At 38.9% G+C, this 72089-nt stretch overlaps 2 protein-coding genes across 2 annotated transcripts; both read left to right on the forward strand.

Moving 5' to 3' along the window:
- The first annotated feature begins 5203 nt into the window (after positions 1-5203).
- On the forward strand, positions 5204-10512 carry LOC117378905 (cAMP-dependent protein kinase inhibitor alpha-like). Its single transcript, XM_033975594.2, has 2 exons — positions 5204-5345; positions 8732-10512. The coding sequence occupies exons 1-2, from the start codon at positions 5204-5206 to the stop codon at positions 8812-8814; spliced, it is 225 nt and encodes a 74-aa protein (XP_033831485.1). The 3' UTR covers positions 8815-10512.
- Positions 10513-37653: 27141 nt separating this feature from the next.
- On the forward strand, positions 37654-41119 carry LOC117378926 (stathmin-like). Its single transcript, XM_033975617.2, has 5 exons — positions 37654-37743; positions 39353-39389; positions 39486-39652; positions 40107-40298; positions 40374-41119. The coding sequence occupies exons 2-5, from the start codon at positions 39380-39382 to the stop codon at positions 40446-40448; spliced, it is 444 nt and encodes a 147-aa protein (XP_033831508.1). The 5' UTR covers positions 37654-37743; positions 39353-39379; the 3' UTR covers positions 40449-41119.
- The last annotated feature ends 30970 nt before the right edge of the window (positions 41120-72089 follow it).

Genomic DNA, 72089 nt, shown 5'->3' on the forward strand with positions numbered 1-72089 from the left:
TATATTTGACTATTTACCATTGGCAGGGATCAGATTGGTCAAAAATAGGGACATCTGGGACATTTCTTGTACAAAACTGGGACTGTCCCGGGTAAATAGGTATGATAAATACTATTATTTGTATAATTTTTGAGCCAAGATGCAAAACAAAACATGTTGTGATTCATGACATTGCCATGACCTTCTTACATAATATTAATTTGAGTGATTCTATGTGATCCGTGCACTCTGACCCTTTGTTACGCAATAATGTATTTGTCATATGCTGCGGCTAATCTTGTGCCATATTGTTCCATGTTCGTAGTTAGCATAACACTGTGGAGAGATGTTGGCTTTATTTCACTGTATCTATCAGCTATTTTTTACAATTATTTTATAAGTTTTGTAGCTGTAAAACCCTCACCACACACTTTATACACTTTTCTCACACAGGCATTAACATTTTCTCACATTTCTCTCTCGTTTAAACACTCTCAAAGTTCAAACCTTCGTAGGCGTCTTTGTCGGTGCAGAACGTTTCATCGACATTGTGGGTTTTGTCGGGGAGAAAACAAATTGCAAACATACAGCACTTCAGAGTCACACTGCGATCCAACATTTATGTAAATTTGTCTGACCACATTCTGTACTGTACAGGAGACACGACACAGAGGAGACTGATGGACAATGGTCTACAGTCCAACAGCCAATCAGGACGCAGAACACAATGCACGATCATACACAGTAAATAAAGCCTGTAAAATGACACCAAAAAAATCCACGAAACAGCGAGACCACAAAAGGTGAACGGAGTTACAACGAGGGACAACTGTATGTGCATAGTAGATTCAATGTGTTTAATCTCTTTAATTAGAGATTAAAAACATGAAAATATGTAAGTCAGTTATAAAATGTGCAATTAATAAAACAAATGGCGTAGATAAAAGACCATACGACTTTGACTGATGTGCACCTTTGCTGTAGCAAGTTACACTACAAAGCTAAAGTAATATACCTTTTGAATGGTCCTCAAAATGGCGCCTAACAGCAAACTCAATAAAATATTTAGTGTTATCAACTCGGGCTGTCAACGACTAAAAAAATTGTTCGATGACTAAAGACATGTCCTTCCAATTCTTCAATTCTTCAATTTGTCGACTAAAAAGGGGGCGTGGCAAAAGCTCTCCAAACTATTACATATTTGTATATATCTGACCCAAACAGCACTAACTTTCCTTCCTTCTTTCTGCTGTTCCTACTACATTTTATAACTAGATTGAAAAGTAAAAAGTACTTTTCATATCATTTGAGGGGTTATTTTTACCATGTTCGTGGAAACATCCTGATTTAAGTTTTCGAGTTCAAACTTTGGCTTGGAGCAAACATAAATAAACAATAAGAAATAAAAAAATAAGAAATTGACTCATATTATTTCTGTTGACCAAAATATGTATCATTTTTGAATAAATATCATTACATTTACCACTTTTACAAATTCACAGCACAAGTACTTTTACCTTTTACTCTTTTTTAAACAAATACTTAAATACATTAAGTAGTTTTTTACTTAGTTTTTGCAGCATTATTACCAACCCAACACTCAACATGCCGTTATAAAAGACGGCTTAGGCTTACACAATACCATATGGTCAAATGAATTAAGCAGAGTCACATATCAGTGCTGTGTGTGTGTGTGTGCCCGATGAGATCACTGGCTTAGCTACAATAGCGCTCAAGGCTAACAGATGGCTAACGGGTGGCCCTTTCTCCCCGGATCCAGATCTTCTTTATATCACCCGAGTCTTACTTTCACTCCCTCACTATGCCTTTGTGGAGAGTGTCTGATGGGAAAGAGAAAGCATTCAAACCATTCTAAAGCGGCTACAGCTCGCAATACAAAGGCGGGGTAATAGATAAGAAGTCTGGTTTTAACCTGTTTCGTGGTTAAATTCTGTATAATAACTGGGCCTATAATGTTATCTGTATGAATTCAAAACTGGCAAAGTTCAACAACCAAGATTTAGTTTTATTTACATTCTTCATTACAAAAATATGGTGGCAATTATTTCTGCTTTGTTTTGTAAAATTTTGCCTCACCTGTTGAATAATACGTCACCTGGATTTAACTGAGCAAATAAGTACGAGCCTATAGGTATGAGTCAGGTCAAGGTTCAGCAACAGTCTGTGCTCAAAGAATGAGGTCAGCTGACACCTGAATATACTGAATGACCAGGTTATTCCATCAGTGGATTTTTTCTTCCCTGATGTCACGGACATATTCCAGGATGACAATGCCAGGATTCATCGGGCTCAAATTGTGACTGGTTCAGGAGCATGAGACATCATTTTCACACATGGATTGTCCACCACAGAGTCCAGACCTTAACCCCATTGAGAATCTTTGGGATGAGCTGGAGAAGCTTTGTGCAGCGTCAGACTCGACCATCATCAATGCAACATCTTGGTGAAAAATGAATACAACACTGGATGGAAATAAATCTTGCAGAAGCTTAACGAAACAATGCCATAGCGAATGTGTGACGTAATCAAAGCTAAAGGCGGAACAACCAAATACTAGAGTGTGTGACCTTTTTTTTTTTTTGGTGGCGACTTTTTTTTTTGACCAGGCAGTGTATATACTTCCTTGCTTCCATTTCAGATATTTACACTTAAAGCCTTCCTGTGGGTAACTGGTCACATTTTTATATACCGCTTTTGCATCTTCGAGCCATTCAAAGTGTTTTAAATCAAGGAACTGCATGCCCACTTTCATACATCAGTGTACGCAGACACTGGGGGCGAGGTAGGTTAAGTGTCTGTGGGAGCTGGAATCGCATCACCAACATGTGAGTCAGTGGATTTGACCACTCAACCAATGATGTTTATGTCGAGAGCGGGACTCGAATTGGCAACTTTCGGATCAGTGGACAAACAATTAACTTTTTAAAATAGTACTTTATTTTTTATATACCATATTACTAAATGTTATTGTTAGGCTTTGAACCATATTGTCGTTCTCTTTCAAAATCACACCTGCAGTTGTGTCTTTTTTCATTAATGTTTGTCCCGTCCTTTAAACTATATGATTCTCAAGAGATAGTATTGCTCTGTTCATCCTTTAAGTAAAAAAAAACCAAAAAGGATCCTCTGAATTTATAAATGAGGGATAACTTCTGTTTTTCACGTTTTTAAGACAGTAAAAATCTGTCCTATTCAGTGCTTTTAATACCTAACAAATCATATATATCATTGTGTATTTTTTCCGTGTAACAATTTTGTTTTCTGTTTTTCATGTAACATAAGTGATACCAATACCAAAAGTATTTCAAAACAGGACCACAAAAACAAAAACGCACAAAATCTGAACTTCAAGTAGGAATAACATTATAAGACACAGTATCTTACAACGGAGTCACATGTTTACCTACCAGCGGTGCTTTTTTTTCCCTGCATAGTCGCCGTGGCAACAGAGGCTGGCTGTAAGCGTACGTGTGACAGGGGATGTAATTCTGCCTGTCTCCGGCGGAGCCTCGGCAGCCTTCCCCAGATGCTGGTTGCTAGGAGACCAGACAGACAAATCTTCCTCTGCTTCAATGACAGACCCTTTTTCTTTCTCTTGACAAATACTGGAGCAGAGGAGAGGCACGGGCAATTTGAAGGTCTAGATGTGAGACCAGGGGGCGCTGTTCTGGGCAAAATGTGTAGTAGTAATGACATAGGTGTGGTAGGATTATCATGATACTACAATACTACAATACTAAGGAATAGTTGTGATACTCAAAACTAATTACAATGCCATGATAATGTGATTTTCAACATTAAATCCTAGTACTTTCTTTTATATGTAATCCCTCAGTCAGGGCGTGTACTAGTCTCTGTGTCTTATACTTCTAGTTCTGATACAGCTCAAAATCATCCTAAAGCTATTCAGGAAAGGTTCATTCCTGCCCTGTGACTTTTGTAGTATCTATACTAGCTTAAATAAGTATCTAGACACTAATTGATACTAGTTTTAATATCAATTAGTGTCAGATTTTTTATACTTTTGACAACTCTACTGTGAGCTAAAACGGAGGAAACTGCAGGAGAATATTTCAAGATCTTGCCCAGGGGTACAGCGACAGACCGTACACAGTGCCAGTAGCAAGAATCAGCCTCTGGGTTTTTCTTGGGTTGGCAAACACACTGTTGATGTTGTGTCCCGAGGCAAGACACTTCACCCTTCACCTTGTCTATGGAAGAGTGCTGTGTGAACATATATGGCCAGTGAAACAATAAGGCATTGAAGGTGCACTATGTAACTTTTCTGGTAGGGGGGGGTCTGCTTTTTTCTTGTCTCCATGGAGATGTCGTAACCAGCGTGGCGTAAGGACCAAAGGTGCAGACTCACGAAGGTTAACAATATCTTTATTCACACACGTGATCACAAAGGTAATAGTTCAAAACTTAGTTCAAAGTCTTAGTTAATCGTGAGTCGAAATCCATAGGAGCTGGGGAGCGTAGGTGCGGGACCGTGGACGTGGAGAGACAGGGGTGCACGATGAAACAGGAAGACACAAGACCATACCAGAGCAGAGGTGCAGGGGCAGGGGAGATCCGGAGCTGGTTCTCGGCGGATTCCTGGAGTAGGGCAGAAAAGTTCCAATAAACACGAGAGTACAAGGATCAAAAAAGTGTAAAGCCAAGAGCATATTCACGTAGAGCACGCGGACGTTCCGGCGCCAAGTGACTCGTCCAGACCCCTCTTATCCACGGCAGGTGGTGTTGATTGCGTTGATGGAAGACAGGTGCGCGTGGGAGGAGTCAGGATTCCGCCCAGCTCCGGAGACAGGCAGGTGAGGGAGGAGGGAGACGAGGGTGCAGGGAGAGCAAGACAGGGATCATGACAGGAGATGTAAGTGCGCTGCCTGGAATTATCCGCAATATGGAATTTAGCTAATTCATCTTGCTTTTTTTTTTAATTGCAGGTGTTTTGAGGTGTTTTAACATGCATTCTTATTGTGATTTGACTCGCCTCTCCATAGACCAGACCTGTAACTTGTAATCTGTAACATATAACTTGGCTGTATTCATGTATGTAGAAGTTAAATGCATTACTGTGAAACTCGAGGTGTTATTATAAAGTGTTAGCAAATACACACAAAATACGTACCGGTAGTACGTTATAGTATTATAGTTACAGTCTATATATTTCTTCTTTTACTCTTTACTTAGGTGACTGGAGATGACGGAGGTGGAGCCCGTTTTAGACTTCGCCTCTTCGGGACGATCGGGGAGGAGGAACGCCCTGCCCGACATCCTGGGCTCCCCCGCTGGAGTCAACCCGGGCGACCTGCCACTCAAGCTGGGCGAGCTGTCCCTCCAAGGTACTTTGCCACCGCAGTCTTTATGTAGTCCCATGTTTTTACACGGCACTGCAGGGAGCTCTGAGCTATTAAAATCTCAAAGTACTGCAAGCTGAGAATGTGAAGCAACAACTGTTTGGATTTAAGGAGGCATAAAACGTATTATGGGTAGAGAAATGGAGTTTGGGTGCGTCTGTGGGGAGAAGTGAATGAAATCAGTAGCAATGACAACAGCTTGTGAATAAAAATAAATCGCATCTATCTCTTAAAATGTAACAGCGACAAAACAGTGTTAACTAATAAACTACCACATTATGCTCAATAAAGAAGGCTAATTGCAGCATTAGTGTCAGATGAACACTTGGAGGGTGACATAGCAATATTTTTTTTTTTTCCAAATGTAGAAACTAAATTGTCAAATAACTTCACCAGCATCGCCCACACTCAAAAAATGTTGACCTCAATATTTTTTAGAATCAATACGAGTTCAACAGACCAGTTTGAATCATTTCATTGCTCAATTGGAATTCACTGCACAGCTAAATAACTTCATTGCTAGGAGCTATTGTTTTTAGTCATACTTAAACTGCTCCAGGGCTCATTGTGCAGCACGTCGGGCTGTAGCACTCTCTGCTGGTGTTAAATGAATGTGTTTTTTAAAATAAATTATCCTGAAATCTGAATTTTGGTTGTGGGTGGGGTCAGAAAGGGCATATGACAGAAAATACTGCCAGTTCATTACAGAGAACGGTAAAATTAAACCATTTTATGCAGTAACAACAATGCACTGCATGTGTAGCCACAATGTGAGCATTAGTTTTGTGCACCGGATTTTCTGGACTATTCGATGCTCTGGAGTATGGAGTATAAAAATGCATAATAATGAAAAAAAAACAAAAAAAACAACATGAATCGCACTCTACTGTAAGTCGCATTTTCTGGGGAAATTTATTTTAAAATATCCGAGACTAAGAGCATTTTATCTTTAAAGGCAAGTTATAATAATAATAAAATAGAGAACAACAGGCTGAATAGCAGTACAGCACATGCTAATGTAACACAACAACGAACTGAATACATGTCTGGTATGTTAATGTAAGCTTTTAACAGTTAATCAGATACACTATGCTAATATAACATATGTGGCTTGTCCACAAACATGAGAGACACAAGTTCTTTTCACTGATGTTTACTGTGGTCTTACTTCTTCATCACAGTTCACACCGTAGAACAAACACATCAAATATAACATAAGCTCTGGCTCACATATACACACAAAACTGCACATGAACACATGGAAAATATACACACCACTTTGGCCTGATAGTAAACAAATGGGTGAACCCAAAACTTTATATTTTACTTTTCAATTGTTTCTTAAATACTGCTCTGTTGGGTAAGACATCGCATTGAAAGAGTATTTGCACATTTGAAATTGAATGTTTGTGTGTGAATAATTTGGTATGGAAGTGTGTGTGTGAGCTGAATGTTTTTAGAAATGTCGTATTTGAATGTGAGATGTGCTGTATTTGATGTATGTATCATAGATGTACAGGTTTCTCATCCATCTACACCAAACTTATTTACTAAACATCAGCCTGTCCAGGGACTACAGGTGGAAATTAGCATCTATGCTATAACCTGGCACCAAACATCTCTCCTTTTTTTTTTAAGGTCAATGTAATGTTGTGCACTGTCCCTGTTTCAAATAAAAGCATACCATACCATACCATACCATACCATTAGTGTAAAAGGCTGAACCGGAAAACAGGACGTTTTCATGACCTTAAGCTAGACTTATGATAAACTAAACATTTACAATATTGTTCCACATGAAAAATTATCTGACTAAGTCGCACCCCTGGCCAAACTATAAAAAAAGTGAGACTTATAGTCTGGAAAATATGGTAGGCTCTATGCAGATTTTCCTGTGTTGCCTTGAATGTTCCAAATTAAAGGTATCTATCTCCATGGAGACAAGCAGGTGTTTGTTTGTTTTTTTTGTTTTTTTTATAGCTATAAGCCAATAAGAACACATGTTATTGAAAAACACAAAATACTGGGGGAAAAGCAATAACATATCCATGGAGATGAGCTGAAAAGTTGCATGGTTCAGCCTTTATAGTAGAAAATGCTGTTCTTCTGTTTGCAAAACTGTTTGTTACACCTACAGAAATTCAAAAAGATACATGAAAAAATCACTATTCCCATTGCGTCACATTCAGAAACTACCAGACAACCCTGGTTCTATGATTCCCTTTTATTTTATCAAGTAACTCGATAGAAAAGAGTAAACAGACGCATTAGAGACACAAATGAACTTAGTCACTACTGTCCAGATCCCTTATGTCATTTAAGGTCCCGTGACACTGTGCTACTGTGCAATATCAATCACTGTCCACAACCACACAACACACACAAAGCGCACACACAGCACACACACACACAGAGGAGACAGGGAGAGGCTCGCGTGAACACCACCGTGACCACAACAGTCCATTCAAAACACAAATCTATCTTGCAACTTTGATTTTTTAATTTTCATGTGCATTCAGTCCTGATTAAACTACAAAGACAGATCTGTAAAAATTATTATGATTTTTTTTATGATTTTTTTTTATTTTTATTCTAATAATTTAGATGTATTTTGGACAAAAGTGTTTGAATAGTTTAATTATATTTTTGTCAGTGATTCAATGTTCCCAATAATATCTGCCATTGTTTTTTTTTTTTTTTTTTTTTTTTTTTTATTGAGAATTTTTGAGATTTTTTTTTCTTTTATTTATAGTCCAAAAAAGTGCTTAGATTCTCAACCCTTCTATTGATTTTTGAGTGTGCTGCAAAATTAAATGCAATTTGTATTAAATCTGTTAACGTAGTTGTTAAAGCCACCATCCCTAAGTTTATTAAATTTTTATTTTATTTTTTATTTTTTATTTTACCAGCAGACTACATATATGAAACCTGTAACTGCCTCCCCTTACCTGGCCTTTGTTCAGACTCAGACTGTGCTCTTTGGTCTTCTTCTGTCAGGCCAAAGCTGGCACTCTGTCAGGCAGCAGCAGCATAGATAGCATCTAGTGGTGATGTGTGAGAATACAACATGATCGGGTCGGCCAGTCTAATTACGGATGGTAGCTTTAAGACCTCTGCAAATATGTTCTGATGTATTAGTTTTGTCAGTATTTCATGTTTCGGTCTGTTAATAAAATGTGCACCTCAATCTAAATCTGGACTTCTTTAAGTGTAAAATTGAATGTAAAATGTCAAACGTGATTTTGCTGCTAAAGAACAGGCCAGATTCTCGATAACAATTTAGCAGTTAGTATCAACATTTCATCTGTAATTCTGTGTAACCTGTTTTACAATTTACCGTAACCCCGCCCTCCCTTCTCTTATCTGCACAGATGGACCGGGAGGAGCCCAATCCCCAGCGTCAGAGGAGGCCAGCGCCCCAGCGGAAAGCGCCCAGGCCAAAGACGGATCTTAGTCCCCCGCGCTCCTCCTCGCCTGGACCCTCCCTTTCTCCTCGGGTACCCCCCACCTGAGCGGTCGCCAATTCTATACCTACAGAACATGGCTGGCATTCTGTGAGACGTTTGAACCACGCACTCCCATTGCCCTTGACGCTGGAGAGTCGGACAATAAAGTTCCGAGCCGGCAAGATCCAAAATGGCTACCCTCGCCAGTCGACACTTGCCCGGGACTCGATGCAAAGTAGATTGTACAATGAACTATTTTTCTATTATTTAAACACGTCGAGCTGCGACATGTTCGGATTTCCCTTGGGTCTTGTTCCACTATGTGATGTAACTATGCTTTTACAGGAGAGTGCAGTGCTGCCCCTTGTGGTGTGTTCAACCAGCTACCACTAGCAAAAATGACACTATGTTGGAAGTACATGTGTATTGTTGATCCTATTTTGTACTATCTGACTGTTGCCGTCTTAAAACCAGGGATTTTATGAATTTAGTAATGGCTGAAGATTAGTGCATATCTTGAGACATTCCTTTAGTGAATATTCCACTGCCAGTTGCGTCAAACTATTATTTTATAGGTCCAATATACACTAAACATAAAAAAAAAAAAAAATTATAATGTTGTATCATCCAAAAACATACACATTTTTGTTGCATTTTGTCCCATCCCTTTTTGAATAGTTATTCATATATTTTACACTTTCTTTCTCCAAAGCTCAAATAGTCCCCACCACCTTGTGATGTCATCAAGTTGTAAACCAGGAAGTGCTTCTCTTTGTTTTGAAAATCCATATATGTTCACCAGACTTGTTATGTGTTCCGAGCATTTTAATTAAGTGCTTTTCACAATGCTCAAAAGCCAGTGTAGAGTTTTGCTGTCATGGTAAAACTATCAACAGCTGCCATGCTAACGTGCACTTCCTGATTATCAGACAATAAAACGCTTTATAATTAAACAGGCAGCACGCATGTTTTGACCTGAACAGCTGCTTATACAGTACATCTTTACTGGGGCAAGAGAAGTTTTTTCTCAAATACATGGACAAAATCGGGTACAGGGCCTTTAATCTTTCACTACACAAGCAGGTGGAGTTGTTGCGCCCTCTACTGGTGTAAAATCATGTCAAAATGAGGAACCTGTGGCCTATAGTTGCTTTCCATACACATTTTATTTGAATTATACAACATGAAATATCGAGGCTAAGATGTCCCCAGATATTTGAATAATTCATAATGTAAGACCTTTAAGATTTGCTTATTCCAAATTTGAAAAAATGTGCCTAGTGGCAGTTTACAGTTGTACATGTAATTGTGTGAAGTACTGTTATTGACCTAATGGGCTTTAGAGATATCGCCTCAGTGGTTAAAAATGCTTGTGGACATTTTTGTAATCACATTTGTAAAACATACTTGTTGACCATTTCAAGTCGGAAGAAGTAGCTTAAGTCAGTGTTTTCTGCTAACGCGGACACGAAGGAGTTAGCTGTTTTTTTTGGGAGGAATGATAAAAATGATGCACATAACAGCCAAAATTTGTCTAATGTAAATATGCTCTGTTGTGCTCAAACCTTTGTGTTCTACAGTGGCTAATATGTCTGTATTGAGTGTTATTCACAATGCAACTTATGGCTGTCCAAACTGCAGGTCGCACTGTTACGGAGGTGATGGAGGACGGTGTATTTTTTAGCGAATTCTAATGTCAGTGGTGCGTATATCTTACTGGATGAATCCCTCTTGTTGATTCTATCTGGTGGTGGTAAATTGCCATAATAAACTGGAGCTTTATACAAATAGAAGTTGAATGTGTTTGTTTGTGTGCAGTGGTAGAAAAAGTACTCTTTTAAAGTATTTTTTTTACTAATAAAAGTACAGATACCAGAGCAAAAAATACTCAAGTAAAAGTATCATAGGAAAAAATCTACCTGCTGTACTTTTTACACAGATTTAGAGAACTAATACAGCTTCAAATGTATTGATTTTGTTGATTGATTTGTTTATTTCTATTTGTTTTTCTTTTTTGTTTTTTGTGTATATTTTTTTCTTTGCTCAAACTATGAACATGATAAAAAAAAAAAAGAAAAGAAAAAGAAACTTGGACTTTTCAGCAGGTCTCAAACTGTTGAAAAAATGTATTGGAGTAGAAGCAAAAAGTATCCACTTTAAAATACACTTAAATAAAGTACAGATACCTAAAATGTGGGCTTAAATACAGTACTTTACTTTTACTTTGTTACGTTCCATCAATGTATACATGCAAATGTTACATTACATTATACCTGTCAGACTGGTGGCGGCTGGTAATATACGAAAAAAGCCTGTAAATATTGATACATTTTATTTCTACAGTATCTTTCAGACAAAAATGAAATTCAAAGAAAGACCCTTACAAAAAATAATAATAATAATAATGCAGATAAATAAATTGAATGGCTTTTGTGGAAGAAGAAATTCTCCCATCATCCACCATCATACCTTTCAACTCATGACATTTGAAAAATGTATTTGAAAATGAATGACCTGCTTCAGGTGCAGAAATCCGATTTTAGCTCCCTGTTGGATTATGCTCCATAAATTATTCAATTATGAAAAACTGCTTTAAAATAGAAACAACTGGGAAGCAATTTTAAGCCTGGGAGCACCTGCGGGGCCTATAGATGATGAGGCTGCTAATACCGCTGGTATTTTCTCACTGTGTCTGGGTGCAATTTCAAGAATAGGGCACTCAATACTAGTACTACAGGCTATAATAAGAGCGATAGAAAAACACATTTCAGATTCAGCAACAGATAGATAGAATGAATACCATTTACAGTGTAGGAGATGCAACTCTCTGTAAATGCAAGTCAAATCAGCTGTAATAACTGAGGATTGTACGTGGTTATGTTGAATTATAGACACTGAAAAAAACACATCAGATACCATCATTCCCTCCTGGCATGCAGCTATCACCATAATATCTTTACAAGCGCGACAAATTGCTCTCTAACTGCCCTGAACACAAATGCAACATAAACCAAAACGATAACACAATTTTTTTTTATGCCCAACGCTCCCTGGACACAAATCATAACAATAACAGGCTGCTCTTACATAATCGTGCAGTTCCTCTGACCTCCAGCAGATGGCGGCGCAGACTCAATCATCATTCTGTGCACGAGCCTTAAAGGGAGGGTTCCTTTGTTAAATCTGACACAAAGAAAAATAGCTTAGATGATTTCTCCGCTTTTAATATGATTGCGTTGTTTTTAATTGGATTAGCATAGCCGGATTAGCATTTTATGAATCTGTTTTTTTGGTAAATGGGATTCCTGGTGAACGCAGGCATCCAGGAATCAATTTCGTGCCAGTTTTAGCTACGGGGAAACGATGTTAAGCTTTTGTGTCAATTATGTAACTACAGCATGAATTATTAATGTTTTTGTAGTTGAATATATTTGCTGTGAGTAACTGGTGAATATGTAAAACACAGAAGTGCAATATGGAGCTGATTCGATTAATGTTTTGGTGAAAAATATTCCTGTCTCCTCCTTTACCCTGGACGCCGCTACGTCACTTGTTGCTAGGGTAACAAGGCATGAAAGGCTGGTTCATGGAGGCTACCATGGGCTTTAGATGACGTCATAATATAGGATTTGTTTATTTATTTATTTTTTTTGTTTGGTTGTTTTTATGAGACAGAGGCAGATACATTATTATTATTATTTTTTTTTTTTGGATGTTTGAGTATTATAGTGGTCTCTTCCGGGTCCTATTCGAACACTCCTTAGAGTTAACTGTAAGATCCTGTACAAGGCTCCGCCCACAAACCGCAAGACAATTCTCCATAAATGTACAACTGATGTAATGTGTATTTGTTTTATTAGTGGGATGCAGCTCATTGTTTTGTGACCACGCTCTGAAAGGGAAGAGGCTTAACACAGAGAGCAAAGGGAGGGGGACTCAGAGCACCAAAACAATAAAAAGATAAATATGTTATGTGTTAGCAGTTATTACCTCACAGAAGTAAAATATCCCCTCTTTAATTATTTTACTGCTTCTCAACTCCATGAGCTGATGTATAATGAACCTGTATGTAGTGATGTTGTGATTACCAGCTGTAAAAGTTGACTTGCATAATTTAAAGAAAAGGAAATCCATCCTCTGCATTTGGCCCATGCTTCAGTGTTGCCGGGGCATCCTATTGGGAGCAGCGGGCACCACCATGCCCAAGGTTACACAATTTTCAGAAAAATTCTCAAGTTCAAAAACTTAATGTAAAGCCCCACTAACTTTTTGCCAAAAACAGACTAAAATAAAAGTATTTTTTGTCATTACAGATGTTTTTATAGTACTTAAAAACACAGGCCTGAACGTGTCCTCCTGCTTGTTTCCATGGAAATGTTGTTCTTTGGCTATAATATTCCACAGTATGGCATAAAACAAATCTATTGGCATGGAAAATGTTTTTTTTTTTTACTTTCTATTTCAATAGGATCATGGAGTTGACTTTCCACCTCCAGAAAGTTACATTCTGTCACTTTAAGGACACATGTTTTCAGCGTAATAAAACAAAATGAAGAAACAACAACAACAAGAACGACAACTAGTCTATTTTCAGACATACTGTGGCTTTAAATATGCATGGTTAAATCCATTATTATAGGATACTGAATATTATTCTCTTTTACTGTCTCCAGCCCAGCTGAGGATGCTGAGGATGCTGAGGATGCTGAGGACTCTGAGGAAGCTAGCTCTCTCGCTCTCCTTACATAATTGAACAGTCCGGGGTAGCGGCTGAGCTAATGCTGGCTTCCTTGAGGAAATTGTCGTGTAATCGGCTGACATAGATGCACTGTGGTTGGCTTCACCAGGCTAACACTATTATCGGTCGAAGCTAAGTGAATAAACGCTAGCCTTTAGCCACTCCAGCACACTCTTCCTTTCAATATCTGCCTGCCTGACTCCCAACTCTGATGGATGAGTCTTTATGCTAACATGCTAGCACACATCCAGCTTTTGATTTCTATTTCAGATTATGTTATTCATGTGATTCAAATTTCTATGTAAAATGCACCTGGATAACGATAGGCTATAATATGTGATGGTTTGCGGTCCAAACCCTCCCCCTACTTCACTGTGGATGTGTCCTTGGGCAAGACACTTTACCTACCTCTAACTCAGGTATTGTGAGTATATAACCACACACAATAAGTCAATTACAGTCGTATAATGGTGTAATGTGTGAAGAATGGAAGCCCATGTCCTCCCCAACATTATATTAGGGATGTGTCCTTGGGCAAGGCACACAAGTGTTTTCAGTGCAACCGTGCACAATAGGTCAATGGATAGAAGCCCGTGGAAGGAAGAAAATGCTCCACATCTCCACATAGGCATATACAGGGTGCCTTTATTTATTTATTTTTTTATGTAAGATAAAATAATAAGATAATCCTTTATTGTCTCCCATGTAAATATATTGTAAAACACTTTTCCACAACAGTTTGTTTGTGTACATTGAGCTTAATACACCTGGGCTTTGTTTTTATACAAAACATAATATGATATGAATAAGATCTTGCACCATATACTTTGTAACTATAACTTTTCTGTTTATTTGTATTAAAGACATAAAGACATGAAGACATTTTAGTTAAACTTTATAGGCCCTTTTCATGGAGCCACATAGCTAGTTCCGGTTCCCTCAAAAAGTGCGGAGCCGCACCTCTCGCTCCATTCATAGTGTATTGGACATGGGTAAAGTCGTGATAAAATAAATCAATATTTAAATACCAGGCAGCGGACAGCACGTTATGGATGAATCACAGACAACAGAAGACCTTTACAACAACGTAAATACTTCACTGGAGGAAACTTCTGTGTTTTGAAAAGTAGATATTTGTGTCTTGAAGATAATGCTAACTCAAATTAAAATTAATTACCGGTAATGATGTTGAAATAGCACTACAATGAATGATTGTGCAGACACAAACAAGTGACTTGTTACTAGAAGTTGTTTTGTGTCTATTTTGACATTTAGATTAGGTTAGCATTAGCTTTGAGACATAAATACTGACTTTTCTAAACATACAAGTTTCCTCTGGGTAAGTTCTTACGTCCTCATAAAGGTCTTAACATGCCGTATGTGATCACCCATCTGTAACTGTAACTGTCTGATATTTAAATATTGCTAAATGCTGCTAAATCCTCATGTGGGAATGTGTGTGTAATTTTATCTGAACTATCAAAAAAGTTATCATAATATTGCACTTAAGTGAAAAAAAAAAAAAAAAATTTAGTTAATTTTAATTTTTGACTACATATTTTTATTCTCCAATGAAACGTCCTCATTGTGCTAGAAATAATGGTTCTCTTACCTCATGTTTTGTTTTACGGCAGCATTCCAACAATCTTGTAACCTCCCCATACTGTCCCACAACACACTGACTGTACATTGACACATCTAGTTTCCAGTTTCCCTTTATTAATATTTCCAGTTCGTCAGCAGCTCAAACAAACCTAAAACGTCATGTTTGAGTGTGGGTGTGCAGACTGGCACTGGGGCCATGGAGATGCAGGTCACACAGTCTGTGCCAGGCAGACGCCACGGCACAGCCTTCACGTGCAAGCCAACGTGTTTTTATCCACCGACAGATAGATCCTCCAGAGGGAAGGACAGAGAGGAAGAGGAGGAGGAGGAGAGAGGAGGAGGCATTAGAGAAACATGCATGAAGACAAATCACAATAGCATGTGTAATTAGTGTCGGGATGATGCTAGGCTAATTTTATCATGTTGCGTCTGTTCTCAAAGCAAGATAGCAAAGATCTAGCACCACGCTACCGTCTAATGGAATGAGCTTCTTCTTAAATGGCAATTTAGCCTGGCAAACAAGTATCTCCTAGTTTCTGTTCCGGTGCAGGAGGGTCTTTTACTTTTAATCTGCCAGGTTTGTTTTGGGACTTGTGGTGACAGGACCAAGTTACTGATATGTAGTTGTGAAATACAGGAATTAAAATTGAGAAAAATTAACAGGCATTCAGCGACTTTGTGGTTGGTAGTTGCATATCCATGGATAAAACATCAACCTAGCCAACTGTGACTTTTGGTACCACTTTAAAATATCTACCCCTTTGTTCAGGTGTAGTATTTGTCAGTATTTTTCATGCTTTATTAAGGCCAATGCATATGTAATTATTATAAAGTGTTAATAGACTTTTCTATGTGCAGGTTTTTACATCAAATGCCATTCCTTTTACTATACCCGCCAATGTGATAACAGTGCACCATGTGTCTTAGTCTTGGTTCTTGACAAGGTTTGAACTGACTGCCCTCCCGTAAATGGGGTAGCACTTAACTTACTGACCTACTGTCACACCACTGAGTAATAAATGAACACCGGTGTCTGGAAATGCGCTATGTAAGACTCAATATCATTATAATATACCATACCGTAAATAAAACTCCGTAGGAAAAGAGTATGTAGGATAAGAAGAACCAATACTAGACCTGGACTGTTTTACGGATGACTTTCTCCAATTGGCTTATATACTGTCTATGGTAAAACGCTTTAAATTGCGTATTTACTCTCCCTATCCTTCTCAAATCAGGGACTGAACAAAGGCTTCGCAGGCTGTCCAGAAATAGCAGAACGCTCCAAAGCCAAAGCACAGAAGACAGATTGTAGAGTGTTTAATTACAGCCATCGTGTTGGAATCCACTAGTGAGACTTTTTAGACTTTATTGTCCCAGAGGGGAAGTTCTTTTTCACAAACACAGAGCTTGTTTGAGATATACACAGACACACAACAACAACAACACAATAACGCAGATAGTGAAACATGGTCATGGTACCTAATGGGCCATGCTAGTCTGTATAAAAGACACAATGACATACAGAGACCATAATTGCAAGTAATTATAGAGACAAAAACATAAAAAACAGTATTAGGTTCAATTCCTCTTTCAGTTTTTGAGTTTACATGTTCTTCTATGTCTGGATGAAGAGTAAAGACCCTAAAACAGTGCCTGCATTGCAATGATTTCTGTATCTATTAAAAGCTAGTTTGGATTTGAACATGTCCACCTCATATCTGCAAACTCAGGACATGTTCCTTTAACTTAAGAAGACCATTGACACATTGAGACAGATGATAGTGTCTTGTTTCTTTGGAGAGTGTGACCAACCGTTAACTTGAAGCGTTTTATCATCGTGCTACATTGAGCTCAGTGAGTTGACCTTTTCAGCCTGTCCTCTGTATTCACACGCTTCTAATCACAAGACAGCCATTAATCTGACAGAGCACACCACACTGATCCTCTGTAGTTTCAATGTATGGGCGTGCTGACACTCACTAAGCTCACTATTCAGTTAGTTACACTTAGCGTTTCATGCTACGCCTTGGCTCGTCACTGGCTTCTTTCTTCCATAGGGATAGAGCCTGTGTGACTTCAAATACCAACACTTTTAGATGCTAGTGTTCATAAATTTGATGAAGATGATATGTGCCACTTTTTGAACCATGTGGAAAGGAAAAAAACAAAACAAATTGCAGACTTTTGCTTTAGTTTTGGCATTATTCAGACACTATACAAATGTCGACAATGTCCAAATACTCGTTCAAGTCTCAGAAATATGTTGAAACTGAGTATATTTGACACCAGTTATGAGGCATCTGATCATTATTGCTTGTTCTTTGCTCCAGGGACCATGGACTCTTTTCTCCATGTTGTTTGGGAATCTCCAGGGGTTCAACAACTGTGGAGTAAAGTAAACAATTGTTTGGTTGTATTGGTTGTTCTTTACCCATGGAGCTTATTGTACAACTTTTGAATGATGACACCCAAATTTTCTTTTGGGAAAGGAAAAATCTGGCTAGCCGGCCTTACTGCAGCCAAAAAATATATCTCAGAGATGGAAACCACCTAACGATATATATCCTTCAATCATTGACTTCATTGTTTTTGGACATTGCATATCTTGAGGTATCTTGAGCTAGGAGGGCCATTAAAGGTTGAATAGGGTCGTTGAGGCTGTAACTGGAAACAATAGCTGTTTACAGTTTCAGTGTGGATAGATATAAGGGAGTGTCCACCAGAAATAATCTGACCAGAACTGAAGAAGCGGCTTAGATAAGCAGTGAAACGTCTACTACGACTCCTACAACGATTTGTCCAGTTGACAGATTTAAACTTCGTCTTTTGCTATGGATCAGACTGGACGACTGAGGGTTTACACAGACATCTTCAGCTAGAGGCAACAAAGCTTCTCAGTGGACTATTGTGGGCACAGCTGGCAGACGATATTAAAAAGTTTTCTGCTCAGATAAGGTTTAATTCGCTGCATCACTGTAATACTTCTGGTTGGTGGCTGGGTGGGTAGGTTGTTGGGTTGGAGGTGTAAGTCTTTTTCCAAAAATAAACAAAGATGAACACGTTAACATGTGTATTTGGCTATGTATATTGTCAAACTGATGCTCTTCTTAATAAAAATCAGTGATAAAAAAATAAGTGAGTGGTGACAACATCCACAATCTTACCACCAAAGCTAACAACAATTGTCCTATTTTGCCTGCCCCTATCTCAAATATATGCAAAAATAAATGGAAATATACAACACTGTGATGTCATCAGAAACCTATCAGCATGAAAAAAACTGAATCACTATTGTTACTAAACTGGCAGCAAACTGTAAAATAAAATGTATCTGATGCTTACTGTCCTAAAAATGCAGAAAACTGACTGGAAATCACTTGTCTAATGAATTCCAAGCATCCTAATTATTCACAGGGATGACTTTATAAGCTGTTTTCTATCAGAGGCCAGAGTGTAGTTTAACCATAACTGTAATGCTAACAACAGCTAGCATACTAACAGCGTGCCAGCATTACTTCCTGGTTCAAATTCTTTATAAAATGCTTTATAATTAGATGCAAACAACACGCAGCCATCTAATTTTGACCCGAAGAGCTGTTTTTACAATATATCTGTACAATATAGCTGTACTTTTACTTTATTACTTGGAAAAAAAGGTACAGCCCCTTAAGCATTCTCTGTATTTGCATCTTTCAATACCATTAGATCAATCTCCAGATCTTGAGGTAGATTTGGTCAGGACTACCTTACCATACAATTCTGCACGTATTGAGTTTGAATATTTGCCTACACCGCCAAAGTCAATGTACAGACAACTCAACCCTAGTGTTAGAATGTCCGTTTCTGGTGTAAGCGTCAAAGAGAAGAGACTGAAACAAAGTCAGAAGGTTTAATGAGTTCCACACGAGTAAAGTGAAAAATGAAGCAACTGACTCTGCGGAAAGGATAGAAGAAAGTCCTGAGATGTGCGTGTTGACAGCTGGATTTAACCGAAATAACCTGAACATAGCTGAGTCCTTGTAATCTCCTACGCTGGTCTCCATAGCGTCTTGGTGATCCTCCATGCATTCCATATCCACTGGTGTGCACGTGTTATTTACCTTAGCATTAGCAAATCGAGATACCGGTTTGGAGTAGTGCTGCACTGCTAGAAAATACCTCACACTAGCATGCATCGGTTTACATCTCGTGCTACGTCCAGGCTCATCATTAGCTCCACACACGTGCTGGCTGAGTGTTATGACATGAGGGAGGCAGAGGCGGGGTGGAGGTTGGCAGCGTTAGCCTGGCATCACACATGGACATAAGCGATGTGTCACACGGCTCAGTCAGCTCTGCGGTAAAACAGATATGCTAACGTTAGAATCCTATGACCCTGTTTAGATGACAAGGATGTAAAAAAAAAAAAAATGCCACCTTGTCTCCATTGCTTTGCCTGGAATGTTATCTATCTCCATGGAAACAAGGAGATGAAACCGCCAGGCTAAATCTGTGGAGAGGCAAGCCTACTTACAGGAATATACAGTAATGCGTGTTTTTCAAGGTATTTTTAAATAACCGAACCTGACTAAATGCTAGATATATTTGCGCTAAATAAAAACTATAAACTGGTGGATAAACTGCAACCTGCGTGTGTCCATGAAGATGTTTTGCTTTGCCTAAAATATTCCAGAGCATGGCATTACAATGACATATGCCCATGGTGAAAAGCAGGTGACGCAACCTCACCTCTAACTCTTGTCAAATTGCAGGTCAGATCTATGAAAAGGTGACCGCCCCACTCACAATTTGAATGTACGTCAAACTAAGTCTAAAGGAGTCTATTTTAAAGCAAACTCTGTTAACCAAATATGATACATAGATGAGTTTAATGCCATACTGTGGTACATTCAACTCCAAGCAACCATCAAAACAAGCATCCTTCCATCATAAAAGTTACACATGTGCGACAGTGGCTCAGTTGGTAGAGTGTTTATCCGTTGATCCGAAGGTTGGGAAATGCCGTTCTCGTAAAACCATCACCGGCTGAAAGGTCAGATCCGTTGACCCACAGGTTGGCGGTGCGATTCCAAGTCCTAGAGATTAATGGTGTCGTTGTGATCTTGGGCAAGACACTTAACCCGTCTTACCTCCAGTGTGTGTCTGAATAGGTGAATTGTTACTGAAGGTGCAGAAGAGCTATATAAATATGTGACCATTTACCATCTCCACAACGCACCTTTAAAATGATTTCGTGAATGTTTTTGTATTATTTAAGTTAATTCTTGGAACACACCACTGCCTTCATTAACCACATTAAAGAGATAACGTGACGGACCCCACACCTCTCCTGTGTCTGTCTGCTTTGCTAATTGCTGCTCACAGGACTAATGGTCTATGCTTGGCCCCATTCTTTCTCATCAGTATTCTCGTAACACACTTTACACCGGATGACTTCACTATTCGTCTGCACCTCCGCCTTTTACGGCTCTAGTCCGCATATATAACCTGTTCTCTTGCGGGCGCTGACATCTCTATGGATTTAAAGGTCCTATAAGGTGCATTATTCAGGCTTTATAACTGATACAACTTAAAGCAATTCATTCTTGTCCCGGTTTCAAAGTGTTACTGTTAGTAGCTGACACACAAAGGAGACAAGCAGTTCAAATAAGGCTAAAAATAGTAGCTGTTAGCTTGGAGGCTGGTTAGCGGTGTAGTGGAGGCAAAAGGTGAACTGGAGTGCAGGAAAGTTTGGTCTACGAAGATAAATATACTTTAAAAACACAGAGGGTACATCCTGGACAAAAGCGTTTCTATGAGACAAAAATCAGGAAGCACACTGTTACCATGCTAGTTGTTGTTAGTAGTGGTGTGATGCTCAAAATCTATTCTGGAATATGAAAACACTTAACCTCATTGGTGTGAATATTTAGGGTGCTAGAAAGGCGTCAGGAAAGCCAGTAGTACCTTTGGACCACTGCAAACCATTTCAAATGAACTAGTTCTGTTTTTCACATTTTTAAGACTGGAAAAATTAGGTACAGCATCTATTTTAAAAAAAGAAAGAAAAACAATGTGGTATTTATGATCATTTGCACAGTAATTTTCAATAGCCAACAGCCTCTGTGGTGCATCAGGAAATAATATTGCCACAAACTGGAAAGTAACTGGTTCTTATTATGCCAAAGCACATACTGCATATATCCACTTTAAAGGGCCTATATTAAACAATGTTCTGATCTATGTTACAATGTTGTGTCTGTGATGTTGTATGGTAATACAGAACGTGGTTTTAAACTCCATACACCTTCACTAGAGGCTTTTGGATAATTCCAGCCCCGGAGTTGCCAATCTCTACTGGTGAAAGGTAGCAGCTAACTTGAAAACTACCTCTTCATGACATCACAAGGTGAAACAGAGTATTTTGCGCTTTGGAGTTGTGGACAGACTAATAATAAAGGGTTACTCAAACATGTGAATGAAACAAAACACAACTCCAGGTCTGTTACTGAGGAGGTAACATTGTAACATGACTTAGTTTTGTGTAATACAGGACATTTAAACTCAATTTAAGAATTACAATTTTGCTTGGTTTTTAAAATATCTAATTTGTTTCTTCTTTACACATGAGGGATAAGGAATCTATCAACTGTAAATTGATAAATCAGCCCCTCCCAAGCAACATCTTGCCTAGGGCCTCCACAAGCCTGAGAAGGCCCTGGGAGCTCCATACTATTGTCTTTAAGAGCCTGACATTGGCTTTGATGGTCTCTGTCCATTGGATTCACTCTGGGTCAGTTTTACGACTGGCCACATTTCCCAGAATGCGTGTCACTGGCCACATGAGCTCATATACATGAGCTGGTCTGATGACTGTGTGTCTGGAGATGTAGGGAGGGGCCCGGGCCATACCCCCACCCCCCACCTCTTCTGATAACACAATGACGTCATCCTCACTCTGGGCACATACCACTTCCATTTAAAGATCAGCACACTGGGGGCGACAGCAGCTCAGTTGGTGTTTGTCCACTGATCTGAAGGTTAACCCACCCAGGCCACAGGTCGGCAGTGTGATTCCAGCTCCTTCAGATGAATACTGTTTTTGTGTCCTTGGGCAACACACTTAACTCCCCTCAGCCCCAGTGTGTGCGTACACTGGTGTGTGATTGTGTGTATGAATAGGTGAGTGGTTCCTTGATGTAAAGCCTTGAAGGTGGAAAAGTGTTATATAAAAAGGTGACCATTTACCATATTGTGTTATAAATATTATGTAACTTTTGAGAATTTTTACTCTTATTACTTAAATAGACAGAATGTTGTTTGATTGTTAATGTCAAACAAGAAAGAGTTTTATTTTACTTTTTTTCTCCATATAATTTTAGCAGTCAGTTATATAAAATAATAAAGAATGTGCTTTATCTTATTTTAGGAGAAGTAATTACAATAGGGCCATAAATGTGACGGTAACAGAGCTGTTTGTTGCAAATTAGACACACAGGACCCCACAAACAATAGGGCAGGGGTGGGGGGCAAACGCTTTTGAGACATTCCTGTTTTTGTCTATTTGTTTATTAATTCATTTGACTAATGCATGTAAAAACAGCAGATTTCTTTTAGTTCTGAAGGTGAAAAAATATTATAATGGTTTAGGAATAATTTGGCAAAGAAGAGCCCCAATAAGTATTTTGCATAAAGCCCTGGAACACTTAAAAGAGCCTTGTGGGTAATGAAAACTAAAAGCACCTCTCAAGAACCTTGTCTCGTTTAATAGAGACAGAGCTTACCATCGTCTGCTAACAACTGTCCTGTTTGAGTGGATGATGACATGATAGCAGGCTAACGCTAATCGCCCAGATTAGGCTTATGATTACCACGCTAAGCTAACATGCTGACATAGCCGTATCAATCTCTACCTCGGGGCTAAGCTGACTGGACACGGTTTCTGTTACTGTAACGATCCTATTAACTGTGGCACTAACTCATTAAGCCAATTAATATGAGACAAATCAATAAAATCGTTCTGGGTAGAGTTAATTTGATTACCAAGGACAGGATAGGTCGGCTATATATGGAACAGAAATGCAGACTATTGAACAGTGAGGTTATCCTGTCGCAAGCCATTTGTGACATTTTGATATTAAATTGTCAGCAAAATGATAACAATTTAACACTTGCGGCACAAATTGTTTCGTTTAGGATGATATCACAACATTTTATTGAACTAATATGTCTCCATGGCTCTTTATTTTATCCATTATCCTTTGTTCTCTATGGATTTTTGGCACACCTGGCCGATAATGTTTCTATCGTGTTGTAAAAGCTTCCATACTTGGATTTTCATTTTAGATACTTTGCTGTAACGGGGTCAGTTGCCAAAAGGGTGACTTTGACCTAGTTTCATACCCGCCAAATGCCCAAAATTTCCATGGTACAAATGCAGTTGAAAAGTTAGAAAGTTTTTGCTAGAAAATTTCAAGATTGGATGTAGATTTTCCTCATGGAATCAAACTGAAAATACATTGATTCTTTTGCGTCTATAGCACAAACTAATGCTGTTTTCTATTATTTTTATCCCACTTCAGAATTGCCCAAATAACGGTGCCTGTTTAATTTGAATCATTTGCCAACAGCAGCCATCTGTGGATCATTTTTGGTCTCTCTCTTCCCCAATCCCCCAGTGACCAGTACCTCCCTTTGGTCCCGGGCATCCCTTTGTCTTCTTCCTCACTCCATCTCTAGTCTGACATCATCATGTTCCACAGGGAGGCTTAGAGATTATAATAACCACTGATTCAGCACAAGTCACTTAGCGTCTGCCCCCAATGTACAAGCCCCGCCCACCCCCTCCTCACCCCTCCCCTCTCGCACTCGCACAGGGCGCTCCGGGCTGCTCAAAACAAGCGCTCTCGTGTGGTTTTTACTTTGCTTTTGCTCAGGGCAGAGCTACAGAGATCATGGAAAATGTGGAAAGGCAAAAATGAAATATTTATGAAAAAACTTCAAAGTATAAGCCCTGGACGCTTCACCTGCTTTTGGAAAACATCCCATTTGAAAGAAGAAGAGCTGTTTATGTGGTTTTCTGTTTTGAGGGTGAACATGTCCTTATTCATAATACAAACCAAGTTAAAGGTCCATAATGTAGCTTTTTGGGTGGAAGGCACGCTCGTCTTGATGGAGAAGATATTTCTTGCCTGGAATGTTTTTTAGTATGACCTTAAACTTGTCTGTCTCCATAGAAACGAGCACTGCTTACAGTAAGAACGCATGATGTTTACATTGTTTAAAAAAATACCTTAATACCTGTAAGTTAAAACATGCAATATAAGGTTAATACCGTTCTCTAAAACATCTCCATGGAGACAAGCAGGTGATGGACAACCCATTGGAAAAGTTACACAGGTTATAAACACACTACAAGACTGAACCAGTGATCTTCTGGTTTTAAAGAAGACCTATTGTGCTTGTGTTTGCTCTGTCGCTATAATCAAGACACCTGTGGATCATTATGTTATAACTGACAGATTTTAAATAGGAAAATTATTCTAAAACAACTTAATAAAAGAAACCATTCCACTGACTTGTGTGTTAGAAAACTGCGGTGCCCAATGGGAGCTGACATCACTGTAAACGTCAGCGGCACAACAAAAAGTCTGCACCTCCAATGAATAGCTGCACATCACTCTAGCAAGCAGCTGATTATTATTATTTGTTTTTTCCATTTGTACCAAAATAACTACGCAACACAGCAGAGTCGTCCGCATATCATCGACTAAGAAAATAAAATTGGAGAACATGATTGATTTTTAAATTGGTTTGGACTGTACGAAACATCATGTATTGGACTTGGGGACATTTTATTGTATTTTCCTGCTAATGTCAATGATGAACTGATAGTCATGTTGTTGTAATTGTAATGAAATGTGAGTTTTAATGTGTGTTCACCTGCCCAGGGACTGCACATGGAAAGTAGCAGTAGCTAAATTTGGTACAAATCGTCTTTTCTTTTGTAGGATTAATAAATTTGTACATGGTCCCTGACAAATAAACAAAGTAAAGAAAGAACGAAAAGGGAGTATTCCACTGAAAATGCGAATTAATTGGCAATATGGTGTTTTTAAAATCAGTGATAAAGACTCAAAATACAACTGAGAAGAGAAAAGAACAATAATATAGTTAAAAACTCTACTCTAAACTTTAAGACGACCACTTCACCACTTGAACCAATTTTACAATAAAGCGTGTCATAAACACAAGTATAAATACAGCAAAAATACAAATTCAACTTTACTATAGGCTTAAAATGAAACTCCAAGTTATGTCATTTTTATTTACATTTTTTGTGAAGTGAAACCATGAGAACAATACTATATAAGAACTATACATTAGACAAAGAAACCACTACTTCACAGGTCATAAATAATAGAGAGACTACATAAATATTCAATGGGCGATGGCATATATGTGGCACTTTGAACTCCAAATGAAATAAAATGTTGAATATCATTGTGATTTTGAAGGAATCTAAACAAGGTGAGCAAGATGCATGGTTCAAATCTTGTAAATGTGCTATCTTGTTCATAATATCTGCACAAACTCCCATGGAATCCTTCCGAGTGTACAGGAGCCAGGCGTCTTGGAGCCAGCCTGTTACATGTCCACAGTCTTCACAGAGGCACTGCTCGTAAATCTCCATATACTTATAATGTACACGTGTAATTTTACAACCCTTTTAAATGCTGTGATTCATGTCAGTGCATCATACATGACAACAGTACAGCTCCAAAGGAAACATGAGCCACTGATCCAGGCCTGTTTTACGTCTGCTGACATTGCTAATACAGCTATTATACTGTGTAGCAACATGCATTATTAAAACGCTCATTTACTGCTAATACTCTACACTGATTGATGGTTTGTTTACATAGGCCCTGTCAAATCCACTTTATGAGCTTGTATTCAGATTGGAAAGATATTTGTACCTCAGAATTATACTTGGAGTCTATATACTGTATGTTTAAAAGTGCACTATGGCGGCATGGTGGCTCTTGCCTCATAGCAAGGAGGTTCCAGGTACAGCTCCTGGGCCATTCAGATTTTTTTGTGTGGAGTTTGCATGTTTTTCCCCGTGTCTGGGTGGGATTCCTCCAAGCACTCGTTTCCCCCATCAACATAAAACATGCACAACAGGTAACAGCTGAGGTAGTCCAGACCAAGCCTTGCTGTAGAATTGGAGATGTGTGTCCAGGTGCAGCACTACAGAGGCCACTAGTCCTGATGAGTTGGGAGGAAGGATGGGACAAATGCAGAGGACAAATTTACCTAAGGGGACAATAAAATGTTCCTTAACCTTAACTATGTATGTAACTATATCTGGTGTAGGATCTGCCACAGTTTTGTCTCTGTGGATATGTCACTGCTTGGCCTAGAAAACTCCACAGAATTGCATTAAACTTACCATTCTCCATAGAGACAAGCAGATTGTGTCAACAAACCAAGTTCCTGGTCGAGTCTGTGGAGAGGCGAATCTGCACACAGTAAAAACTGCATTGTTTTTCAAGGTATTTTGAGTCATAAAACATGCAATTAAACAAATGCAAAATAGATATGTTTACCCATACTGTGGAACATTAAAGCAAATAACATCTCCATGGAGACAAGCTTGTAGTGGACCTTTCACCAGTATAGTTTGTAATAACCACTGCCAATTTCTGTTAAAAATGCTTCAATCTCAAATTGTGCCAGCAGAGGGAGCCAGACACTTAAACCAAGTGTATAAAATGCAAAATCCAATCCAAATGTCTATGTTTTCCTGCAATATAATTTCAAATACTTCAAAAGGCCATCATGATATGTCCTCTTTAACATTAGTAGCTTACATTTTTTTGTTGAAGTTGTTGTTCTGGTGAAGGCCTCTTATCAAACGCATTGTGCCAGCGGCAAATTGACAGGGCAGTGGGGGTCCGTAGAGGGGCTTAGGGGAGATGTCTGAGATCAGAGCCTACATAGAGGATTATAGAAAACAGGGAGAGGCCAGGGAATTGGATTAGCAACCCCACCGGTCAAAAAGGGAAGGTTCATTCTTGGGTCAAATGGCGAGGCACACAGCTATAGTAGATTATGGATTTTGCCAAGCCTAAACATTAAAGTGCATTACAGAGCTTTCATATGGAGTTCTTAAAATGTTTAGTGCAAGATGGGCAGATTAAAGAACATATAGAAATACACTATGTTAAAGCACCCTTTTTAACATAGTGGCACAGTGGATCAAGCGTTCGCACACCAACTGGAGGGTTGCTGGTTCACACCTTACTTTCTTATTTTGTAAAACCGTTTCTGTATTGACCTTACCAGCACATTATGATAAAGATTAGTTTAAACTTATTAGCATTTGGAGAAACAGTGTCTGTGAAAATGTGTTCTAAATCAGATGCCCTCCCTCACAAGTACACTTGCTCTTGCCAGATATCCTTAACCCTAAACAAAGCTTGCTTGTGTTAACTGTTTTCTAATTTTAGATCGCCTATTTCACGATGTCTGTTTATGATATGAAACGAGTGCATTGACAGTGTGTTCTGAATAAAACATGAGTAGGAATTGTGTCATTCCTGCTCACGTTGAAATACAGTGGTAACAGATTTGCTGGTTGGTGTTAGCCTTGTTCAGAACACTTAGAAAATGAAGGAATATTGGTTTGGAACACAAAATTTATAATCAAATGTTAAGTTAAATGGATTTTAGTGAAGAACTATGCTGCAGATTTACCCTATGTATGAATCTATAAGTATAAAATGAGACAAAATATATTTATTAATACACGACATATGAACTGGTTTCTTTTCTTAGATTTTACCTGCGCTACTTTTGCTGCAGTTGAACTATGGAATCACATAGAATCAGCTGATTGGCTCGAGGTCTTGCCAGTATGGGTCACATCTCTGTGCTCAGTGGTAAATGGTCACATTTATACAGCGCTTTTCTACCTTTCAAGGAACTCAAAGCGTTTACATCACGGAACAACTCACCCATTCACGCACACATTCATATGCTAGTGTGCACAGACACTGGGGGCAAGCATGAGTTAAAGTGTTTTGCCCAGGGACACAGCAGCAGTATTCATCTGTGGTAGCTGGATTCACACCGCCAACCAGTATGTCAGTGGATCAGACCTCTCTACCAATCCTGCTCTTGTTTCATGTCAAGAGTAGGATTCGATCCGCCGACCTTTGGATCAGAGGACGACTGCTCTAACAAATGAACTACAGCCAACAAAATTTGCATGTTCTCTCTGTGTCTGCATGGGTTTCCTCTGGGTAGACACATTTGCAGTCATCCACCACATAAAAATGCACAATAAAGGCTGATTCTACAGCTAGGTATGTCTATACACAACCTTAAAGACATTGCTAGTGTTACTTTATCTCATTAGTAATATATATATATATTTTTTTTTATAGTTTTGTGTCACTTATTTTCAATTCTAATTCATGTTTTCTCCATCCCATTGCTCGATACAGTCCCCGGCACATTCCCTGCACGTGAGGACCACTGGCTTCCACTCAGGGTCTACTCATGCAGATAATGTGATGCAGAGAGAGAGAGAAAGTGAGAGAATGAGAGAGTCTAGTGAAAGATGGAGAGACGGAGCAAAAGAGAGAGAGAGGTGGACTACTTCTAGACAGCCTCCCGGGGAGAAGAGCAGTTGAGGTGATTACATAAGCCACAGTTACATAAAAGTAATCATGATACTTAAACATGACCGATAGATTAAAACCAAGGGCAAAGGGGTACACATTTTGTATCACACTGTATATTTCTAAAAGGAGGTTCTGTGATGTATGTAGGTCGTGTGATTATTGAATGAGAAATGCATTGGAGATCGGGATTGAAGTGCTCGGCGAGATTTGGTGAGATGAAACTGGACTGTGTTACCTGCAGTAGCTCAGAATTCAAAAGCGAAAATACATCAAGAAAAATAAAACATAAATTGGTTTAGTGAAGCAGGATGTTTGCAAATGGTAGTCAGATATTTGCATGTACTATTTTTAGTGTGCGCTATAAAAAGCAACTTTTACCATCCACATTTGAGCTGTGTTTACTGTACTACTGTATTCATGTCATCATCTCAGCAAGCGCAACTACAAGATAACACGTGTAGAGTAGACTAATCCTCCAGATAGCAACAGTTTGTTTTTTCATGTTTTGAGCGCTGAATTGATCACAGTCCAGTGAATACATAATCTACGAATTTTGATCGCATAAAGAGTCCTGCTCCAGTGGTGAAAGAAGTACTTGATGTTCTTATTTAAGTAAAATTAAAGATACTGAAGCAAAAAAATAAATAAATAAAAATAAAAATCTAATAAAAGTACCTGTTTAAAAATTTTATATGGAATTGTTTTTTTTTTTGTGTGTGTGTTTGTGTGTTCTTTTTTTAAAAAGTTTTTTCCAACCTGACCCAATTTATTCCATTTTTGTTTGTATATTTTTCTTTGCTCAAATTATGAACGTGTTAAAAATAAAAATCCTCAGCCTTTTCAGCAGGTCTCAGACAATACTTAAAATAACTCTTCAGTCCAATTTAAAATGTAGTGAAGTAGAAAGTACAGTTCTCAAATGCAGCAAAGTAAAAGTAATAGTATCTTCAAAACCTGCTTAGGTTAAGTATAGATACCTAAAATGATACTTTAGTACACTATTTTACTGCGCTCCACCACTGTTCTCCTCTCACTGCCTCTGCGATCAATCTCTGTCAAAGAGCTCAACCATGAACAGGACAAATGTACTACTTTCACTTTCAGAAACTACCTTTTCTGACCTAAAAAAAAAACGTGTCTAACCTGGAGTAACAAACATGATAGTGTTTTAAATTCCTCACATCTTGTAGTGTGACATTCAAAAACCTTTTCAGACACATTCGACACCAGTTATTTTCATATTCCCTTTGTGGATACTGTGTCAACTTCGCAGCCTTCCACCAGCGTCAGACCTTCTATCACGTGTAAACAGCAGCCCATGTGAAAGATTACCAGACGCATTGAAGTGGACACAGCATCCAAACACGGCAGGTCCCATTCCCGTTTCCTGATGCGGTCTCAATCGTATCCCAGCAGCCTCTCTGATCACACGCTGGACGGGACAGGGAGGGGCCAGGGCTAGAGATGGGGAGGTGAGACATGTTTGTGTGGAATAAATTGGGTCAGGTTGGAGCAGTAGGCGAGACACAGCAGTAGCACCACATCTCAATGCGTCTGTAGGGATGGCCTGCTCCTTCCTAGCTTTACAGGAGGCTGAATTGATTTCCTAAAGGGGTACTGTGTAACTTTTCAGGTGTGCATGTCCATGGAGATGCTATTTCTTTGCCTAGATTCCTCAAAAAATACCTTAAAAAAACATTCTTAGTGGAGGAGGGTTACTTCTTCACAGCTCTGACCTCTAACATCACCTGCTTGTTTCCATAGAGTTAAGTGCAGTCGAGGTAAAGAAATAACAACTCCTATGTTCATGCAGTATTTGTGTATATCTAGCACTGTCCTAGGGCAGACTGCAAGAGGTGTGGCTGCCAATGCATGTATTCCAATGGATTCGCCAAGCTCCAAAAATCACACAGTGTCAATGTTAATTTAGCAATTTACGGGACACTGCTTCACTAAAACTAATATGAATAAGCCAATTGTCAGTTCCTTTATGGTGTGATGAATGTTGTGTTTGGAATAGCAATTTACTACTACCAGTTCTCCACAGTACATCATTGCTTTAAGAGAGGCTGTTATGCAGAATTGTTTGTTTTTTTTTTTTTTTGTTTTTTTTTTCTACCATGTTTTAACATTACTCCCTCATCAAAAACATGCCTGAAGCGTTTTTAGATGTCATCCATGCATGTTTCAGTAATTTAGCAATCTCTCCTGAGCCCATATCTATGCCACCCATGCTCCCACATGACAATTCTCCATAAATATACAAAAACATGAGACAAAACTGTACACAGCAACTTGACAGAGTTCATTGGCGGGATACATTTTCGTAAATTTTTCGACAAATACAGCATTTTCCAACCAATAAAAGGTAACGTGGTGATCTATAGGTATGTTTTTTTCATGGCTGATGCTTATTGTTTTGAATCCAGACAGATGACAACGGCCAATAAGCTCTGGTAGTGTTTTTGAGCAAATACTGTATGTAGGACCAATTTAGATTTAAATTTTTTTTTTTACTACAAACTCATTCACAGCCCTTTTTCACCAAACCTTAAAAGAGCTGTGTAGTCATGTTTTGTGCAGTTGTCTCTTCACACTAAAAAGTTCAAAATAAAGCATTTTGTCTATTCTTAGGCAGGTGGCTGTCCAAAACAAAATACTGACCTCTGCTGAAAATGTAAGGCTTATTGACAATATGCTAAAAAAAAACAAAACATATATTGATTGGCTGATATTTGCACTTTCCAGAGTATTTGAGCTAAATTTGCCATGCACCAGTACAGATATATTGTAACAGCAACTCCTGGGGTCAAAATACACTGCTGCCGTTTGCATCTGTTTATAAAATTAAACTATTTTTTCATATGTAAGACAGAAAGAATCAAGTGCAGGGTCCTTACTACAACAGCAAAGAGACAAGATGTTTGCCATGTGGACAGCATCTGGAAAGAAGGACGTACACAGGGGTGTTCTCTGCATTCATTGAGATTTATACAAGATCTTTTGTGGACACTCCTCCATCTCCACCTTACTGCTTGTACTAATGACATTTAACATTTGTTGCACACTTCAAACAATATATCAATTTCACAGACACTTTATTTTGCTCATTTTAATCACTCAAAGCCTGCATAATTTCTCTATGGGGATTTATAAAGATAATTGAATTAAAGTGAATGACCTCATCCCTCCCATTTTAGTGAGAACGGCTGTAAAACCCTTTAAAAAGCACCCACGTGACATCATCCCACTGGTCTTAGTCATGAGATTTATTACCTCTTTACGTTATTCTAAACTCAACCTCATCCTCCTCTGACGCTGTTATACCGTTTATGTTATGATACTGTACGATGCACAACGTCAACTATCCAGACGAGATGAGCAGCTCTGAGCGGGTGTGAAAGGACCAGATGGTGACCGGGTGCTGCCAGCATCAGTGTACCCCTCCCTCCGCAAATAGGTCTGTGGGGTTTTGGAGGACAAAGACGGACCAATGAGAGAAGGGCAGACAGACCAAGGCCCGATTGGGATGGGCTTGGCTGGAATGGGGCAAGAGGAGGGGTGCGGGTTGGCGGGTGGGATGGTTGGGTATAGGGCTTACAGATGGACAGCAGCAGCCAGAAACCCCAGCTGTGTGTGTGAAAAGAGGATTTGGGATCTGCCATGTCTGAGACGCTCAGAGACTGTTTGTTTTGGATGACTCCTCTTTATCCCTTCATGTGTGCTGCCTTATGGGGGAAATGAAAAAGTGGGTTTGGCTTTGGGTTTTAAATGTTCACCTGTAAGAAGAAAGTGAACATTTTTGACTATTGGTACATCTTATGCATTAGCGGCATATGCTAGCAAATACTGTATAGTAACACTGTGTTTAGTAGCCTGTACAAACTGTGAACAATAACACAATATCGTCCTGATTTATAGAAGCTCATGGGGAACAACCTGTTAAATTATTGCAACGAATCAGAATTAAGGGAGTTTTATGCCACAATTTATCATATATTTCAAGTTACGACCAGATCATGTAGCTGTATCCCTGCGAAAAACACTTCCACATCCAATTTTCCTATGTATTTGTGTGAGCATGTCATTGTAAGGGAATTGAATTGAAGGGATTAGTTGGATTCACAGCCACACTTCCATCAGTCTGCCCTTATTATGAGAGATACACCAATCCAGCTTTTTCAATTCCAGTACCTTTATCAACAAAGGATTTTTAATATTTTTTTTTTCTATACAAGTGCCTCAGGTTCGTCTTTCAGCTTCATTACCACTTATACAATTTCTAAGGTGTAGTCTACTCTCTGTTTCTCACCAGTTGAGACTTTGACCCTAAGTATCTGCCGTTAATTGGTTTCAACTGAAACCAGTGAAAGTACCAATTCTGTCCAAAAAGTGACGCAATGGAAAAAACAGGGGTGGCACCAGACATGTTTGGTTAGAGGAGCTAGGAGGGTGCTAAGGTCTTCAGTGTGGGTGTTCACTTAACATTTAGAGCCTTTTAACAATGGAGCATACTCCCACCCACATGTTTGAGTCCCTGTTTTCAATGTAGTTTAAATGTAGTTAGCACTATGTAGTTATTTATAAAACCTAATATAATAGAATTCTTTTTTCTTTTTCTTTTTTCTTTTTTAGAATTCTACCCCACCCCAGCCCCCCTTCCCCTTGGTGCTGCCCCTGGGGAAAAAAAATGATACAAATGTGTAAATTTGCTGTAGTATTTATCCTTCAATAACTTAAAGAGATTGGAAGAAATAACAATTCTATCATTATGAGATGTTCTTGGGCAATTTTCAGGCCAAACATCAGTAAAGCTCATGAATTTGAGTCAAGTATCAGTTTAGGTGCAGAACTATTTTTTACAAGCAGCATGAGAGATGTGTCTTGCTCATGGACACAATGGCTGTATGCATTTACCTGTGATCCAGAATACACATCTCTTAAATACTCTACGAAGATGTGAGTTTGGTCAATTGTGAATTTTTACGTTTTCAAATGGCCGTGATTGACAGGTGGATTCATCAATCGTGGACATTCATGGTTTGTCCGTATCGGAAATAATAAAATTATATATATATATATATATATATATATATATATATATATATATATATATATATATATATATATATATATATATATATATATATATATATATGAGGAGGGTGAAATAACTGAACAAGTGAACTCTGTTATATATGATTGTATTTGTAAATCATAGGTGAGCAATGAGCACCTTCATTTCACATGTGTTACTGGAAAAAAAAAAACAAGTCTGGTTGCACGATCACGTTTTACTGGGCTTTAGAGGCAACACAGGACATGGGGACCAGACTGATATCAACCTGTATAAAAATATAGAGAGATGTCGCTTTAGATTTGACAGAATAGTTAACATCTCTACAAATTGTGCTACTGCATCTGTTTGACATGAACCATATTTGAAATGCGTTATATATTGCCCTTTATGTATTTTTTGTAACTATCCACAGTATACATGGCTTCCGACTACCATCATTGTGAAACATCAACAACACCCTCCAAAGACAGCGGCCTACATCCCAACGCGAGGTGACATCCACATGGCAACGGCAAAAATAGATCTTAGCATCGCATCTCTTTCTTCTGTTTCTTTCTGTGCTTCTATATTTTCAGCACCACTTTGACTGAACAGCTCCTGATGTGCGACCAGGCTAAAAATACTCAAATAGTCTGTGTGGTGTCGATTGGAGATGAATAGCTTCTGACTGCTGGCATTCGGGTATTGAATTTTATCGTGGCATGTTCAAAATAAGGTAGATAATTATAGGTATATAGATTTGTAGGTTAGATGAGGGGAATTAAAGGATTTGTATTACCATGTGTGGTATGCTGGGTTCTGGAGAAGAACTGATATCCATGGCAACCATCTGAAGCTTAAGTCATTTATTTACATACATACCACAAGTAATATCATATGTGTAATATGTGTGTTTTGACTGTGAAGACAAATTTCCCCTCGGGGACAATAAAGTAACTAACTAACTAACTATCAGTGAAGCTAGAACTGATTGGATTTTATAAATAAATAAATAAATAAATAAATAAATATATATATATATATATATATATATATATATATATATATATATATATATATATATATATATATATATATATATATATATATATATATATATATATATATATATATATATATATATATATATATATATATATATATAATAATTTGATTGCACAGAAATGGAATAGAAGCTTAACTGATCTAACGTCACCTTTTTTTTTTTACATTGTGAATGAGAATTTCTAACATTTGTTTGGTAAAATACAGGTAATAAATAAATAAGATAACAATAATTAAATAAATAAATAATAATAAATAAATAAAATACAATATAATAATAATGATGATGATGATGATGATGATGATGATAATAATAATAATAATAATAATAATAATAATAATAATAATAATAATAATAATATGTTTTTGTAAGTAAACTTTATTGCCTGTTGCTTCTCACGACATTTCAAACACATGTACTCTCTTTCTCATAAGAATTTCAGCTCTTCTTTCACGTAGCAGCAGCAGGAACATCAGCCTCCTCAGTCTCTCCAGCTCCTCCTCTTCACCACAGAAGTACAATACAACATATCTACTGTACTTTTCCTTATCACATCTCAGCTTGCGTTATTGTCTTGCATGAGGAGTTTATACAGTCAGTAATGTAAATGTAATTATCTGTAAACATCAGCAATATTAAGTAACGCTATAATTTCATGGATCATTATGGTGGACTTATGTAAACATCTTAACCATTAGCACAAATGCAGTACGTGCTAACCTCAGCCTAGCATGCTTGACACGTTTGCATGTCTACATTACTGGGCTCATTACATGCAATCCCTTCACTGTATGTCAAGGCAACAAAATGCTCAGAGGTCCTATATCACACAAAACTTTTTTGAGATTTAAGCCATCAAAAACATACTTGGAGTTGTGTTTTGTGTGTGAATGAAACAAAACCTTTAAGAATTTGCACAAAAATGAAAATGTGACATGGATTATTAAAAATCAGCCTTAGTATTGTTCTGTGATGGAAAGCTTAATGGTTCAATCTCTTCTCACCAGTGTCTGCATACATGAACTATTATCCTTTTTGTCCATCCTTTTGAAAAAACCATTAATATATTTTATGTGCAGGTAGAAATGTGGTTATGTAACCGTGGTACTTTTCTTCCTGGGTCCTTTACATAAGCTACTACCATAAAGCTATATATAGTCTATTTAATCCCATCTTTTGTTTAGTTTAGCAATTCTGACCTTTCTATACTTAAAAATGATAAAACTAAAGCTAAGTGATACATCTGGTGTTATGGTTTTGACAATATACACAAAATCGATTTGCAATTTGATATATTTGTGTAATAAATGATATAATAACTGTCATCCCACTGCATACAGCCATACCAAATAATCAACTGTATCATTTCTTTGCAGCCATTTGGCGGTTTGTCAAGATCAAGGAAGTATTGATTTGGGTTGTCATGGATACAGTATGCAATGCACTGCTCTGCTATAGGAAAAAGCTTGTCTGCAGAATTTCAGATATATATTTTTTCTTACTTATTTCTTTAACGTTTAGCCTAGCTGGCAGAGTGTTTGTCCTCTGATCTGAAGGTTGGCGGTTCAAATCCTGCTCTTTTATTCAACTTCGAAAACCGCTAACATTGTCTTAATCATGTGTGACTCCTGCTACTTCAGCTGGTCAGCTTCCACAGTCAGGACTGCAGTGCATGTGTTAATTCCACTAGCATATCTCAGCACAACAGCTGCTTTGGCTCACTACCTCCATTACAGCTTTGGATAGCAATTTCTCTTCATATAACACATATGCTCCTGGCACAGTGGCCTAGAAGTGCAGTTTAATCTAGCTATATAGAAAATAATAGTGTTGGATTGACTTGTCTACAATTGAGTGAAAATGATCAGGTTGAATGAACAAGTATCTCTTTTTACTTTATACTGTCAAAGCCTCTGTGACATGCCCTAACCCCATTGACAAAATATTATATGTATTCAAATATAACTTTCTTTCAAGTATGTGCCTTCTATATTACTCATAAAGTTAAGACAAGATAAGAGAAGATATTTGTCCTAAATACATTCAAAACGATTGGGTTTTAAATGTGACAACATACATGTAACATCAGTGAGTGTGTTTACTCCACTCTTTGTCTTATATTGATGTTGCTGTAAAGGTCATAGGTCAATGCATCCTTAGCCTCTCCTTTGCAATTAGTAACTGCCAATGCCTTCGCTTGCAGGAAGACACACATGTTTTGTTGTCATTCTCAGTATATGGACAGGTCTCATGGGAAAGCACAGAACCTCCTGAATTCACTCATTGAGTTGTAGAGGCTGCACTAGCACTGATTCATGATTGGCTGCAGGTGCTGGGGTTTATGTAGTGACAATTCAGATCAGAAACAGTCTTGATTTAAACTAAACAGGTTCCAGCATTGAAACTGGCAACCCAAATGAGAGCAAGAGAGTGCAGCTGCAGCTACACCAAATTATAACATAAACATAAACAACTTGGTGATCATGTCCAATGTTTTTGTACTTAAGAATAAATCAGCAAAGCTCAATTTGATTTAAACATTCTTAGTCTACCTTGTATCATACCTTTAATTGAACACCCAAACAACTACACTTCCCATAATTCCACAGGAGACACACGGACAGCCAATCACGGACGCAATAAGACATGACGGCACCGCTTTTGGTCCATTTATGTGAGCGCGCTCCTGTCACGCTCGCGCAGACAGACGGAGCACTCGCGGGCAAACCACCGAGAGCACGAGCACACCACGGAGAGCACGAGCACAGCAGCAGCTTGAGCAGCGCGTGGAAGGTGGGTGTGACGGCTGCATCTTCTACTACTCCCACAACTCACAGCCAGCGTTTTGTCCTCTATTAACCACCTAGGAAGCTTATTTCTTTGCTACTTTCTCTCATAACCTCTTCGCCGCGCTTGTCATTTTGAATATAGCGCGTAAATTGTGAAAAGTCTGTTATTTTGGGCATCTTTTGTTTTCCTGTTTGATGTTCCCGCGGCCCACCTGTGCACGCGACGCATAATCAAAATTGGCGCCCATTTTTTGACATTTTAGGAATTTTTCCGCCTATAAACTTTCAGCGTCGTTTGAATTGTCTTTTGTTTTTCTGCCTGGCACAGCTGGCACAGTTGGCGCAGGGCGGCAGACGCGGGCAGGGGAGCCGTTTTGGGCAGTTGTTTGATGGCGTTAGGCTGTGGCGACATTTGTTCCCATTTTTTTTGTCTTCAGAGGCGTCAAAACAAGCCGCTGTTCGATGCGTTTGGCTGGAGAAAATCACCTGCCTGTGTCTATTGTTCTTTGCAGCTCGTCATGTTGATGTCAAAGCCTCTTTGTTGCTTTGCTGCTTGTTGTTGAGATGACAGTGAAGGAAATGTGCTTGGCGGCTGCGTGAATAAGGCTTTGTCACTATTGTCAAGACGCTCAATGGGAAACATGTTCAAAGTGGTCATTCTTTGCATGGGCGTTGATACGTGCAAGGCACTGGGCAAATGATGCACTAAATGGACTAATATTCGCTTGGCACGTTTGTTAATGCCTTTTTATCAAATGTGCATTCAATAATAAGTGTGCATTTTTGCTCATTTCATATTTTTACAGCTATGCACATTGACCACTTTATCAAGTGGCCTCTGCTTCACCCAGATGTCTTTAAAAATATATATATAAATAAATAAATGTTCCAAGCTTGTGTATATTTTTCCCCTCTTGCAAAAAGGAGCCAACATTTTTCAGAAAATATTAAGTTTATGCATAAATGTCCCTGCACAGGCCTTTATTTCTATTACATCATAGTACCAGCCTCATTGAACCGTGCTGCCACATCGGCTGTGTGCATTCACTTGTGTATTTCACCTCCCCTGTGGCTGGAACACATGGTACTAGGAACAGGTGCTCCCTGATGATTTTTTTTCCAACAAATGTGCACAATGCTGCGTAATATTTACATTTAAAATGCATTGACTGCTTGGCCTTATTGTGAGCCTGTTCATTCAGCCACCTGGCAGTGCCTCCCTGTCTGCCTACAGTACCCACCCAAAAAAGCGCCTTTGTCTCCACTAAATGCGTCCTTCAGTAACAATTAACGGGAGGTAGTTGGCCTTGAAGCCTCATCCTTTCCTGTCCTTGGTTTTGGATGAGTGTTTTGGTGGATGGCCCGAATGTCACTGCTGTCACACGTTCAGAGATAAACAATGTGCGCTTGTCCAACAGCTCAATGAATGCCAGCGTCGTTTTGTTTGAATTGATGGGCGGTGGTTAGCTGTAGTGCCCCAAAGCCGCCACTAGAGGGTACAATTTTATACATTGTATCATTCCTGTATTTTTAAACCTGTAATTTTCTTTCTTTGTTTTTTTTTTTTTTTTAATATTTACTGTATTTTAACAGTTTGTATTTTTTTCTTTTAGGTACACTTACCTGCAGCACTCGTCACTATGGCCGAAGGTAATCTCTTAAGATTTACTCTAACATGCTTTTAATATTTAATGCACCTAGTCAGTCATCATGGTATATTAATGGAGGGGTTTCCTGTCTCTACAGAAATCCAGGTCAAAGAGCTGGACAAGCGCGCCTCTGGCCAGGCCTTTGAGGTCATTCTCGGGGAGCCAGACTCAAAGGGCGAGTTCCCTCTGTCTCCCCCCAAAAAGAAGGACGTGTCACTGGAGGAGATCCAGAGGAAACTGGATGCAGCTGAGGAGAGGCGCAAGGTTGGTACAACTTTCTCCCTCCTTTCACTCTCCTGGGACAAGTGCAATGAGAAACATCAAGTGTACCTGTACAACTTGTCACATGCACAGGTGCCTTGAGGACAGATGCAATCCTGCACCAGACGGTAAAAACTGCGTCCAATTTATTTACCCTCACACACTTGCAAAGCTGTTTTGGTTTGCAGAACTTGAGCTAAAATGATACAACATGAACAAAAAGGAAATGCCTTTATTTAAAAAGACTTGGAAATTCACAAATTAAGCTCATGGTTGCTCTTCCCATTTCATTTAATGTTTAGTTATGGGTTTGTTTGTTTTTTTTCAAATTCAGCAAATGTGTAAAATCCTATATGCCACCATTTTTAGCACTCAACTTGACAAATCCAGGCTATTATTGTGTATATAGTTTATGTTGTAGGAAACTATCAGTAAAATTTGCTTAAAATTGTTTCAGAGTCAAAAAGCAGAGTTCCAGAAGCACGTGGCAGAGAAGCGTGAGCACATAAAGGAGGTGCAACAGAAGGCACAGGAGGAGAACAACAACTTCAGCAAGATGGCTGAGGAGAAGCTCAACCAGAAAATGGAGGCCAACAAGGAGAACCGCACAGCCCTTATGGCAGCTATGAATGAGAAGTTCAAGGAGAAGGTATTTGCTTCTGTCTAACTAAATGAAAGACACTACTTCTGATGGCTGACTAATCATATTTCACTCTCTGACCAGGACAAGAAGTTGGAAGAAGTGCGAAAAAACAAGGAAACCAAAGATGGCACTGAAGAGGGCGCCTCGGAAGACTGAACCGTACCAGCTGGGGATTGTATAGGGTTTTTTACGTATCCAAAGATTGATTTATTTTTTGTTTTTCACTACCCACCTTTTTGAACTGAGAAAACCCAGTTCCACTTTGTGAAATTTTCAGCTCCCCTGCTTTAAGTGTTCTTGCTGGTTTTACTTGTGGCTCGTCCCTCCCCACTGTCAGTCTAATGAGTTTCATATGTAGCTTGTGCCGCTTCTGCCCTTTCTGAAAATAAGCAGTGTACACCTATCCTTTTGTGAGGAAGCATGTTTCTATGCATAGGTCTTTTATCCTGGCATATTTCATAGTGTGTTCTCGAAGTGTCCTGTGAACCACACATTTTGGCACTTAAATTGTATATGAAGAGTAGCACAACATTTGAGGCATCGGCTGTTATATACATGCAGCTTTGCTCCCATCCTCTGCTTGTTGCTCCTCCCAATCATTTGTGCCACTGCTGATTCTTTGCTTTTGTAAAAATATGGGGTTCTCTTCAAAGCACATGACTCGCACTGTATAACTGTGAACCGACTTGAATGGATGCCAACTAGAACAGACTAGACTGGGCTCTACACGAGGAATGCAAAAGAGCAATACACTTTGGCAACTCGTATACAGTGGCTGGTTGACTTGAACTGTTGAACTAAAATAATAAAAAAAAATATGGAAACTCAAACTGCCTGGTTTTCTTATTGAAATGTGATGTCTGTGTACAGCTGATGGTGACCTCCTGTTGACCTGTCGACAAACAGCTGTGGTTTCATGTGCAATCCAAATCTGATGTCTCAAGTGGAGTTATACCTGTAAAATGACACGTAAACAGTAAAATCCCCTGGTTTCGTATTATGGTCCCTTTGGCTACTCATCAGATTTTGCAGTTTACATGTCACTTAAATCTTAAAGGTTCATAAACAGATTTGGGTGTGAAAGCAAAAGAAGCCACCGATTCAGTCATTTGGTTTAATTTGACTAAATCTGGCCTAAATCCAATTTATTTCAAATGCCACATTTTACCACACTTTCATCATCATTGGTAAAACTTTAGGACCACGTGCTGCTGTCTGGTGGTAACTGGCTTATTAAATAAGTATTTAAGTACAGGATGTTTTCATTTAACTAACACTTAACACTGTAGCCTTTTGCTCTCATAACCGTATAAACTTTTAAGTGTCACATGGTTATTGGACAGTGCTTTGTCAACACTACATTTGTGCTCTTTAGTGTGCTCTCCCAGCGTTTGGAAGATGAATGTTGAAATTTGCAGATACAAACTCTGACTCCTTTCATCTAGAGTTATCTGAAAGACAAACTACAGTCTCTGCCTCCATCTAGTGGCAGTCTTTTCCATTACGCGTGAACGTTTTTTTTTCCTCCTTCAAATAAATGCAAACAAGCAAAATGAAAACAAAAACTTTTATGTACAGTAACAAAATGATTTAGAATTTTATATTCACAATGCACTTGAAATCTGAACACAACTACTTGCAGGTAGTTTATAACTCTACAAGTTATAATTGACTTTTATTGTTTAACAGTATTACAGTCATCTTGTATGATTCATGCACTGTGAAAAATGTCACGGTGTGCTGCCACCTCAATATCCTCAATACAGTCAGAACAGGCACAGCCTCTGAGCAGGTGCTCATCTTGTGAAGGAATAGTGGTCAAGTGTTGCCTTATCTTGCTTTATAATATCTGCTTTATAATATAACTCACTTAACTCACTTTATAATATCTGCACTAAACTGGACACTTTATAACACCGGTCACTTTAATAAGCCACTTTGCACTGTTGTTCTGATGCTGCTGTTGTATATATTTTCTCCCTTTAAGTATTTCACTTGATTTTTTTTTAAGCATATCTTTTTAACTTTGTGCATGCCCTTATTTGTATTTGTATTTATTCAGTGTGTTTATGTTGCACTTTTTCACCGAAGCAAGTTCCTAGTTTGTGAACTGTGTTCACAGACTATGGCAATAAAAGTCTTCTGATTCTGATTCTGATTAAAGAAAATTATCTGGTGAAGTTCTAGTTTTGTGCACTTCTGCTTTACTCAAAATGTAACAGGTAGACTTATTTTTTGTAATTGCAGATTTTTGTAAATACTGCTGACTGTTATGGCTTAACAGCATTTGTCAGTTGCCACATTTTCTCAGTGTGATTATTGCATTGGCACAAAGAATCTTCAGCCTAATGACAAAGCTGTACGACAGTGTTACATAAACATCATTATAGTTTTCATCAAACTGCACGTTGTGCTTTTATTGCCAAAGTCTGTTCAAACTGACATTAATACTTCTCCCATGTTCTAGATGTTGATGCCTTACACTCCACAGCCACAGGAGGACAATGTTGCTCTACAAATAGCTGCTGCCGTCTCCTTCGGTATAGAAAGATAAACTGATACCAACTGTTGTTAATTCCTGGATCATGTCCAAAAGCATAAAAGTGCAGCGTGTTCCCTGCTCACTGAGGCGGTGGCTCTGGCACTTTGTTGCTTCATTTAGGACTCTATGAGTAAATGAATGTACATTTGTAAATATATGACCTCACACAAGAAGCTCTGAACACTGCCAACGCAAAGGAAGAGTTTTAATCCATGAGCAGCAAAATATATTACATTATTTATACCTCAGTGCAGTTATTCAAACAGTCACTCCATTTGTTTTATATTACAAAATGAAAGCCTTGCATTAACATCTAAAAGTTACAACAATTTAATCTCAAACGTGCATTACATTTTTCACGCAATGCTAAAAAGAAACTCATTTAAGTGTCCACTATGTAACTTTTCTGGTGGAGGGTCCATCACCTGCTTGTCTCCATGGAGAATTTAAATGTATTTATTACCATGGAGACAAGCAAGTGATGTCATCAGGTCAAGCTGCACGTCAGATCTGTGGAGAGGCGTTTTTCTTTAAACTATTAACATTTCCACGGAGGTAAATAGGTGGCAGTGCCTTCACCAGAAAAGTTGCATAGTGTGCCTTTAAAGGTCCTATATTACACAAAATTGAAGTCATGTTATAAAGCTGTTAACTCCTCAGAAACAGACCTGGAGTTGTGTTTTGTTTCATTTACACATGTTTGAGTAACACTTTATCATTAGTCTGTTTACATCACCAAAACTCAAAATGCTCTGTTCCACCTTGTGATGTCATGAAGTGCTAGCTTTCAAGTTAACAGCCCCTTTTACCTTTAGTTCAGTCAAGATTGGCAACTCCAGGGCTGAAATGATCCAAATGATTCTAGTGAAGGCGTATGGAATTTCAAAACACAAGAACTTCCTGTATTACCTCATGACATCACAAGGTGGAACAGAGATACTCCATGTATGTTTTTCATGAGGAAACAACATTATAACATCGATCAGAAAACAGTGTAGTATGGCACTTTTAACCATTTCACCATGATTCAAATTTGACCTATAAAAAAACTCAGATGATTTCCGTTTCAGCCAATCATTTCACTGCAAATATAGATACAGTATTTCAGTATTAGCCACTTTTGTACTTCTGCTGTGTGTCTATGTGCAGTACAGACAAATGTAATACTGTAACGTACATGTTAGCGTAGTGGAAGACTTTTCAGTTCTTGAATAAAAACGATTCCCTGCTCAGATGCGCTGTTGTGTTGAACCATGCTGATCCCTGAGCGGCCTCGGTTACATCGCATTAGCGCTGTTAGCAGAGCGTTAGCAACAAACACATGCCCCTGCACCCCAGTTTTCTAGCAGGTTCACTGGTTCATTGCTGAAGACAAGACTTGCACGATTATTAACCGTGAAAGATACTCGGTGAGGTCATTGTCTTGGCATAGTGTTCATGTACGAAATAAGACGTTACTGCGAGACATTGTGGGAATAGTTATTATTCCTTGTCATAATCAAAAACATCACAAGAGGTTTTAGGTTAAACCGCGGTTATTCTATTAAAATGTATTGTTTATTTTTAATATTTTACGCAATCTTATCCAGAACATGACAAATTGTAGTGCAACAATCTAATTATATTCACGATTAGTTTCATTTTTGTTCATTATGACTAGCTGATGAACACTCCACACTACGCAGATTTATACGTTTAATGCCATACTGTGGAATAGTCCAGGTGAAGCGGTAACATCTCCACAACAAAAGCACTTAAAACATTATAATTTCCACGTCTTATCTTTCCATTAGCTGAAAGACTATCCACAGGTTTCAAATACTTAAATTCTCAGTACTCCATATTTGAACAGAGCACAATACCGTCTTTATATACCCTTGAGTAAACATAATGCAGAATGACTGGGCCTATCCTGACATCATCTTAATGAAAACGTCCAAAAGGCGACAACAAATGGCCGTGATGGTCCGACTCTGGGTGTGAAGGGACCTGCCGGAGATACGGTCCGGGCAGGCTGCAGCACAGATGAGGTCATGGCACTGCTATGGACATTACGAGCCTGTAAAAACACACATAACCACAGGTGATGAGGTAAACAGCTCTGGAGGTGTGATGGGGAGGAAGGGGAGTGATGATGATCGGCGATGGGAAAACGCTATTACAAGGCTGAGCGGGTTGTGAATGTGGCCCAGAGAGGTGGTTCATATTGGCATAGCAGCTGGCTGAACATGTGCTTCGATAAGGGCAGGGGAAGGCAGTCGGAGCTGACCACTGCTGCCTCCCAGACCCACAGATCGCAATCATGATACACGCTGGAAAGTTTGGGCTCTTTATATTAGTAGTACTAGTCTGAGAGGAGAGTTTTGAATGACAGCAGAAAATCCATACCAAGCTGGTGTACTGCAGATGCTTTTGCTGCTTGAGGGTCAACTTGTTTTAGAAATTTTTCATTGAGGGTCTATTAGTTTTAGATTTTCTGGCTGAGGGTCGACTTGTTTTAGATACTTTTTCTGGTTGAGGGTCTGTTTGTTTTGATTTCCCTAATGGTCCATAGAGTAGAAATACATATTTAGTGAATATATGAAATTGTCACATAAAGAGAACATTTGAGGTGTGCTTTTTCGAGTTAAATGACAAAAAATATATTTTTTTTGTTTTTTATGTGCATATAAAGCTAGTTGATTATCTAATTAACGGTCCTATATTAAGGAAAAAAGGACTGTTGTGAGCTTGAAGCCATTTTAGTTGTTATGTTCTCAAAAACACTTTTGTTTCATCCACACATTTGAGTAATTTTGCAGTATTTTTTTATATTTCTCCAAAGCTCAAAATGCTCTGTTCCACCTTCCACCTTGCTCTGTTTCACCTTTAGATTGGCCATTCCGAGGCTGAAATCACCCAAATGATTCTACTGAAGTTGTCTGGAGTTTAAAAAAACAGTAGAGCACTTCCTGTATTACCACGTGACATCACAAGGTGGAACAGAGTGGTTTTGGTTTGAGAGAAGAACACACAACAACACGAGGAAACATCATTATAACAAAGATCAGAATATAGCATAATATAGGTCCTTTAATCTTGAATAATTTAAAATATATTCAGTTTTTAGTGTTTCATTTTTTCCCTTAAAGAATATGTTGTTATGAGGCAGATGAAGCTTTGATTTCATTATAAGTTCATAGAAAATACACAAGACAAAACTGTGAAAATACATACACTTTATGATGACAAATTTCACATTAATACATAAAATACAGTCTGGTCTCTCTGTTAACTACTACAATAATTACCAGTACAATCCACAGTAAGTACTACAGAAAGTACCAGTACTTACTAGTGCAACTACCATAATGTCTCGTTTTAAAATACATTCCACTCTCACTGGTAACTACTGCGGTAAATACCAGTACAAACAGCAGTAAGTACTACAGAAAGTACCAGTAACTACCAGTATATACTACAGTAAGTACTATAGATAGTACCAGTAATTACTAGTGCCAGTACCATAATGTCTCCCTTTAAAATACCTGTTAAAGTACTGATAGTTACCAGTATGTATCACTGTCATGTTCATTCAAAACGTATAATTTATTTGTTATTAGAAATTTCTTTTCAATCTGATTATTGTATTAATGTGAAATTTGTCATCATAAAGTGTTTGTGTTTTCACAGTTTTGTCTTGTGTATTTTCTATGAACTTATAATGAAATCAAAGCTTCATCGGCCTCATAACAACATATTCTTTAAACCATTCACTTAATATGACATACTGCAATAAGTACCAGTACTAGCACCAGTACTTATTAGTGCAAGTATCACTTTTGTACCACTATAAGTACTGCTGTAAGTACCACAAAGTACCACTATTAGTTATACAGTATGTATCAGTATAAGTACCAGCCAAAGTACCACCAGAAGTACCATAGTAACTACCCAAGTAACTACCACTGTAACTACCACTGTAAGTACCACCGTAATTACCAGTCAAGTTTCTACTAACTACCACAGTAAGTCCTGGTAAGTCCCAGACCGTATTTTAAAGTGCTACCGTGTTTGAATCAACCAACACTTTTCTCAAAACCAAATACAAAGTTTAGATTTTCTTCCACAGTGGTGATAATTGACGCTGCACTGTGCTTCCAGTCCAGCGTGAATGGAACAGCATGAATGGAACAGCGTGACATGATGGATTTTCAGGTGTTTGGGAAAAGTGGCAGACATTTTTCATCCATTTGTCTTTTGAAGATTTACAGTAAATTTGCATATTTTTGGGTGGGTACAGAAAGTATACAGACCCCTTAAATGTTTCACTCTTTGTTATATTGCAGTCATTTGCTAAAATCATTTAAGTTCATTTTTTTCCTCATTAATGTACACACAGCACCCTATATTGACAAAACATATTGAGAAACACAAAATTGTTGAAATTTTTGCAGATTTATTACAGGAGAAAACCTGAAATATCACAAGGTCATAAGTATTCAGACCCTTTGCTCAGTGTAATTGTGAAGGAAGAGATTCCAGATCAGGAGAGTTGAAAGAAGTTTATCTGATCAAAATGAAGTTACAGACAGCAGGCACATGCGTTGTGTTTCAGGGGAGTTTTCCAGTACTTAAAGCCCCATAAAGGTACTATGTATAGAAGGCAGGTCTTATAAGGACTTAACTCATTTTACATACTGTCCGTACAAGGTCACAAAGGGATGTATAGTTAGCTGTTCACAGAGAGGTAGAATAAGTCACTAACAGATGCTTGCAGTCACTAAAAGATGCATTACAAGACCTCCTGTCAACCTGAAAAGGAATACCAGCATCATGTGACCGAAGCAGCTGGTTCTAGTGAAGACATCTTAAAATAGGTATGTGTCACATTCTTACAGAGAAACAAGTTCACCTCAGTGCTTAAAACACAGTAGTATTCAACACAAGATTTAAGAGTAAAGTAAAAATCATGCACATTTTGAGACACCTTTCACTCAGTATTTAGTAGAAGCACCTTTTGAGCTAATACAGCCATGAGTCTTTTTGGGAATGATGCAACAAGTTTTTCACACCCGGATTTGGGGATCCTCTGCTATTCCTCCTAGCAGATCTTCTCCAGTTCTGTCAGGTTGGATGGTGAACGTTGGTGAGCGGCCATTTTCAGGTCTCTCCAGAGATGCTCAATTGGGTTTAAGTCAGGGCTCTGGCTGGGGCATTCAAGAACAGTCATGGAGTTGTCCTGAAGCCACTCCTTCGTTATTTTACTTAGGGTCATTGTCTTGTTGGAAGGTGAACCTTCGGCCCAGTCTGAGGTCCTGAGCACTCTGGAGAGGGTTTTCGTTCAGGATATCCCTTTACTTGGCCACATTTATCTCTCCTTCGATTGCAACCAGTCGTCTTGTCCCTGCAGCTGAAAAACAACCCAAAGCATGATGCCACCACCCCCATGCTTCACTGTTGGACTGTATTGGACAGGTGATGAGCAGGGCCTGATTTTCTCCACACATACCACTCAGAATTAAGGCAAGGCAAGACAAGGCAAGTTTATCTGTATAGCACAGTTCGTACACAAGGTAATTCACAGTGCTTTACAGAATAAGAAATACACTAAAATCACACAAATCAAAACATAAATAATCACAAATAATCATCATAAATTTACCATTAAGAGAGAAGAGTGCAGAATAAAAACCTTTCAGTCGTATGCACAGCTGAACAGAACTGTTTTGAGCCTGGATTTAAACATTGTCAAAGTAGAGGCCTGTCTCACATCTTCAGGAAGACTGTTCCAGGTTTTAGCTGCATAAAACTTAAACGCTGATTCCCCATGTTTAGTCCTGACTCTGGGCACCAGCAGGAGGCCGGTCCCTGAAGTCCTCAGAGTGTGAGATGGTCCATATGGCACTAACATGTCGGAGATGTACTTTGGACCTAGGCCATGGAGAGACTTATCAGAGCTGCTTTAAAGTCTATTCTTTGAGCTACAGGAAGCCAGTGCAGAGACCTGAGCACAGGACTTATGTGCTCATACTTCCTGGTTCTAGTCAGGACCCGAGCAGCAGTGTTCTGGATGTACTGCAGCTGTGTTAAGGCTCGTTTGGAGAGGCCAGTGAGCAGGACGTTACAGTAGTCTAACCTACTGGAGACAAATGCATGGGTAAGTCTCTCCAAGTCTGGTTTTGACAGTGTACCTTTGATTTTTGCAATGTTTTTTAGGTGGTCAAAAGCTGCAGATGTCACTGATTTGATGTGGCTGTTAAAGTTCAAGTCTGAGTCCATTATTACCCCTAGATTTCTAGCCTTAGTTGAAGGTTTTAGAGAGAGAGACTGGAGGTGACTGCTAACACTTTCTCTATGTTACTGTGGCCAAAGATGATGACTTCAGGCTTGTCTGAGTTTAGCAGAAGAAAGTTGTTTTGCATCCACACACTGATCTGTTGGATGCAGTGAGTGAATCCACTGGTCCATATTCACCTGCTGCAGTGAGACATAGATCTGAGTGTCATCTGCACAGTTGTGATAGGACACATTATTGCTGCGTATTAACTGACCTAACGGCCGCATGGAGAGATTGAACAACAGGGGTCCCAGGATGGAACCCTGGGGCACCCACAGGTCAGGGACATTTTATCTGATATACATTTTCCAATTTCAACAAAGTACTCCCTGTTTTCTAAATAGGACTTGAACCAGTTTGGTGCCGTACCAGAGATTAAGGCCAAAATTAAAAATTTAGGCCAAAAAGTTCTATCTTGGTCTCATCAGACCAGAGAATCTTATTGCTCACCATCTTGGAGTCTTTAAGGTGTTTTTTTTTTAGCAAACTCCATGCAGGCTTTCATGTGTCTTGCACTGAGGAGAGGCTTGAGTCGGGCCACTCTGCCATAAAGGCCCTACTCTGAGCTCTTCAGGCACTTCCTTTGACCTCATGATTCTCATTTGCTCTGACCTGCACTGTGAGCTGTAAGGTCTTATATAGACAGGTGTGTGGCCTTTATAATCAAGTCCAATCAGTTTAATCAAACACAGCTGGACTCCAATGAAGGTGTAGAACCATCTCAAGGATGATCAGAAGAAATGGACAGCACCCGAGTTAAATATATGAGGGTCACAGCAAAGGGTCCGAATACTTATGGCCATGTGATATTTCAGTTTTTCTTTTTTAATAAATCTGCAAAAATTTCAACAATTTTGTGTTTCTCTGTGAATATGGGGTGTTGTGTGTACATTACTGAGGAAAAAATTAACTTAAATGATTTTAGCAAATGGCTGAAATATAACAAAGAGTGAAAAACTGAAGGGGGTCTGAATAATTTCTGTACCCACTGTATACCTCACTTGCCCAATGACACACAAACAGCTTGCGCTTTCTTGAGCTGGGACTGAGCCATCAACTTTCTGTTTTCTTGATTAAACGCTCTAAAAGCACTTTGCTGAAAGATGTTAATGCTCACCTTATTTTAATGCATGCCAGTTATTTTAATTTGATCATAGTTACATATAATCTATTCTTTGCTTAATGTTGCACCATAATCCCTGAAGCAAGTTCCTAGTTTGTGAATTTTGTTCACTGACAATGACAATCAAACTTATTCTGATTCTGAAGAACTTCACGCCCGTCTGCACATGGGACAAGAGTTGAAGTTGGGTGTGAAGCTAAAAATCAAAAGCTATTGTAAGATATGCAAAACTGCACAGATGAGGCAGCTTGAGCACTGGCATGATCAAAACAAGTCTGGTGAAGGTGTGCGGTAGTGATGTGATGTTTGTGAACGAGTCGGCTCTATTGAATGGCTCCTTAATGTCTCATTTTTTTAAAAAGAGACAAATCTTTCTCTTTCTAATTTATATGCATTTTTACACTGATTAACATGAACCAACACAAGCATCAGCACAGAAGCAGAGCAGGCAACACGAGTGAGAGATTTGTGCAGAAAAAACATAGTTGGCTTCATATAATCAGTCAGTTTTAAAATTATTCTTATTGTTTCATTTAGATTATGCATAATTTAAAAGGGTAAGCACAGTCCCACTCTTAGTTTGAACCATTTTAAACACATTTAAGCCTTGGTTGTTTCTCTGTGATTTGTTTGTTGTTAAAATTAGTTCTCATGTTGGTTGCTGCCATATAAACAAATAGTAAAAGAGCCAGTCTTTTGAACGGCTCTTTGAAATTAACAAATCCAAAAGATTCGGATCCCATAAAAGAGCCAAAAGTCCCATCGCTAGTGTATGATATTAAAATGGGCTTAATTTGTTGTAAACCAGTGTTTTTAAGAGAGAAATGAAGAAAATTTGAAGGATTACTGAAAGGTGGACTAATGATACTAAATAAGCATAAGACAGAACCTTTGACTTTATAACTCATTTAAAGAACAGAGCTGTGCCTAATAAAGTGGCCAGGTTTTAGACTCCTGCATAAAAACACCACCTATACACTGCAATATCCCGGAGCTATCTTCCTTTTATTTGCATAATGACATCCCCTGTTTATTATAAAGCCTTGCATCCATCTCACTAAGGCCCATTGAGCAGACAGTGGATTTGTACAAAATTACAATGCAAATAGAACATAATACTGTATAGGACAATAAACTACCTGACTCTCCTTTCCATCTGAAATGGAGGCAGTATAATGCGTGTCGTAAGGCGTACACCTACAAGCTCGCCGGGTCATCCATCAAACTTCCCAAATCAGGTTTTCTCCCACTGAGCCCGTGAGCGAGACACAAAACACCCCGATATGGAACTTTGACGAGATTTAGGCTCCGAACTGGTAATAAAGTAGGGAGTGTTTTACAAGGAGTGCAACTTGTGGAGCGGAGATGGAAAAAGGATTCAGCTGGGGTTGGCTGTGATCATGTGGCGATATTAAAAATGAAACTGGTTCCATATGTGATTGCGACTTTATTGAGGGTTAGTTAGTTGCAGTTGCAGAGTTTTTCAAAGAATGATTTTTGTGTGTAGATAAAAAACAGTGTTGCTATTTTGTTTTATTTGTATCATACACACAAGCTTGTATAACTAGACTTAAAGCAACACAGTGTAACATCTGGAGGGGTCACGTCAAAGTTAAAACCATACTTCAGAACATTAAACCTTTTATGCCATACTGTGGGATATTACAGCCTTTAGGGGGCTCTAAGCTGAATTTGCGCTCGGAGGCCTTCGCCACTTCAGTGCCTCATATTCATATTTGACAACATTAAGACACCAACACAACCACTTATAAAAAGAGTGCAAATTAGAGGCTCACAACAGAAATAACCACAAGTATAACAGTGTAAAACATTTGAGGAACAGGGTCTGCCAAAGAAATTAAAAAATTCTAGACATTTTTTTCTTGCTTTCTGGTGCATTTTAATGTGTTCCAGTTGACTAACGTGGGCTTACATTTATCAATTCTTTATGTCATAAAATGCAGAATTACATTTTACTTCATTATCACATCACTCAAGAAGTACAAAGTAGTGATCCAAGAGTTGCATAAGAGAAACAGCCTGGACATTGTTGGAGGAGTGACGTGAGGGATTGAGTGAGTGATTTGTCCAGTTGACAGATTTAAATTTTGTCTTTTGCCACAGCCAAAGACAGCCAGTGTCACCTGCTGTCCTCTGTCGCTCTGAGGTGTGTCCTGTCTGCACAACTATACACATTCAGCCTCACTGAATGACCCCAAAACGATCTTCCTCTGGGCCCCATACTTTAGATAAACTGAACTTTACTAATTTTTAGTCTTTTAGTTTGTAAAACACCAATTCAAATGTCCCTCTGCTGCCTGAGCACCCAGAGTGCACCTGAGGGGAGGGTCCTTCACACCGGTGTAAACACATAGCTGTGCACACCACTGCCCGACTCAAAAACAAATGTAGGCAGCACATATCTAGTTACAGGAAATAAAGCACATCTAATTGTTTAAGAGGGATATGTAAACTAGTATAAACACCCGAGTGCCATTTAGTTTTCAGAAAAAAACTTTCCAATCATTATTTTCAATACAAATGTATGAGTTCTTGGGGGCCCTCTGGTGGCCTCAGGACCCAAAGCAGCTGCTTAGTCTGTTTATAGGCTGGGCCGGCCCAGATTATAGCCAAAGGAACAGTATTTCCATGGAGACAGCCTCATGCATGAGTCCCTCCTCCAGGCCCAATAGGAGTCAGGTTTGTGGATATGCAAGTCTGCACACAGTGAGTTATTCTACATTTTTCAGAGCAAAAAACATTTAAAATGACAAAAAAAAAAAAAAAAAAAAAAAAACAAAAAAAAAAATACATGCTTTTATTTTTGTCTATTTTTGGCTACAAAGTTACACAGTTAGTCTTTAAAGATGAATTCCTCCCAAAAAAGAGTGAGTCTGATAGACAAGCCAACCAATACAGTTACAGGTTTCTTGTGTTTGGCTAAGACGTGTAGGCGATTTAATAAAAAGTAGATGACTGAAATAGTATTATTCAGAAATAAACAACCATTTGTCTGTATTATTGTGTACCTCAGACTGTTTTCTTAAGTTGACCAATGTTTGATTTAAATACTATGATTATATTTTATATCATCATGCCTTTTCTTACTTTATATTATATGTAAATTAAATCAAAATTACATAAAAATTGTTATTTTAACTTTGCTTTTTTCCATTACTTTAACTATGTTAGTCTATCTTACCTTTTTCCATATTTTCACGATTTCAAAACCACAAAAACATCGCCCTGGGGCAACAGCTCTGTAGGAAACAAGTGACGGCTTTAGTGGATAAGGTGTGTGAAACCTGTCAGAAGTTTATTTTGGGAGGTCACCAAACGGATCAAATGTTAGTCCTGATCCCGTCAAAGGAGTGAGATAAACACTGCTCATTTTGATGCACCACTGTTCCCTCTTCAAAGTACCAGACAGAACAACCACTCACACAAAGGTTCTGCTGATCACACACAAACAGCAATACTGACAGCAATAACAAGACATTGAAACGTTATGTAAGGCATCGTAATACAGAGAGATAGGACTTATCTTCAGGCCTGAATGGAGGAATACTTTTGTGTATATAGTTACATCTATCAAATTGTTAACTGTAAAGTTTATCTCCTAAAGAAGAAAAAAGTGCTTAAAGCTTATAAAGTTTACACTGTGTAAATTAAATCTAAAAAAAAAAAGAAAAAAAAAAAGGTAAATGGTAAATGGTAAAAAAGTAATGAGAATCTTGTGAAATTCAGGCCACAATCTTAAATAAGACTTATCTTTAGTCTTAATCTTTAGTATATTTGGACCCTTGTAAAAAGATTAGATGCAAGTGCAATTTTCTTTCATTTAAAGTAAAGTATTTTAGGTTCTACAAGTTACAAATCTATTTAAATACAACTTAATTTAAGCAAAATTTATATAAAATTGACTTTGTTTAAGTACCAAACCTAGTATTGCATTTAAATAATATATACATTTCCAGAGAGCGGCGTGGCCATTCCGGGTCATCAAGTATTCGAATCATCGTTTATCCATTGAATATTTGAACCATGGGGACTCCTGTAATGTATTCACTGCCCAATTAGGATGCACAACCCACGCGTCTATCTTTAATGCGCCGCAGTTACAGTTTAAAGGATGCTTGATCAAATACTACTGCAAAATAAGTGCATTTTAGATTATACCAAGACTCATGAAATTTTAATGCCGTTGTTCTATCTTTGTCCCTGTTTGAATATTAACTTTTTGGCACTAGGGCAATGATAGTATGCTATGCACTACTGGGCCCACTCTCTCCGCCCTCGGCAGTTCAAATCAGATTACTGGCTGGATAAATTCAGGTATGCAGGACCGTAACAAAAGGCAAAGGGGCAAGTGCTGAGTCAGGTGGCCACAAGCAAATAAGGAAACAAACTAAGCAAAGCACTCCCAAACCACCCTGCTACATTTTAATATAAGCTTATGTATTGTGTGAGGGAGATGCTTTGGCTGGTAATTGTACTGATACAACTTAAAGTGGTACTTTGTGGTATGTGTAAGGGTACTGCAGTGTGAGCCACAGAGGAATCCAAACATTCTAGCTTCTATCCCCACACTGTTTTTGAGATTACAAAGCTCCTGACAAAAGTTTTGTGAACATTCCTGCTGCGCCCTCCAGAGATTGAGCAAATGTATCAGCACCACCAGCAGCACCACAACTACCACAACCACCTCCCCCAGCAAAGGAGGCATCACCAGGAACACCTCAAATACCACGACCACCTCCCCCAGCAAAGGAAGCATCACCAGGAACACCTCAAATACCACGACCACCTCCCCCAGCAAAGGAAGCATCACCAGGAACACCTCAAATACCACGACCACCTCCCCCAGCAAAGGAGTCACCACAAACAGCACCAGAACTACCACAAGAACCTCCCCCAGTGAGTCACTACCGGCAGCACAACCACCTTCCCAGAGAATGAGTCAGCAGCATCAGTCAGGGGACTCACCAGGGACTCTTCACTCTCCTCTTCCTCCCCACATTCAACCATGACCCTTCCCAACCTTCTAGAAAGCCTCATGGGATCAGGAATTAGGATGCCCCCCCTCACATGTAATATAACACAATCAAGAGTCCTGGCATCACCTATACTGAACTCTTCCCTGTGCCTGTTTTACCACCAAAGGCCTCTCAGCTGTCCCCCTCCAGCTAAACCAGACAAGACTGAAGTCATAGTGTTTGGCCCATAGAAACAAAGAGAAAAGTTTCAGCAGTCACCATGAGTCTCTCTAAAACCCTCAATTAAGGCTAGAAATCTAGGGGCAATAATGGACTCAGACTTGAGCTTATAACATCTGCAGCTTTTTATCATCTAAAACATTGCCAAAATCTAAGGTATACTGTCAAACCCAGACTTAGAGAGACTTATCCATGCATTTGTCTCCAGTAGGTAACGTCCTGCTCACTGGCCTCTCCAAACGAGCCTTAAGACAGAACAGTACATCCAGAACTCTGCTGCTCGGGTCCTGATTAGAACCAGGAAGTACTTCACACATGTGTCCTGTGCTCAGGTCTCTGGCTCCTGTGGCTCAGAGAATAGACTTTAAAGCAGCTCTGTGTGAACAAGTCTCTCCATGGACCAGCACCAAAGAACATCTCCCACATGTTAGAGCCACATGAACCATCTCACATGAGGAGGACTTCAGGGACCGACCTCCTGCTGGTCCCAGAGTCAGGACTAAACATGGAGAATCAGTGTTTCAGATTAATGCAGCTAGGTTTGGATTTCCGAGTTTGGATTTCTAAACTGGGGAGTGAGGGGAGAGGAGGGGCCAGCTCTGGAGGACTAAAGGGGACAGTGAGGGGAAGGAGGAGCAGGGTCTGGAGGACTAAAGAAAAGAGCGATTGGAGGATGGATGGGGTCTGGAGGACTAAAGAGGAGAGTGAGGGGGAAGGAGAGAAGTGGTATTGACTTCACCTGAAACTCTGCCCTGTGTGTTACCAATTTTTCCACACTTGCTTTCACAAAATAGTACTGGGAAAGGCAGATGAGCAACTTTTTATTTCGTATATTTATCTTTAATAACCTTCACTCTCATCTAACTTTTAATAAATGTAAAAAATAAATATATAAATAAATAAAAACGTTAAAATGCTTCAACCTTCAAATCTTTAAAAATGTTGTGAGTTGATGTTCTATACAAAGTGTGTTTTATGATCCTCAAAGGGGCTTTTTAAACAGTATCATTTCACATCAGCAGTTTCACCTCATTAAGCTCTTGATGCTGAGGTCACAAGGACAAAATATTGATTTGTTTTTAACAGTCATATCCACAGTCCAGACCTCTTAAAAGAAATCAGTGCAACAAACCAGTGCAACCAACAAGGTCCTTCATAAGAAATGATAGGCGGTGATTAAGACTGTTACCTTATTGCGAGAAGGTTCTGAGTTTGATTCCCAAAGCGGATGGACATTTCTGCATGGATGTAGCATGGTTTGCAATGTAGTGGCAGCAGAAGTCATGATTTTATAATAAGAATTCAGACTGTAAACATATAACTGTTTAACCTTAACGTCCATCCATGTATTTTCTTCTGCTTATCTGGAGCCAGGTCGCAGGGGAAGCAGTCTAAGTAAGGACTCCCAGATTTCACTCACCCCAGACACGTCCTCCAGCTCCTCTGGTGGGACCCCAAGACGTTTACAGGGTTAAATCCAGTCTTAAATAAATTAATAAAATAATAAATACATAAATAAATACATAAACAAATAACTAACTAACTAACTAACTAACTAAATAAATAAATACTATTCATATATATATATATATTTGCTCCTTATGCAAAAATACAACAATATAGGGATTTAAACTGTCCTAGAGCCATCATTAAAATGTATGCAAGGCTTTCAGAATGATGAATCATGAGCACCATTGTTGAAGTCCCTAAAACGTTGCACATAACAGCGAAGCTTAAACCCAGCCGTCTTAAATGTGATTCCCAAGACGAGCAGCAGGGGGCAGTAATTGGTCACACACAAACTCTCCCCTCCTATCTCCCCATCTTCTCTCATTTCCATCATCGCTGCTCTGATGTGAAACCCAATCATTCAATCACAGCATATTAACACACAAGTCGTTATTACCACCACAACATACAACATACATCCATTAACAGACGCATCGAACTCCATATGTCATTTATTCAGCCTCTTAACCAGACTTAAGAAGGACGCAGCGCTCTGATTAGAATGCCTTGACTATCATCTCTCGCTTCCCGGGACAATTTCTCTTGAATTAAATTACAAAGATGTGTCATTGAGCTGGAGGTCCCAACGGAGACCTCTTAAGGACTAAACGCGTGGCTGATTTTACGCGATTAAATTATTCAAAAGCGAAGGGAACTGTTACACATACATTCAAAAAAGGCCCAAATGAAGACTTTATTTCAACTCGCCTGTTATCCTGACATCTTAATCAACCGCATATCAAAGAATTCATATAGATATGCTCTCTCTACCCTCCTTCTTCCTCTATACAGTTCTATATATCAGACAGCGGCAGAACAGTCAGCCACTTCACCCTCTCCATCTTCTCCACATCATCTTCAACAGTGTATTTGTCCCCAAAGTCCAAATAACAGACTTATCCATTCAATTATTGCTCAATTTAAGTATGTAAATAAGAAAAAAGGAGAACAAATGTAAAAGCTTGATGTCTTAACTTTATACACAAGTTTTACACTACTCTTATTTTATTTTAAATGTCTGTGATGTGACGTTTGATACAGATTCATACCACATTTTTCTAGCTAGTGAGTAGCCACAGCACTGTTTTATCAAAGGATCATTCATGCACACATTGAAGGCGAGGATGGATGGTTAAAGAAGACATAATAGGCTTGCAGTTATAATCTTTGACATTTAATAATTTGAAATTTTAAATTGCATTATTGAGCTACAACAACAAAAAGAAACAAGTCCAGTTCAAAACTAAAGGAATGATTGCCACCTGCTTCTGTACATTGTGTCACTGTAAACTGTCTCACAACATCAAAGTGCCATTCTGTTGATAACTACAGCTCAATCCCGCTGAACTCTACATGTTCCGTTGCTTAAAGTGGGACTAAACTCTGCCCACAACTGCATTTCGAATCGAGTTGAAACTGGAGGATTAAAGAAAAGAATGAGAGGGGAAAGAAGAGTGTAATTTGTATCCACACTTCAAACTCCGCCCCTGCAGCCAGGCGTTCAGAAACACCTGGCTGTAATTATGGCATGTAATTATGGTTTCTTGTGATGTCACCAAGCACTTGAAATTGCAGTGGCCACTAGAGGCAGCGCATGATCATACGTTTATAAAATTTTTTGGGCTGGACGCTGAACATTTGCCTGGTTTACAATAAAATTACAAAAAAAAATGACTAGGGACAGTAGACAATGCTATTAAAACACCATATACACCATTTAGACGCAAAAAAAAGTCAATTTAATGTTTATTTCCACTTTAAGAAAAAAATAAATAAATTGGAGATTTGAGTAGAGAGAAGTGGGTGTGGACGAGGGGTATAGGAAATGAGAAATTTTCAGAGCAATGATGATACAAATGCAGGAGAACAAACATTGATGAAGCTGTCAGGATGTTCGTTTCTGGGCCCTCCAGAAAGGATAAAGGGGTAGCCCTGGGGAGTGTCTATATATTTTTTCTTTGTTTGTATCAGTGCAGGTGTGTGACAAAGGATGTTTTAGTCAGCAAAGCGTTATCCTCATGAGCTCCCATGCAACGGCAGAGGCAAAGAAACTCACAGTACTGTCCTTGAGTCCAAGAAACAATGTATTCTATTGTATTCTGCGTGTGCATCTTGCTGGTATTCACTGGCATTACTTTAGCATTGAGATAAAAGTGTACTAGTAAAGTGCATTGCTAAACGTGGATATTTTATAAGGAAATACATGGTTAAAAACTCAAAAACAAAACAAAACAAAACAAAGAAAAGCCCAAAAGAACTGTGAGGATTGAAAAGTGGACCTCCTAATTAGTGCCCAAATGCTCTACCAACTCAAATACTGATGGTGGTATTTTTTTCCTTCTTCCACTCCAAAGACCATGTTTTGAAAAGTAACTGGTTATCCCTTTAAGTTAGGTGGTAATTACTGTGAAGCTTAATGTCTTCTCAAATTGTCAGAGAAAGGAGTCGTGTTATTTCAAAGATTGATCAGACCTGTGCCGCAGAGATGTATAACACTGACGTGGGCTTCTTCTCCTGCTGAGATGAGAGAACACAGACTCCTAAACTTCACTGTGAATCATCAGCACACACACGTATCACAGCAAAGCAAAGTTTCAGGGATAAATGCAGTATAACAAACAATTTTAAAATTATATTTTATCATTTAGATGCATTCCTCTGTGAGCTCTTTCAAATAAAGACGTCTTGATAAATGTGACTATCTTTTATTAAAATATCCTTGCTGGATGATGGAAATTACAAGACGTCATTATTATTTATCAAGTTAGTTTGCAAAAGTACTGGATTGTCATATTATTTTAGAACATATTTCACATAATTGATCACTTTACCTCTTATTTTATTGACATATTTTCAATAACAATTTTAAAGGAGATTTCAATTTATTTAGTTTTTAATCACTTAGTGGCCCTGTGACACTTTCTTTATTTTAATAGTGTAATGTGCTTTGTTGGCCTGTTTGTATGATCTTTATTGTTTTTAATCTTGTTTTTAATGTTGTACAGCACTTTGTACAGCACTTTGGTCAGCTTTGGTTTTTGGAAGGTGCTATAGAAATAAAGTTTTGATTGATTGATATATTTTTTCTGATATTTAGAAATACACTCTTACCTATATTTTCATAGTTCATACTAAACCATAAAATCTAAATTGAAATGCATGTACATTTACTACATTCACTGACCTCCTGTTCAAAACTGCAGGACTGATTCTCTGCTGCTGGTCTTGTATCTTGATTGCTTTCACTTTAGTACATGCTGTGGGCGGAGATAGGTTGTAGGTGAAAATGGCAATTTTCTGGTCAGTCAAACAAGCATGAATCACACAAAATTCTGTGTAGGCAGAAGATGAGAAAAAAGACATTATATCATGCTGTAAAGCTCATAAATGTCAATATTTCTTCATATCTCTCCTTCAGATGATGCATTATTTATCTTGTTGTCCTTTAAATATGATTTTAAGTCCTTTTCCATTGGTATTTGATAGTTTAGGCTGTTTGAAAACACAGATCATTTGCATCAGCAGTGCTTCTGTCTACCTCGTTTAGGCATGAACACCTCATCTACATTCAGCAGTGGGAACGAACCATGGAAACAGCAAAATAAATAAAAGGTTATTGCTATTGATTACCTCAATATGATCATGTCATCACTGGTTTCATTATTGCATGTGACATTTCCAAGTACATTTCTTTACTAACCCTATATAAGTTAATATAGCCACTACTAACTCTTATTAATGTACTAAACCCTTGGACTCTTCTAGCTCCTCTCATCAGTCATCTGCCATCACATCAGGCACTGCTCCACCTTTATCTCCCGTCAACGCAGATCTGCTCATGTAAAAATAACTCAAATGTCCTCACTTTTCTTTTTATTGCACCCATGAATTGATTAGAAAATTTGAAAGCACGGCCCACACAATCCTCTTCAACGCAAAATCTTCAAAAGTACACGGTGTAAGCAGAGGGGAACAGTGGGACCCTGCCATGGCTTGCACTTACCAGTGTAATTATGCACCGGACAGTAATAATTTAGCAGCAGAGAGGGCGGAAGGTGGTAGGGGTCATGAAAAAGTGTCTTAAAAAGAATAATGCAACACACTGGGAGCGCAGAGGGAGACACACCTCCACAGCCAGGGATTTTAGAACGAAAAAGGTTTGTAGAATTATTCAAATGACTAAACTAATGTAAATTTGTTGCAGAGACACTGAAAGTTCCTAAAAGTATTGCATGCTGAACTTCACAAGACTTGACTGTACATATTTTTCAACTTATTTTGCTTTTTATCTTGTGGATAAGGTGTGCCACAGTGGTCTGTTTTATGCCCTGTATTTTTCACTCCTTGCATAAATATATTTGTCACTTTGTATTTTACAGTATTATAAAGTGTTAGCCCCACCCTTGAACCAACCTCTAAAAATTTTATTTGAACAAATTAACAGGATATTCAACTGTATCATTCAGTTATGTTACAAAATCTACATATTAACAATAGCCCTGATTTCCCTTAATTACAGTGAGAGATACCACCCTGTTTGACTGAGTTGTTCTACTGACATCTGTGATTTAAGGTCCACACAAGCTCTGACATCCTTAGCAGATTACTTCTCAGTCTAAAGCTAATGTTTCAGAGGCTTGGGGGCATTTAGGTCCATTCTGGTAAACACACTGTCAGAGCTCCCCACTTCCTCTGATGGACTGGCCCCTCTGTGTCTAACGGCCTTTGGAACTGCCTGAATCCTATTTGCAGTATCTTGTGTGCTGCTCTCTATGAGAAAAACTCATTCTGCACATCACAGGAATTTCTCTTCAATTATATGGATTTTTTTTTTTTTTTTGGAAAAGAAATACTCACAAGCACAAAGCTAGGAATGATGTAAACTACATGTCATTTTGCACAATAGACAACTAAAACCAAAACTAAAACAATTGTACAGTTAGAACTACAAACTGTTTGCCTAAATGCTTCAAGATGATTAGTTTAAAAGATCTAACTTGTTCCTGACTATCACAAACCTTTTGGCAAGTCGCATGTGTTCATATGCAAAACTCTTCTGGGCATGTGATCAACGTTTTCAGACGATGAAGGAAAGAAGGGTGGGCCGCTCTTGTGCATTTACACAATGCATAGAGTTCTGCTTTCACAATACAATGGCTGATAAATAAAAGGTTGAGTCCTCCAGCTTTAATGAAATATGAAGGTGTTGTTATAGCAACAGTCAGTGGTCAGATGTCACAGATTGCTTGCCACAGCAGTTTATCCCAGAGCAGATGTGGCTCCAGAAGAAGCTTATCACCAGGTGTGGAGTGAATAAATACTGCAATACAAAGTGTCTGTTAGTTCCCATTTTATTAAAATACACCCATGGCAGAAATTAATTCAGTTTAAAAAAGCAGTTCGACTTGGTATAACCTAGTCCATGTTTGGATAGGAGTGTGTATTTTGGAGACTTGCTGTAGATGAGTCGGTGCTGATGTAGCAGAGACAGTGAGGTGTGGGACAGGATTAACTTCACTCAGCGAGAGCAGAGGAGGAGCCGGAGGAGGAGGGGCAGTCACTCATGGATTTACACTCTCATATCTGCAGCCTCTGATATTAAGCCCACAGTGACACAGGGAAACAGACTTCAGAATGAGGAAGTGACAAAGCAGAGTACCTTCCTTTATCGAATCCAACAACTGTCAGCATCATATTGTACTGAATAATGTGGTGTAAACTAAAATGTTAGCTGCCGATAATACATGCTTTTCCACAGGTGGGTAAAATATGTCCAAGACTTGCCTTAAACAGTTCGAGAGAAACACTAGTATTACACAGGTGAAATGATGCCATATATGGCTGCTGAAAATGTCAATGTGCAGTGGAACCCAATCTATTTAGTCACATCTGTTATCCAGCTTATAAACTGAAAATATTGACATTGGCCCATTTATTAAGCAAATAAAACAATCGATAAAATAAAATGTTTATTGACAGTGTATAATAAAGTTCATCTTTTTATTAGTTAAAAAGGGCTGGAAGAAATCTATGTATAATAAGAATATATGAAACTAAGCATTATACACTGAGGTCATTGAATCATGGGGGTGAATTGAATCCAATTCCAGCAACAGTTGGTCCAAGGACATGAGCCTCTCCCTGCAGCCGTCTCCATCAGCTCCGAGCTAATCGATCACATATGGATCTGTGCCTGCTGATTGACACCCGCAATTAACGCCACACTTAGCCCCGGCCCTGGCACATTCTGCGGTGTCAATGTGAACATCAAGTGCTAAAACAAAACATTTGGTGTAATGAGGCGCTGTTTATGGCTTTGCTTGACAGTTTTCTCAAGCCGTAAAGTGCTGGTTTCAAATTGAAAAGCAGAAAACAGTGTTGTTAATCCGGTCGAGCAGCGTCAGGCCGAGGCAGCAGGGAAGGATACTTAATGCACTCACTGATGCATGTAGCGAACATTAAGACATAACGTGATGTTTGAGATATACAATATAATACAGTATGAGAATCTTTAGTAATCTAAAATCTAAAGCCCATTCGAGTGGGATTTGTAAGAAACCAACCCTGCCCATCGACCTTTCCAATGCTAGATTGATAGATGTTTATTTGTCGGATTTTAAATACTTTACTAGACTAAATAGCATGTATATACAGTATGTATATAAGCCATAATGTAGTATTTTTATATTTTGATTTCTTCATTTAAGGAAATTTAAAAAAAAAAACTTGCTTAACGTGAAACCAAACATTATTATTATTTTTATTTTTTGTTAAACTATGTAGGTTTATTTGTATAGCACAATTCATACACAAAGTAATTTAAAGTGCTTTACAAAGCATGCATATGGTGTTTTATAGCACTCTTTTCTGTTCCTAGTCCAATGTTGTCATTTTAGATCAGACTAAGTTCATTTGCAGCTTCATGCTCTAAAAAAGCCCAAAAGTATGTGCTGCCAAGCATAGTTAAACTCTGTCACTGCATTTGACATCACACACCTCTGCTCTGTTCATTCATACACATACCTGCAGGGGCAGAGTTTAAAGTGCAAGTCAAGCCTCCAGACCCCGACTTTCCTTCTGCTAGATTCACCCCTTTAGTCTTCCACACCCCAACTCTCCACCCTCCTCTCTCCTCCTTTAGTCCTCCAGCCCCGCCCCTCCTCTTCACTCTCCCTTTAGTCCTCCAGCCCCGCCCCTCCTCCTCCTCACTCTCCCCTTTAGTCCTCCAGCCCCGCCCCTCCTCCTCCTCACTCTCCCCTTTAGTCCTCCAGCCCCGCCCCTCCTCCTCCTCACTCTCCCCTTTAGTCCTCCAGCCCCGCCCCTCCTCCTCCTCACTCTCCCCTTTAGTCCTCCAGCCCCAGGCACTGTCCATCTCTAAGTTGTTAAATTGTTCAAATCCATGTTTTTGCCATATCAACTAATAATTCAAGTATGAAATTAGAAGGAAGTAGTGGTGCCACCAAATCCTTGCCTGGCAAATCCAGAATGATACCTTTCTGTATTTTTATACAGATTGATATCAGTCTGGTCCCAACGTCCTCCATTGTATCTCAAGCCCAACCAAACATAATCATCCAATCAGATTTGTTTTTTTCTGTGACGCATGTGAAACGAAGGAGCTCATTGGTCACCGATCAAATAACACACTAAAAATCAAATGTATTTCACCTTAGATTAAGAATTTAGTGCTTTTCTCATTGATTCTGCAGAAATCTGTGATGTTTTTTAGACCTCTGATATTTTTTCCTTTATTTTTTCCAGTATGAAGAGACCATGCATGTCTCTGATTGACTAATCCACCTGTCAGTCACACCCATTTGAAAACTGAGAGACTCACTGTGACCAGACTCACATCTTTTTAAAGGATTGAAGAAGTGTGTATTCTGTGTCCCTGGCAAACCAAAACCCATAATCAGCTCACTTTGAGAGTTCTTGAGCCTTGGTTTTCTTTGGGAGTTTTAAAGTAGCCTTGTTTGGGAGACAAAGGGGAAACTAGACAGGAGAACACGGAAACTTGTTTTCAGTTGGAAATAGACCTATAAGGACCCTATACAATCTCCACCTCACTCCCCATGTCACCAAGCACTGTCCTCCAGGCTCAACACATCATTTGCTTGTTCCCCTCCGCGGGCAAACATGTACGTATGAAATGGCCCTAATTACTGTCATCAGCACCATCACCATTTGTACTTCATTAACAGGCCACTAATGCCCTCTTCCACTGCCTGATTCACACATCTGCAAAGAGCCATCATATTCTGTGCTCCGGTACGCACCATTGGGCCTCCAGTCTTTCTCGCTCATTCCATCCCGTGATGAAGTAATCAAGACTGCAAATGCCAAGTGACCAGAAAATGAAGGCAATAGAATGGAGTTCATCTAGCCTTGCTTCTTGGATTTCAAAGCATCGTGACCTTTTTGGATGGGATGTCGGAAAGTCACTTCTGTCAGTCGTTGGCTTAGATGTGTCCATGTGAGCGGGCTAAATGTCATCGGTGAATTAGCACCCCGTGGCTAGTCTCAGTGCTTGTCTTGCTGTGCTTATTCGGTCATGAAAGATTCGCTGACTAGGAAAAGAAAAAAAAAAAAAAGACGGTAATCAGTCTTGTATGTACTCTTCGGATTTCAAGAAGCTTTTTGTGCAGCGTCATGCCGAGATGATCCTCAAAGGTGTTGGGTTAGCAGCGCTGCTTCACCAGGCCAAAGGTGGCAGTTAATTTCCAGGCTGGATCCGAGAGGTCAGGACATTATGGGTCCCTGGGATTAGCAGGTGAGATGACCCCGCACATCATTAAATCCACCACAAAGACTTGAGATGAGGAAATATTTGAATAAAAAAGGACAGGTATATTAGATTGCATAGTGTTTTGAAGTGATATATTAGGATATATACATGTTTTTTGAGAACCATATCACGTTTAATAGTATTTGACCATGAATACATTGTGTAAAAAGTTGTAAGAGACAGAGATAGACCAGTATATTAACTGGCCGATATTTGCACTTCTTAGCATGTCCGTTATTGGCCTTAACTAACCCCCAGTAGCTGATATTTGGTTTGCGCTCACCAACTGCCTAAAAATATTCATAAAGCTTTATTTCAACACTTTAATCCAAAAAGGGTACCACACAAAATGCGACTACACTATTGTGATTGAAGCTGTTCTGTGGATGAGACTGTAAGAAATTAATATAATACTTTGGGGTAGATAATCTAAAACAGCCCTACAAATTAGCCCAAAAAATATCAGTTTATGGGCCATTGGTTTCTCTGGATTCTAAACAATTGGTATCAGCAAAAAAACCAACAAAAAAACATATCGGTTGATCTCTAGTTGAAGCCATGAAAATCTGAACCATGTGCAGACTCACAAAATTTTCTGTAATGTTAATTTCACATCATTTTCCATTTAGTTTGACAAACAAAGGCTACTAGGATTATGTATCTTATTTGTTTGTCTGTTGCCTGTGTGCTGTCCTTGTTTTTAATGTTCTATGGACCATGAAGGTGTCCGAAATAAAGATTTGATGATGTAGCAGAAGAATGTAGATGTACAAGAAAATATTGTAAAATAAACAAATGACTTAATTTGTTGTAATTGTTTCCAGTGACTTAAAAGTTACACTGACCATAGAGTTGGTGGTTTGATTACAACTCCCCTTTCCTCCCTTCCCAATTGACACATCGAGTCTTGGCAAATAGCTAATGATTCACAGCGACAAAGAAAATGCCTATATCCTATTTGTACTTCTCTTTTACTCATCATCACAAAACGCAAGACCAAAACAACATCTCGGTGTTTTGAATTCACTCCAATCAACTCCCCAGGTTGATCAAATCCTCCAAACACTAAAATCCCGCTCATCCTAAATGACCTGTTCTCCCTTGATGCCTGGAGAGCCTTGTGTTCAAGTCATAGATCAGTAGCTTGATACTGCAGAAAACAGCTTTCCTCCTCCGTATGCTCCTGTTCCCCGGGGAGGAGGAGTCTGATCCCTGTCTGTGTCATTGCCAACAAAATGAAGTCCCCACAGTACGGGCAGAGCGGCGTGCCTGTCAGAACCCCCCAATTCAGCCGCTGCGCCGCCATATGTTAAAACAAAGTGAAGAAGTTTGGCGTGATTCTTGCCCCGGGGAGGAAGAGATGGCTGGCGATGACGTTCCTGTTGTCATTGGCATATGGTTCCCGTGGATTCCATTGTCAGAAAGTGCGGGGGACAACTCTAGACTGCAAATGAACCAGTGATGGTGTGTAACCGGGCCAATAGCGTCTATAGTGAAAGTAATTAAAAAGACCTAATGATCCTTCCCGGAGTAATCCCTTTATCCCGATTGCGATTGAACTTGGTCTCATGTGATTGCCATGGAGATGTGAGTGAGTTTAAGCTTCAAACTTAAAGCAAATACAAGGATTTGGGAAGCACTTTTAACGGATTATTCGGCATTTTGCACAGTGCATGGTGTTGAAAATGTATTGTAGGACTGTTCCTTAACAGAGGTACAGGTAGTACAGGTAGTATGTAGGATTCAATAGAAAAGGGAAAATTCTGCAGTGAAGCTTTGCATTACTGTTGGCCTAGTTTCAGACCGGATGCCCTGCCTGATTCAACACTTTTCCTTTCATCCCGATTTGGAGCAAGCTCAGATGATGCTGTTTTCAAGACAAAACATCCTTGTTTTTCAAATCTGGCACTTTCAGGACATAGTCTTCATAAAGGACACTCATCCACGTTATTGTTATTTAGAAGATTACAATCTACATGCATAAGTTTTATACAGTTTTATATAGCTATATAGAATAATTCAATATAAATAAAGACCTAAGGCCATAATGAAAGCTATAGTTTCCATGGAGATGTCTGAGTAATTCTGCCGTTCTTTTTAAAACTTTTGAAAGCCTTTTGTTATTGAAACCTTTGTGAATGACAAATGCCGCATTCCAGTTGTCCTCGGAATGATGTGTTTCTCTGAATTTTTTTGTCAAGTCGGAAAAAGCACATACAGTTATGAACAATAAGGGAATAAGGAAATTATAAAAACATAGCACCTATTAAATTAGACAAATTGTGTGCTCAGTAAACTTAATTCAGCAATCTGGACATTGGTGTTACAAGTGCTACAAGTTATAAATCAGCATTTGAGTAGGTTCACAGACAGCGGGTGGACAGTATAGTGCAATTAAAAAGGAAAAACATGCAAATACTATCAACAACAACAACAACAACAATAATAATAATAATAATAATAATACATCTTAGTTATTAGACACCTTTGTAGACACTGAAAGTCGCCTTACATCAATAAACAAATACAAAAGCATTATTATGGTCCAGAAGCTAAAACTGTAAAAACATATAGTTAAAAGCATAGAGTTATAGCAGGACAGTACAGGTCTGGTCTGGCGGTGTGTGGAGTGAGTGGGCCCGTCTGAACAGGGGTGTTTTGAGTTTGGATTTGAAGTGTGGGAGTGAGCCAGAGCCATGGTGACAAGCCAGGCAAAGGGAACAGAGAGCTGGAGAAAGGAGGAGGAGGAGCGGAGGGAGTGTGGCACAGTGGAGGAAGCTCAGACCGATACGGAGGTGCGAGGCTGTGGAGGAGCAGGATTTTGTATTGAACGTGTTGTGTAATGGGGAGCCAGTGGAGCGGTTGTAGGACGGGGGCGATGTGGGTGATGGAGGGGGTGCGTGTGATGATGCGGGCAGCTGAGTTTTGAACCAATCGAAGTTTATGGAGAGTTTTTTTTTTTTTTTCAAACAGAAGAGAACTGCAGTGATCCAGACGGGAGGTGACAAGGTTGTGAACAAGGACGGCAGTGGACTGTGGAGAAAGGGAAGGGAGGAGGCGATGGATGCTGCGAAGGTGAAAGTAGGCGGGGCGAGTGATGTCATTTTTTCAAGGATTTTGAAGATGAATGGAAGGTTAGAGACGGGATGGAAGTTATTGAGGTCAGTGTGATCTGAATCGGGTGCCTTGCAGCAGTTTTTAGGGGTGAGGGACAGTTCCAGAGGTAAAGGATAAGGGTTATAAGGGTGAGGAGAGGAGCCAGAGATGGAACGGTGGGGGAAGGAAGTCAAATTGACATGGGATTTTTGGATAAGGGTGGAGATTTGCTTGACAGAAGGCCGTGTGAATGATGAAACGGAGATGGAAGGGACAGGAGATGTACAGGCTGATGGAGTTAGAGCAGAGGAGGGGGTTAGCTGCTGCTGAATATTCACACATAACTAACTCATAAAGTAAAAATACTAAAAAAATGTACCCAAACTTGCAAGCATCGGAAGAAATGTTACTTTATCTTGACGCAGGACAAAGCCATGTTGGATTTTTGACTCCAGGGTCTAAAATGGTCTCAGAATTTTTAGATGGAAGGGTGTTAATCCAAAATTCTGACCTGGAAGAAAACCTGGAAGAAAGCACAAGGCACATACAATTATCCCTAAATGCCAGACTTCCTGATTTTCAAACCTTACATAAAATAATAGGATTAGATTAAGTTAGAGCTCATATAGTAATATAGTATAGTAAGTCTTCATCCGTATTCAAAGACATGAACAATAAAGAAGTCACGCTGACCTAGAGAACTTTCCATACTGCTTTTGGTTTAACTTTTGCGCTAAACTTTGAGCTTGAGGAGTTGGCTTCCCTGACCACATTAGACGTGATTGTTAGCATGCTAGCACCCTGCTCTTTGTATTCCTCTGTGTGTGCCCCATTTAGTGAAACGGTGCTGCTGGCTAATGCAATCTTGGGCCCAGCGCTCCTATTAATCACCCGCTTCCCAGGAAGGAGGGTTCATTAGGAGGTGATTCTCTTAATGGAGACCAGAATGGCCCATACTTTAAGTGGTTGCCGAGTCAGGGCACGAGAGCCAAATCCGCCCACAGGAGAGGTTGGGGCTGCTTTCTGAGGGGGGCCTGCTAAATGACGTTATCTATGGGCTCTGGGACCACTCACATAAATAAACCTGGAGGTGGTCCGCTTTGAAAATGCAGGTAAAAGAAATCGCTGCGGAGATTAGATCTGTTTCAGGTAGGGGAAAAAAATCCGTAAGAAATATGACAAATTAATCTTGTGGGGTAATGCGGGTGTCTCTGTGACAAATGCCAGCAGAAAACGTGAGCGGGCCAAGTAATTATACCCAAATGAACTTGTCAAGAGCTTGTAGGGAGACTATCACATGAGTTAGGATCTACAGCACTCTACGAGGTTGAAGACAAACGACTTGGAGTGCACCTTCCGCACGCTGACGAAATGATAATATGTTGCTGAAGCTTAAGTGTGGAGTTCACATTTGGAAGGCGCTTTTGACAACACAGGTAAAAGATGTGGCTGGTTTGTGGAGATGGAGAGTAAACTGCGGTGCAACTACTTTTCATTTTGCAACTTGGAAATGTTTCACCTACTAAAAGAAGTCATTAATTTAATAAGTAATGGTTGCAAGTTGATGTAATGTCGGTGAATTAAGTGTTTGTACAATTATTTTGGACTTGAATGATTAGGTAGGCTATCATTAAGTGTTAGAACGTGACATAATGTTTCTATTTATCAAAATCTTAACAATTATACTTGGTTATGCTTCAGAAAAGTACAGCATTGTAATTTGTATTTGTAATGTGTATACAAATTGTTATATATAACTAAAATGGAAGATATAGATCAAACTTACCAGAGGGCATTGGTAATTAAAATAAAACTGTTTTGGTTGAGTTTATAAAACACAGCAACTGTGAAAATCTTCACTTCTTCACAAGATCACTGAAGGAAAGATTAACGAAATAATGGCATATTTTGCGTTAATGCCTTTTTTATTTTTACAGGAGGACAATAGTGGCATATAAATTTGACTCTTGTCACTGTAGTTGTGTCCCTGAGCAAGACACCGCTTCACATTGATCACAAGTAAGACTAATGTTTCTGTATTTTACCCATTCTTCAGTGCCGCTGGGGCTGTCACAGTCAGGAGCAGTGAGGACTAGTCTTGGCACAATACGAATATTTCAAACTTGATTTTGATACTAAAAAATAGACTTGATACTTGATTCCGATGCCATGATGAGAATAAAAAATTTAAGAGTTAAATAATAGTGCTTTCTTTTGTATTCCCACGTGGCCTTATATTGGTGTAACCCTTCAGTCGGACAGGTAGGTTCCACAGTGGTCCATGGATGTATACTTATGTGGTCTTATACTTGTTCTGATATGGCTCTAGATCATTCTAAAGCTGTTCAGGATTCATTTCTGTCCTGTGAATGTGACTCTATTAGTATTGATACTTGCTCAAATGAGTATCTACTTTTGATACTAGTTTTAATATCAATTAGCATCTGATTTTTGATACTTTTGACAACGCTAATGAGGACTACCTGGAGGATTTTACCTTTTGTGCAGGTTTTGAATTGATGCGGGAACCAAAGCGCTTGGAGTAAAACACTCCCAGTTGAACCTGGAATCTACTTTGCCACGGTCAGGGCCACTTCTTGGGCCTGTTTCTGGATCTATTTTCTTTTCTATGCACTCTTTGTAGATATCAAACAAATGATAATCTCTGATAAAAATAAAGTAAAAACCCTTTGTGTTTAGATGATTATCCACTAATGAAATACATTACCTTGAATATGAGGCTGAATCTCGTAGTTTTCTCATCTCACGCCCCGATGCCATCCTTCTCTCTGCAGGCTCATGTTAATTTGTCCACCAGATAACCCATCGGAAGCTATTCATCTGAGAAGTACCTGCGTGCCTTTCATCTGTGCCTTTTCTCCCTGTTTACTTTGAGCTCAGGTGGGTGATTAGATAGGCTAGCCCGGCCTATTCAGCGCGCAATCTTCCCCCAGTCAATAGCAGCAAATATTAATGATATTTTTCCACGATGCGGCTCAGTTCAGGGGCTTGTGACTGTGTAAACAACAAGCAGTAAAAAAAAAAAAATAAATAAATAAAAAAAAATTGGTAATGTACCCTTAGCTCCAAATGCTAGAGGGAGGTTTTAACTGTGTCCTCCATGTGTCCATAACCTCATCAGGCTGAATAATTGTGGCGGTGTAGAGAAGATTACCCACAGGTGAAAAATGTCCTCGTGTCCCTGGT

Source organism: Periophthalmus magnuspinnatus, chromosome 11 (assembly GCF_009829125.3).
Source record: "Periophthalmus magnuspinnatus isolate fPerMag1 chromosome 11, fPerMag1.2.pri, whole genome shotgun sequence".
NCBI classification, from domain to species: domain Eukaryota; kingdom Metazoa; phylum Chordata; class Actinopteri; order Gobiiformes; family Gobiidae; genus Periophthalmus; species Periophthalmus magnuspinnatus.

Coding starts and splice junctions, on each gene's coding strand:
- LOC117378905 (XM_033975594.2), top strand. CDS start 5,204: ATGACGGAGGTGGAGCCCGTTTTAGACTTCGCCTCTTCGGGACGATCG. Junction 5,346..8,731: donor GGGCGAGCTGTCCCTCCAAG/GTACTTTGCCAC, acceptor TTATCTGCACAG/ATGGACCGGGAGGAGCCCAA.
- LOC117378926 (XM_033975617.2), top strand. Junction 39,653..40,106: donor CAGCTGAGGAGAGGCGCAAG/GTTGGTACAACT, acceptor AAATTGTTTCAG/AGTCAAAAAGCAGAGTTCCA. Junction 40,299..40,373: donor ATGAGAAGTTCAAGGAGAAG/GTATTTGCTTCT, acceptor CTCTCTGACCAG/GACAAGAAGTTGGAAGAAGT.